Genomic DNA, 72,089 nt, shown 5'->3' with positions numbered 1-72,089 from the left:
AATGACTCTTACCACCATATTATGAAGTTCTAGAAGATTTGGACTGAATCAGATATTTATTGCTCCATGAAATCGGACAATTCAGGTTCGTACGAAGTTACTTATGAAATGGAGTGGTTGGAGTATTATATAGTTCTAGAGATTGAATTTCACTCAAAACCCACAAAATGACTCCTCCCACCATATTATGATGTTCCAGAAGATTTGAACTCAATCCCATATCGATTGCTGCATGAAATCGGACAATTCAGGTTCGTACGAAGTTCCTTATGAAATGGAGTGGTTGGAGTATTGCATAGTTTTAGCTATTGGATTTCACTCAAAACCCCCCAAATGACTCCTCCCACCATATTATGATGTTCCCCAAGTTTTGGACTCAATCCAATATCGATTGGTCCATGAAATTGGACAATTGTTCATCAAGTTCCTTATGACTCCGCTAAACCCACCAAATGACTCCTCCCACCATATTATGATGTTCCCCAAGTTTTGGACTCAATCCAATATCGATTGGTCCATGAAATCGGACAATTCTTGTTCGTACGAAGTTCCTTCTGAAATAGAGTGGTTGGTGTATTGCGTAGTTCTAGAGATTAGAGTTCACTCGAAACCCACCAAATGACTCCTCGCACCATATTTTAATGTTCCCCGAGTTTGGACTCAATCTGATATCGATTGGTCCATGAAATCGGACAATTCAGAGTTCGTACGAAGTTCGTTCAGAAATGGAGTCATTGGTGAATTTCATAGTTCTAGAGATTGGATTTCACCCAAAACCCACCGAATGACTCCTCCCACCATATTATGATGTTCCAGAAGATTTGGACTCTATCCGATATCGATTGCTCCATGTAATCGGACAATTCAGGTTCGTACGAAGTTTCTTATGAAATGGAGTGGTTGGTGTATTCCATAGTTTTAACCATTGTATTTCACTCAAAACCCGCCAAATGATTCCTCCCACCATATTATGATGTTCCCCAAGTTTTGGACTCAATCCGATATCAATTGGTCCACGAAATCGGACAATTCTTGTTCGTACGAAGTTCGTTCAGAAATGGAGTCGTTGGTGTATTGCATAGTTCATAATATGGTGGGAGGAGTCATTCAGCGAGTTTTGAGTGAAATAGAATCTCTAAAACTAGGCAATACACCAACCACTCCATTTGAGAACAATCTTCGTACGAACGTGAATTGTCCAATATCGGTTTGAGCCCAAAACATGGGCAACGTCATAATATAGTGGAAGGAGTCAATTGGCGAGTTTTGAGTGAAATTCAATCTCTAAAACTATGCAATACATGAACCACTCCAATTTAGATCGAACTTCATACGAACCTGAATCGTCCTATTTCTTGGACCAATTATAATCAGATTGAACCCAAAACTTGGGGAACATCATAATATGGTTTAAGGAGTCATTTGGTCAGTTTTGAGCAAAATCCAATATCTAAAACTATGCAATATACCAACGACTCCATTTTAGAACGAACCGTAGAACTGAATTGTCCAATTTCTTCAACCAATTGATACCGGATTGAGCCCTAAACTTGGGCAACGTCATAATAGGGTGGGAGGAGTCATTTGGTGAGTTTTGAGTGAAATCCAATCTCTAAAACTAAGCAATACACCAACCACTCCATTTTAGATCGAACTTCGTACAAACCTGAATTGTCAAATTTCTTGGACTAATCAAAATCGGATTTACCCCAAAACTTGGGCAAGGTCATAATATGGTGGGAGGAGTCATTTGGAGAGTTTTGAGTCAAATCCAATCTCTAAAACAATGCAATACACCAACCACACCATTTTAGAACGAACTTCGTACGAACCTGAATTGTCCCACTTCTTGGACCAATCCATATCAGTTAAAGCCCAAAACTTGGGGAATATAATAACATTGTGGGATGAGTCATTCGGTGTGTTTTGAATGAAATCCGATTGCTAAAACTACACAATACACCAACCACTCCATTACAGAACGAACTTCGTACGAACTTGAATTGTCCAATTTCTTGGACCAATCGATATCGGATTGAGCCCAAAACTTGGGCAACATCACATTATGGTGGAAGGAGCCATTTCGTGAGTTTTTAGAGAAATCCAATGCAATACACGAACCACTCCATTACAGAATGAACTTTGTATGAACCTGAATTGTCCAGTTTCTTCGACCCATCAATATCGGATTGATCCCAGAACTTGGGGAACATCATAGTATGGTGGGAGGAGTGATTTGGAGAGTTTTCAGTGAAATTCAATCTCTAAAACTATGCCGTACACCAACCAATCCATTTTAGATCAAACTTCGTAAGAACCAGAATTGTCCAATTTTTTTGGACCAATCGAAATCGGATTGACCCCAAAATTTGGGGAACATCATAATATGGTGGGAGGAGTCATTTGGAGAGTTTTGAGTGAAATCCAATATCTAAAACTATGAAAAAAAGAAACCACACCATATGGTGGGAGGACTCATTTGGTGAGTTTTGAGTGAAATCCAATTCTAAACCTAAGCAATACACCAACCACACCATTTCAGAATGAACTTTGTACATACTTGAATTGTGCAATCGATATCAGATTGAGCCCAAAACTTGGGCGAAGTCATAATATGGTCGGAGTAGTCGTTTTGTGAGTTTTGAGTGAAATCCAATCTTTAAAACTATGCAATACACCAACCACTTCATTTTAGATCGAACTTCATATGAACCTGAATTGTCCAATTCTTAGAGCAATCAAAATCAGATTGACCCCAAAACTTGGGGAATATGATAATATGATGGGAGGAGTCATTTGGAGAGTTTTGAGTGAAATCCAATCTCTAAAACTAGGCAATACACCCACCGCATCATTTTAGAACGAACTTCGTACGAAATGAATTGTCCAATTCCTTGGACCAATTGATATCGGATCGAGCTCAAACCTTGGGGAACATCATAAAGTGGTTGGAGGTGTCATTTGGTGAGCATTGAGTGAAATCCGATATCTTAAAGTATGCAATACACCAACCACTACATTATAGAACAAACTTTGTACGAACTTGAATTGTCCAATTTCTTGTACCAATCAGTATCGGATTGAGCCCAAAACTTGGGCAACGCCATATTATGGCGGGAGGACACATTTGGCGAGTTTTCAGTGAAATCCAATTGCTAAAACTATGCAATACACCAACCACCCCATTACAAAACGAACTTTCTAGGAACCTAAATTGTCTAATTTCTTGGGCCAATCGATATCTGATTGAGCCCAAAACTTGGGGAACATAATAATATGGTGCGAGGAGTCATTTCTAAAACTATGCAATACATCAACCACTCCATTACAGAATGAACTTTGTACGAACCTGAATTGTCCAGTTTCTTCGACCAAACGATATCGGACTGAGCCCAAAACTTGGGGACCATCATAAAATGGTAGGAGGTGTCATTTGGTGAGTTTTGAGTGAAATCCAACCTCTAGAACTATGCAATACACCAACCACTTCATTTTAGATCGAACTTCATATGAACCTGAATTGTCCAATTCTTGGAGCAATCAAAATCAGATTGATCCCAAAACTTGGGGAACATCATAATATGGTGGGAGGAGTCATTTGGAGAGTTTTGAGTGGAATCCAATTTCTAAAACTATGCAATACAGCAATCACACCATTTTAGAACGAACTTCGTACAAACTTGAATTGTCCCATTTCTTGGAGCAATCGATATCGGATTGAGCCCAAAACTTGGGGAACATCATAATATTTTGTTAGTAGTCATTTTGTGAGTTTTGAATGAAATTCAATCTCTAAAACTTTGCAATACACATACCACTCCATTTTAGAACGAACCTCGTACGAACATGAATAGTCCAATTTCTTAGACCAATCGATATCGGTTTGGGCCCAAAACTTGGGGAACATCATAATATGGTGGGAGGAGTCATTTGGTGAGTTTTGAGTGAAATCCAAACTCTGAAACTGTGCAATACACCAACTACTCCATTTTAGAACGAACTTCATATAAACCTGAATGGTCCAATTTCTTGCACCAATCGATATCTGATTCAGCCCAAAACTTGGGGGCCATAATAATGTGGCGGGATGAATCATTTGGTGAGTTTTGAGTGAAATCCAGTTGCTAAAACTATGCAATAACCAACCACTCCATTACATAAGGAACTTCGTACGAACCTGAATTGTCCAATTTCATGGACAAATCGATATCGGATTGCGCTAAAAACTTGGGGAACATAATAATATGGTGGGACCCGTCATCTAGTGAGTTTTGAATGAAATCCAATTGCTAAAAGTATGCAATACACCAACCATTATATTACAAAACTTGGATTGTCCAATTTCTTGGACCAATCGATATAGGATTCAGCCCAAAACTTGGGGAACATAATAATACGGTGGGAGGAGTCATTTCGTGAGTTTTGAGTGAAATCCGATTGCTTAAATTATGCAATACACTAACCACTCCATTACATAACGAACTTCGTACGAACCTGAAATGTCCAATTTTTTGGGCCAATGATATCGGATTTAGCCCAAAACTTGGGCAATATCATATTATGGGGGGAGGAGTCATTTGGTAAGTTTGTGAAATCCGAAGCAATTGATATCGGATTTAGCCCAAAACTTGGGAACATCATAATATGGTGGGAGAAGTCATTTGGTGAGCTTTGAGTGAAATCCAATCCATAAAACTTTGAAATGCATCTATCACTCCATTTTAGAATGAACTTCATACGAACCTGAGTTGTCCAATTTCTTGGACCAGTCGAAAGCAGATTGACCCCAAAACTTGGGGAACATCATAATATGGTGGGAGGAATCATTTGGTGTGATTTGAGTGAAATCTAATTCCTAAAACTATGCAATACATCAACCACTCCATTTTAGGACGAACTTCATACGAACATGAATTCTCCAATTTCTTGGACTATTTGATGTCGAATTGAACAAAAAACTTTGGGAACATAATAATATGGTGGGAGCAGTCATTCGGTGAGTTTTGAGTGAAATTCGATTGCTTAACTTTGCAATACACCACCCATTCCATTTCTAACAAACTTTGTACGATCTTGAATTGTCCAATTTCTTGGACCAGTTGATATCGAATTGAACAAAAAACTTTGGGAACATAATAATATGGTGGGAGCAGTCATTCGGTGAGTTGTGAGTGAAATCTAATTGCTAAACCTATGTAATTCGCCAACCACTCCACTACAAAATGAACTTCGTACGAACTTGAGTTGCCCAGTTTTTTCGACCAAACAATATCGGACTGAGCCCAAAACTTGGGGAACATCATAATTTGGTAGGAGGTGTCATTTGGTGAGTTTTGAGTGTCCTCCAATCTCTAAAACTATGCAATACACCAACTACTATATTTAGATCGAATTTCGTACGAATCTGAATTGTCCAATGTCTTGGACCAATAGAAATCGTATTCATCCCAAAACTTGGGGAACATCATAATATGGTGGGAGGAGTCAATTGGTGAGTTTTGAGTGAAATCCAATCTCTAAAACTGTGCAATACACCAACCACCCCCCATTTTACAACGAAATTCAGATGAACCTGAATTGTCCAATTTCTTGGACCAATCGATATCGGATAGAGCTAAAAACTTGGGGAACATAATAATATGGTGGGAGCAATCATTTGGTGAGTTTTAAGTGATATCCAATTGCTAAAACTATTACAAAACGAACTTCGTACAAACCAGAATTGTCCAATTTCATGAACCAGTCGATATCGGATTCAGCCCAGAACTTGGGCGCATAATAATATGGTGGGAGGAGTCATTTGGTGAGTTTTGAGGGAAATCCGATTGCTAAAACCATGCAATACACCTGCCACTGCATTCAGGACGAACTTCGTATAAACCTGAATTGTCCAATTTCTTAGACCAATCGATATCGGATTAAGCCCAAAACATGGGCAACGTCATATTGTGGTGGGGAGAGTCATTTGGTGAGTTTTGAGGGAAATCCAATGGCAAAAACTATGCAATACACCATACACTCCATTATAGGACGAACTTCGTACGAACTGAATTGTCGATTTCTTGACCAATCGATATTGCGACCCCAAAATTGGGGGAACACAACAGTATGGTGGGAGCAGTCATTCGATTTGAGTTTTGAGTGAAATCCAATTGCTAAAACTACGTAATATACCAACCACTCCATTTCAAAACGACTTTCATACGAACCTGAATTGTCCACTTTCCTCAACCAATCGATATCGCATTGAGCCCAAAATTGGGAGAACATAATAATATGGTAGGAGCAGTGATTTGGTGAGTTTTGAGTGAAATCCAATTGCTCAAACTATGCAATACACCAATCACTCCATTACAGAACGAACTTCATACAAATCAGAATTTTCCAATTTATTGGACCAACTAATATCTAATTGAGCACCAAACTTGGGGAGCATAACAATATGGTGGGATCGGTCGTTTGGAAGGTTTTGAGTGAAATCCAATTGCTAAAACTATACAATACACCAACCACTCCATTACAGATCAAACTTCGTACGAACTTGAATTGTCCAATTTCTGGGAATAATTGATATCAAATTGAGCCCAAAACTTGGGGAACATAATAATATGGTGGGAGGAATCCTTTGGTGAGTTTTGAGTGAAATCCGAGCACTTAAACCATGCAATACACCAACCACTCGATTACAGAACAAACTTCGTACAAACCTGAATTGTCTAAATTCTTGGACCAACTGAAATCGAATTGAGCCCAAAACTTGGGGAACATAATAATATGGAGGGAACGGTCATTTGGTAACTTTTGAGTGAAATCCAATTGCTTAAACGACGCAATACACCAACCACTCCATTACTGAGAACGAACTTCGTACGAACTTGAATTGTCCAATTTCTTGGACCAATCGATATTGGATTGAGCCCAAAACTTGGGCAATGTCATAATGCGGTGGGAGGAGTCATTTGGTGAGTTTTGAATGAAATCCAATCTCTAAGACTATGCAACACAATAACCACTCCATTTTAGATCAAACTTTGTATGAACCTGAATTGTCCAAATTCTTGGACCAATCGAAATTGGATTGTGCCCAAAACTTAGGGAACATAATAATATGATGGGAGCAGTCATTTGGTGAGTTTTTGAGTGAAATCCAATTGCTAAAACTATGCAATACACCAACCTCTCCATTACAGAACGAACTTCGTAAAGCAGAATTGTCCAATTTCTTGGACCAATTGATAGCAGATTGAGCCCAAAACGTAGGGAACATAAAAATATGGTGAGAGCAGTCATTTGGTGAGTTTTGATCGAAATCAAATTGCTAAAATTATGCAATACACCAACTACTCAATTACATAACGAAGTTCGTACGAACCTGAATTGTCCAATTTCTTGGACCAATCGATATCGGATTGAGCCCAAAACTTGAGGAACATAATAATATGGTGGGAGGAGTCATTTGGTGAGTTTTGAGTGAAATCCAATTGCTAAAACTATTCAAAACACCAACCACTCCATTATAGAACGAACTTCGTACGAAACTGAATTGTCCAATTTCTTGGTCCAATCGATATCGGATTCAGCCCAAAACTTGGGGGACAGAATAATATAGTGGGAGGAGTCATTTGGTGAGTTTTGAGCGAAATCCAATTGCTAAAACTATGCAATACTCCAACCACTCCATTACAAAACGAATTTCGTACGAACCTGAATTATCCAATTTTTTGGACCAATCGATATCGGATTTAGCCCAAAACTTGGGGGACTTAATAATATAGTAGGAGGAGTCAGTTGGTCAATTTTGAGTGAAATCCGATTGCTTAAACTATGCAATACATCAACCACTCCATTACGGAACGAACTTCGTATGAACTTGAATTGTCCAATTTCTTGGATAATTCAACATTGGATTGAGCCCAAAACTTGGGCAACATAATAATATTGTGGGTGGAGTCATTTGGTGAGTTTTGAGTGAAATCCAATTGCTAAAACTATGCAACACACCACCCACTCCATTACAGGATGAACTTTGTACGAACCTGAATTGTCTAATATCTTGGACCAATCGATATCGGAATCAGCCCAAAACATGGGGAACAAAATAATATGGTGGGAGGAGTCATTCGGGGCGTTTTGATTGAAATCCAATTACTAAAACTATGCAATTCACGAACTACTTAGTTACAGAACGAACTTCGTACGAACCTAAATTTTCTAATTTCTCGGACCAATCGATATCGGATTGAGCCCAAAACTTGGGCAACATCATAATGTGGTGGAAGGAGTCATTTGGTGAATTTTGAGTGATATCCAATCACTAAAACTATGCAATACACCAACCACTCCATTTTAGATCGAACTTCATACGAACCTGAATTGTCAAATTTCTTGGAACAATGATATCAGATTGAGCCCAAAATTTGGGCAACGTCATAATATGGTGGGAGGAGTCGTTTGTGAGTTTCGAGTGAAATCCAATCTCTACAACTATGCAATACCCCAGCCTCTCCATTATAGATTGAAGTTCGTACGAACCTGAATTATCAAATTTCTCGGACCAATCGAAATCAGATTGACCCCAAAACTTGGGGAACATCATAATACGGTGGGAGTAGTGATTTGGTACGTTTTGAGTGAAATCCAATCACTAAAACTATGTAATACACCAACCACTCCCTTACAGAACGAACTTCGTAGGAACATGAATTGTCCAATTTCTTGGACCAATCGATATCAGATTGACCCCACCGCTTGAGCAATGTCATATTGTGGTGGAAGAAGTCATTTGTTGTGTTTTAAGTGAAATCCAATTGCTAAAACTATGCAACACCACCCACTCCATTACATAACGACCTTTGTACGAACTTGAAGTGTCTCATTTCTTGGACCAATCGATATCGGATTGAGTCCAAAACTTGGGGAACATAATAATATGGTGGGAGGAGTCATTTGGTGAGTTTTGAGTGAAATCGAATTACTAAAACTATGCAATACACCAACCATTCCATTACATAACGAACTTCATATGAACCTGAATTGTTCAATTTCTTCGATCAATCGATATCGGATTGAGCCCGAAATTTGGGAAACATAATAATATGATGGGAGCAATCATTTGATGAGTTTTGAGTGAAATCCAATTGCTAAAACTATGCAATACACCAACCACTCCATTACAGTTAGAACTTCGTACGAACCTGAATTGTCTAATTTCATGGACCAATCGATATCGGATTTAGCCCAAAACATGGCGAACATAATAAATTGGTAGGAGGAGTCATTTGGTGAGTTTTGAGTGAAATTCAATTGCTTAAACTGTGCAATACACCAACAACTCCATTACAGAACGAAGTTCGTACAAACTTGAATTGTCCAATTTCTTGGATAAATCGATATTGGATTGAGCCCAAAATTTGGGAAACATAATAATATGGTGGGAGCAATCGTTTGATGAGTTTTGAGTGAAATCTAATTGCTAAAACTATGCAATACACCAACCACTCCGTTACAGAACGAACTTTGTACGAACCTGTATTGTCCAATTTCTTGGACCAATTGATATAAGATTGAACCCAAAACTTGGGGAACATAGTAACATGGTGGGAGCAGTCATTTGGTGAGTTTTCAGTGAAATCCAATAACTCAAACTATACAATACACCAACCACTCGATTACAGAACGAACTTTGTATGAACATGAATTTTCCAATTTGTTGGACTAATCGATATCGGATTGAGCCCAAAACTTGGGGAACATAATAATATGGTAGGAGGAGTCATTTGGTGAGTTTTGAGTGAAATTCGATCGCTTAAACTATGCAATACACCAACCACTCAATTACGTAACAAACTTCATACCAACCTAAATTGTCCAATTTCTTGGACCGATGGATGTCGGATTCAGCCCAAAACTTGGAGAACATAATAATATAGTGGGAGTAGTCATTTGGTGAGTTTTGAGTGAAATCCATTTCCTAAAACTATGCAATACACCAACCATTCCATTACAGAACGAACTTCGTACGAACCTGAATTGTACAATTTCTTAGACCAATCGATATCGGATTTAGCCCAAAACTTGGGGAATATAATAATATAGTGGGAGGAGTCATTTGGTGAGTTTTGAGTGAAATCTGATTGCTTAAACTATGCAATACACCAACCACTCCTGTACATAATGAACTTCGTACGAACTTGGATTGTCCAATTTCTTCGATCAATCGATGTCGGATTGAGCCCACATCATATAAGGTGTAACCTGCACAATATATTGTAAATTTAGTATTTAATGCTTGTAACCTATACAATATGTTGTAAATTTAGTATTTACTTTAGCCTATAAATTGATGGCTCCACATCATAGTTGAATAAAAGAAATGGATAAGTTATTGTTACAAGACAAAAAAATCTAATCTTTTGTGGGCCCTTGTGGCTAAATGTTTGAACAACACAAAATTGTCTTTCCTTGGTCAGCCTACTTGTGGAACATTTTTCTTTTTCTCAGCCATTTGTGGTTTTTGTCTTCGTAGCTAGCAAGGCCACTGACAAAGACCCGGGGACTAACTCTGAAAGAAATACATGCATCAATTGCCATTTTCTTTAATAACTTGAACCATGCATCTGCAAAAGAACGAACACAGATCCCCTCTTTCTTTTTTCTTTCTTTTTTCTTTCTTTTTCAGAACAAGCAGAAATTCATTACAACAGGGCAAGTACAAAAGATTAACAGTAAGAACACACCCCAAGTGGAGGTTCTTGCATACAAATAATCTAGAAAATTAAATCCACCAAGACAGTGTGAAAAACAAAGTACAAAATCCTCAGAGTTGAAAGTAAGACAATCTAGTCTGTTAAACTACGAGCACAAATGTCTGGCTTCCGCTCCTATTCTTGATTTGTGCATAGCAAGAAAGTATATTAGCTAACCAGAGAGTTAAGGTTTTCTCATCATTACTCATGATAAAGACTTTAGTTTGGAAACTTGTTTTGAAGAAATTTAGTACCAGCCTCATCCTCTGTCACAATAAATGGTGAACAATGGAACAAATACAAGAATCACTTGTGCCTATCCTCTTCAGCAATGACCAAGGCCACATGTGTTAATAATTTCAGTAACATGTTGGGATGCACAGTACACACACTGACTTGAGTCCAGCAAACCACTATTAGTCCTCTAGATTAATCAGAATGTCATCCTCCAAATTCTCAGATGTCTCGGGAAAGAATTCTTCATTTGGATACAACTTCTGAAAAAGCTGCCAAGTGTGCAAACATTGACACCAATTTCGTAAGGGTGTTAATCAAGGGATATATAATAACAAAAAGTTAAGCTTAATGAAACAACACAAGATGTCGATAAAGAGATAATAATACCAGCACAGTTGCATCTAACAGATCATTGTAGCACAGATTTCCATCTGGTATGGGAGTTGAAATAAGATATTCATGTTGATTCTGAAATTAATGTAAATCAGAAAAGATATCACAGCTCATACCTACCTCACAATCCATGCCCCTATACAAAAATCACAACATGGTTTCACCAAGAAAATAGGATTTTTCAGTAACTCGAAGTTCTAATGGTTTTAATGTCAATCACGAAAAGGTAACAAAATATTTACTCTCATTTTCATTTTGACCCTCACTCGTTGTTTGTACGTGTACCGTTTGGTGGAGAGAGAGAGAGAGAGAGAGAGAGAGAGAGAGAGAGAGAGAGAGAGATGAGAACAAGTCATCACCTCGGCATCTGCTAACCTAAAACATCTACGACAACAAATCAACATTATCGTCATCATGATTTGACACCAAAAGAAAAAGAATAAGGCTGCATGCTGCATAATCAATTTGAGTAACATGTAGAACTAGTGAGAAACAAATCTAGTGCAAACAAACAAAAGTCAAGATGAGAGGTGTACCATAGTCAGCTCCTGAATATACAACGTGCTCCAAAGTAAGGTGGGTTTTACTTCTATGAATTAGCTATCACTCGTGGGGTTATTTGTAGGAACTTTGTATGAATTTGAATTGTCCAATTTCTTGGACCGAGCGATGTCGGATTCAACCCAAAACTTGGGAAACATAATAATATGGTGGGAGTAGCCATTTGGTGAGTTTTGAGTGAAATCAATTTCCTAAAACTATGCAATACACCAACCACTCCATTACAGAAAGAACTTCGTATGAACCTGAATTGTACAATTTCTTAGACCAATCGATATCGGATTTAGCCCAAAACTTGGGGAACATAATAATATAGTGGGAGGAGTCATTTGGTGAGTTTTGGACGTGTGAAAACTACTTTGAAATAAAAGAGTTTTGGTGTGGTCACAGGTGGTGATTGAAACAGTTCTTTAATTAAAATAAAAGAATTGTGATTGTGATGATATTGATGATTATGATTACCTTGGTTATACAAGGATTGTGGCATGATAATGAAAGTGCATGTGGTTGTATACTTATGTGTAAATTGACATATTATACTCTAGATGTGGTTTACTCATACAAGCTTTAGAAAGCTTACCGGGTTGTTTTGTGGTGAACCCGGTGTACTATTCAATGGTGTAAGGAAAAATCCTGTAGGTCGTAGAGACCGTGAGCAGAAGAATTAAGATAAGGAGTTGGAGGCTTGTTGGTGGTTCCACAGAGTGCAAAGTGTGGTGTGAGAGTGTTGGTGAGTGTTAGACTTCCGCTGTGTAAATTAAACTCTGAGGAGCAGATTATGTAATATGATGATTGTTCATTTTATTATGTAAGTGTGTAATGTAATATTTGACTCAGAAGAGTTGAGTCAATGTTGATATTGTGGTTCGGAACAGTGATGTGGTACCAAGAAAGAAAAAAAAAAATCTAGGTACCATTGTTGAAGGTTCCGAGCTTCACGTTCCAGATTTTTGGTTGTTCTGTTTAAACTTATAGATTTGTTGTTGTTGAAAATTCGGGGCATGACATACACATTCACTACTTGGTTAATGTTGGTAATTTATCGGTAGGTAGTGATTTGACTGTAGAATCAAAACCGTTGTGTACAGTTAAATCCGTCAAGTTAACTATAATTCTAACAATGACCCTAATTTTCAAGACATGAATATTAGAATGGCTGTTTGTGGTGGGATAATAGGGTTAAAGTGGAGGTAAATATTTGCTCAAAAAATCTGATTGACTCTTGGGTGATTGTGCCCTCGGGTGTAAGATTTAGAGCTTTGTGGGTTTATGGGTCTCTCCATACCGGGAGGAGAAGGAGGCATGTTGGGGTTGGTTAGATTCAGTCTTGGGGTCTGTGGCTTCTCCCTGACTTTGCATTGGGGACTTCAATGATATGCTCTGGGATTTTGAAAAGAGAGGTGGAAGGAGGTTAGACAAAAACAGGAGAAGATATCTACATGAATTTTTAGATAAAAATGAGTTGTTGGACCTGGGGTTTCAGGGTTCGTCTTTCACTTGGAGCGGGACTAGGGCTGACAGAGTGGTTGTGCAGGAAAGACTTGACCATGGGCTGATAAATGTGTCTTGGCAGGAAACTTGGCCAAACTCCCACGCCATCCATTTACCAGCTGTGGGCTTTGATCATTGTCTTGTTCTAATTCTGACTGAGACCAATGTTAGGAAGGGATTCAAGTCGTTCAAATTTGAGGCGTTCTGGACATCTGATCCTGAATGCAGAGAGGTAGTTGATAGGATTTGGGGGCCTTGTAATCCTGCTGCCCCTCACTTCTCATGGGACACAAAGTTAGGAGCTTGTAGAAATGAATTGAAACAGCGGAGTGATGGGAAATTTCAAAACAACCGGAAAATGGCCACTACTCTCCTCTCTGAGTTAGACAGCCTCCAACAAGACTGGGCGGAAAATACCAAGAAGATCAAGGAAGTGGAGACGAGTCTTAACCAGGTTTGGAGGAGCGAAGAGCTATACTGGAAGCAGAGGGAGAAACCTCAGTGGCTGAAACATGGTGATGCAAATACTGCCTTTTTCCATAATTGCACAATAAAAAAAGGCGAAGGAATCGACTTGAAAGAATAAAGAATCATTCTGGAGATTGGGAAATGGATGAACATTATGTGCTTAGTATAATCGAAGATTATTTTAAAAACTTGTTCATGTCCGAGGGCCAAGAGATTGGGGGGACATTCTAGCTTTCGTTCCTGCTGTTTTTTCGGATGACATCAATGCTACTCTTTTGGCCCCGATCTCTAATGAGTCCAAATGAGGGCCTTGAAATCTCCAGGACCTGATGGTTTCTCTGGAATTTTTTACCAAAAATATTGGAGCATTGTGGGAAATGATGTGTGCAGGTTGGTCAACCGCTTCTTCTTCAACACCATGTCTATGGAAACGTTAAACAGACCGAGATTGCCTTAATTCCTAAGGTTCCCCACCCGGAATGGGTCATGGAGTTCCGCCCTATCTCCCTATGTAACTATTCCTATAAGATTATTTCAAAGATTTTAGCAAATCGACTACAGCCCCTCCTGGATAAATTCATCTTGTCTCAACAATGTGCTTTCATTCCAGGCAGACAGATCCAAGATAATGTCTTGGTGGCTCATGAAGCTTTCCACTCATTAAAGATTATTAGGAGGAAAACAAAAATCTTTGAGATGGGGCTCAAGCTGGACATGAGTAAGGCTTACGATCGGATTGAGTGGGATATTGTTCAAGTGGTGCTGTTAAAGATGGGCTTTGCTAGTAAATGTGTAGGATGGGTCATGAGATGCTTATCTTCTGTTGAGTTTGCTGTGATTGTCAATGGGAAAACGGGAAGCTATTTCACTCCGACTAAAGGGCTCAGACAAAGGGATCCTTTATCTCTATACTTGTTTATTATCGTTAGTGATGTGCTCTCTTCCATGATCAATCAAGCCATTGTCTGTGGTTTCATCCAGGGAATGAAATTTGGTAGAGGTGACCCGACTCTCTCACATCTCTTTTTTGCAGATGACTCACTTATGTTTCTCAAAGCAACAAAGGATAATTGTCGAGTGATTGTGAGAATCTTGGACTCTTATTGCACGGCCTCGGGTCAGCTTGTTAACTTTGAGAAATCAAATATGTTCTTCAGCCCAAACAAGCCTTTGGAGGTGAAGAATAGGTTGAGGGCTATTCTTAATGTCACCATCTCTGAGGATCCGGGCAAGTATCTTGGGCTCCCAACTTTATGGGGAAGATCGAAAAAGATGGCGCTAGCTTTCGTAAAGGATAAAATCTTGGGGAAAATCCAGGGGTGGAAGCATGGCTTACTCTCTCAAGTGGCAGGAGGTTCGATTAAGTCTATTGCCCAGGCTGTCCATTCTTACCCTATGTCTGTTTTCCTCTTCCTGAATGGTTTCTGTCAGGAGATTGATAGTATTTTGGCAAATTTCTGGTGATGACAGTCTCAACAATCAAATTAAATTCATTGGATCAGTTGGAAGGATCTTGGCATGCCTAAGAATGAAGGGGGAATGGGCTTCTGCAACCTGAAGGATTTTAATGTTGCCTTCTTGGCAAAACAAGGGTGGAGGATGGTGATGGAGCCTCAAGCTTTTTGGTCTCAACTGCTAAAAAGTAAATATTCCTGAATGGCGACTTTCTCTAGGCCGTTAAGGGGGCTAAGTCATCTTGGGCTTGCTCTAGCTTGCTAGTAGGAAGAGCTATAATCATGAGGGGTGCTAGGTGGCAGGTTCTTGATGGTAGCCGTGTTAATCTTTGAACTGATAAGTGGACCCCCGGGTGCTCTGAGCATGGTCTGCAATCAAGCCATCACAGCCATGTGGTTTTGGAGGCAAAGGTTGAGACTATTATTGACTGTCATTCTCGTGAATGGAACTTGGAAGCTATTGGTGGCATCTTTTTGTCAAATGATGCAAAAATTATCAGAGCCATGCCTTTGGGTGATGGTTGGGAAAAGGACAGGCCTATCTGGCCTCTAAACCAGATGGGTAGTTACACTGTCAAATGTGGTTATAACATGATACACATGGGTCACCTTGATACTTCGATCAAGCCCTCCAGCCCAAGAGTTTTAGATAAGGCTCTATGGAAGTTGATTTGGGGCTCTCAAATGGTTCCAAAGTTAATGAATTTTTGGTGGAGAATGCTTAGGGGTTGCCTGCCAACAAGGGACGCTTTATTCAGGAGACACCTTGGCACCCCCCCATTATGCCCTATTTGTGGGGAGTTCCCGAAGTCTGTAGGGCATCTTTTCCTCCTCTGTAATTGGGTCCAAGCTGTATGGTTTGGGGGCCCTTTGAACTACAGGATAAACAGGCAGAGTATCACTTCTATGAGTGAATGGCTGATGCAAATTTTGAAGTTTTCACAAGATTGGGGATATGATCGGAAGTGGCTAATTTCCCAAATTGTTTACACTTGCTGGAGTATCTGGAAGAGCCGTTGCTCTGCAGTTTTTGAAGATATTAGTGTGTGCCCTCGCCGTACTTTGCTGGTTGCCCAAAATTTGATCAATGACTTCAATCTTGTGCGGTGTCCTCCTGGGGATGTGGTTTTAGTGGAGGATACTGATGATGGCAATAGGGTGGTTAGATGGTCCCCCCCGCCCACTTCTATTTACAAAATAAATATTGATGCATCTTGGGTTAGTAGTACTTAGCAAGCGGGTCTGGGAGTTGTAGTGAGAAATTCTGTTGGCAATTTTATGGGTGGTTTGAAACGACTGATCCAATTCCCACTTTGGAATCCGGTGAAAACTTTCAAGCGACACTGTGTATGAGGTCAAAATGACCAAAATGTCACAGCGATAACACAAGCGAGGACTCGATTTGTGGCTGCACAGGTCGCCTCGTACCCTTTACGAGGATCAAGCCACACGTAGTTCTTTCCTCTGTTCCTGACCTATAACTGGTTGTTTAATTGTAACTGGTTTACTTATCCGTAGAACATATTCTAGGGCTGACATTTCTGGAGTATCCGGGACTCCGTTTTATGATCCGTCAAATCCTATACGATCCTGGAAATACCTAGATTAACATACTGGAAAATGACGACGATCCAACGGTTCAAACTTACCGAACCCGGAAATCGCATAATAGGCGAGATCCGTTCGAGGTTCAAACAATATCCCAATTAAGTTCGGCGAAATCCTACACGCTCGCGAGGACTAGGAGATCATTCTAGGACTGACTGTGGTCCCCACCTGCTGCCCACGCGCCGCCACACGCCTGGCGCGCGTGGTGCCTAAAGCGATAACGCATCGCCGGAAAAGCTCAACATCTAGGCTCAAGACTCCTATCCTAGGTATAACACCCCATTTGGAGCCACTTTTGTTCTTGGACCTACCCCAAAAAGTGGCCGGAAATAGCCGAAATAGAAGCTCGAAAATCTGTCAAAACCTAGGTTTCGAAATCGTTCTCCTACACGTGAAATCAACCAATTCCTATCCAACAGGCAGCTAGAGCTCAAGAAATAGGTGAGAAACCAATACCTCACTCATCGGAAATGGTGGCCGGATGACGGAGAACGAGCGCCTGAAAGTTTCTCCCGAAACCGATCGGGTTTCGCAAATCCGGCGGATTCCGGTGGTTTCGACTAGGCTTGGCGGGAAGGGAAGAGGAAAGCTTCCGGTTCCTTTCGATCCGGTCCCAAGGCGGAGGTGGGGTGTGGCGGCGGTGGCTTGGAGAAGCCACCGGCTGGAGAAAGTATCGGGGTGGGGTGCGGAGAGAAAGAGAGAGAGAGAAACTGAGGGTTTTAAAAAATCTCATTTTCCAAAATTACCTTTTTTCCCTTGAGTGTATTTTGACCTTATTTTCTTCGTTATAAATCCGATTCGAGTCCACTACGTGTCTAAGGACTCGTTTCGTCACGCTCTACGCAACGGTATAATTGAAATCCCTAATTTCCTTCTTGGTCAAAAAGTCAACCTTTGACCTAATAAAAATTCTAAGGGCATTTTAGTCTTTTCTTCCAATAAATTAATAATTAAATACTAATTTTAGGTTTGGGTTATTACATGGTTGCTACGATACTAGACTTGCATCTTCAGCAATTGAGGTGGAAGCCCATGCTGCTTTGAAGGGGGTCAAGCTGACTGAAATGGGGTTTCCAAACGTGGTCTTTGAATCTAACTCAAAGAAACTCGTTCAATCAGTTAAAGGAAATATTTTGAAAGGTTGGTGGATGATTTATCCTATCCTCTCAGCTATTGGGTGACAATGTCGCAACTTTAATTCTTGTTCTTGGCACTGGGTCCCTCGAAGGGCAAACCGAGCAACGGATCTGCAGCTCATGAGCTAGGAGGAGGATGTGTGATGAAGTTTGGGCTTCCAGCCCCCCATCCTCTCTGGTTTTTGTGTTGCAAGCTCACAGACTTCCTTGCCCCCCGCGGTGCTAGTGCATCTGTCGAGACGGACGGGCTCCCTTTGAGGCGTCATAGTTTCTGGTCTCTAGCCTTTGTTATTCTATAGCTGTTGTGCGTTTGGTCTCTAGCCTTTGTTCTTCTTCCTGTCTTTGGTTTTATGTATGTTTCTTCCCTCCTTTGTCTTTCCTTCGTTTTGAATGAAAGTTTCTCTTGACCAAAAAATAAAAAATAAAAAAAATAAAATAAAATTAGAATGGCATAAAAAGGGAGCCAAGTGACGATTAAAATAGCAAAAAGGCAAAAGCAGAGAATCATACCATTAAATCTTTGTTCCGTATCATACATTAAACACAAGAAATAGATTTCTTTAAGTTAACAATGAGGTATGCATGACAATCGAATTCGAAGTTTAGAAACTTATACATTCCTTCATGGTAATTTCCCATATCTTTTTTAATATATTAATCTTTAGAGTTGATTTTGGGGGAAATTAGGTTCCTTCATGGTAATTTCTCGTATCTTTTTCAATATATTAATCTTTAGATTTGATTTGGGGGAAATTAGGTTTGAAAATTATTTATTTGCTGCAAGTCTTTGTTGTAAAGAAAGTGGAGGAGCTTAATGATGATGTTGGAAGCAATCCAATTTACTGATAAATAGGCTTTCCATTGCTTAGAAAAATACACCAAAGGAGAAGAGAGGAAAGAAAGGAAGAGAAAGGAAGAGTGGGAGGAAAGAAGAGAGAGTGTGAAATCTGAGCGTTAGTGAGTTTTATCTGGGAGAAAATTTTGTCAGTGTTTCATACTATGATTATTTAATTATTATAACAATTTATCAGCATAATAGTCTCTTCTCTTTACTTCTATATTTTTCCAGCTCAACACTATGTGGTTATTTCTTTGTCTGTCATATATCTCCTCTCACTTTACTACTACGATGACATGCAAACTTTATTTTATATATTTTCACAATTTTTATGTTGTTTCATCCATGTTTGTATGTTGTTTCATCCATGTTTGTTTTATTTATGTTTTCGTACTGTAATTTGGAATGGTGTGGTTTTATACCCCATCCTGTTATTTTATGATGGTATAATTTTCATTGTCATCGCTTTGTAACACATATTATCGTAATAAAAATGATGGTGTGATTTTAAAACCCATCTTATTATATCTTGAATAGTGGCATAGTTAAATTGTCCACAATATATAATATGTTATATACTTCATATATATTAGGTGGTGGTTTTATCCTCGCATTTACTTTATTTATTGTATGGTACATGTTTATTACCCATACGATAGTATTTATTTAAAAGTGTGTGTGGGTTTATCGTCCACACAACTGCCTTTAGCATTCATTTTATTTACTGTATGGTGTAGGTTTGTTACCCATATTGTAATAACCCAAACCTTAATTAATATTTAACCATTAAATTATTAAGAGGAAAGGACACTTTTGCCCTTAGAATATTTTAGTAAAGGAAAAGTTGACTTTTTGACCGAGAAAGAATTTGACCATTCCACTTACACCGTTGCGTAGTGCGCGACGAAATGAGTCCGTAGACACGGAGTGGACTTGAATCGGAGTTGTAACGAAGAAGTTACGATCAAAGGAAGTCTAGTGGTAGAATCGTAATTTTTGCAAAGTCAGTTTTTAAAAGCCAAATCTCTCTCTCTCCTCTCACGCAGAATCAGACCTCTCTCTCTCCTGTGTTCAGGCCAGCCACGACCTCCGTGGCTTCCAACGAAGATTCCGGCCACATCCGGCCGCCTACGGCCATGATTTTGGATCCCTTCTCTTCGTCTCTCTCTCCTCTACACATCTATACCAAATTGCAGCCCCAAATCTAAGGAAAATTAAGCCAAAATCCAAGCCAAAGTAAATTTCGGGGTATTTTCTGGCGGATTTCGGCCGCCACACTCAGTTTTCAAGAGACAGAAAGCTTCGTTCGAGGGCTTTAGAGGTGGAATTGATCGTCGAGCCAAGGCACCCGGCACCAGTTGACTCGCAGGAGGGACCTTCAATAGGTCTAGCGAGCTCAGACTAGCAGTGAGTGGACTCTTTGTTTTCATAAATGAATTTATGCAATTCAGTTACATTATTTAATATCGAATAAATTTTATTCACATATTAGTGATTTATATATTGATATTAGCTTTTAAATATTTTAATTTATATGTTGTCGAGTGAGATACCCTTTAAGGGTAGAGGAACATGAAATTTTAATTAAATATCAGATAAATGGCAGCAGAGTTCTAGATTTAATAGAATTCAGTATTCATCAGATCTTTCAGAAACTTTATATATTCTCTTAAGCCACCACAGGTACCCAGATATACATATGTTGCCTTCGGATATGATGATGTCCACGGACATCCAGGTTGCCTTCGGATTTTATCAGTTGCCTTTGGTTTAGTCAGCATGCTTGACAGTTGCCCCACAAATTCTATGGTACCCGGACTCATGATGAGCCGGAATGCGAATCGGGTTGATTACGGTCCCCAGATCCTACTAGTTTGTGGCTCGGGTTGACTTTGTGTCACCGAGACCTGCCAGGGGAATTGACGGATATCAGGAATTGATGGTTATCGAGGAATTGACAGATATTAGGAATTGACGGAAATAAAGGGGTACACCTAGGTGGTAGTTGTAAACTGATTTTAGTGCTTTTAAGAGTTTAAAGATGACCATGAGTATGATTGGCATATATTTATAAATATATGAGTGCATTGATTTCAGTATGTGTATGATAAAAAGAATGAATTAGCTTTGTAAAATTGTTTTTACAGTGGGGTTAGTACGTTCTTATGTATTTTCTAAACTTTGTTTTTGGGTCCACTCACCTTTTTAATGTTTTGCGCCCCCAAGCCATAGACGTGCATCTGAAAGCCACCACAGGGCAGTTTCCGCTTCCTGCATCTCTTCAGCTGGGTGTAGGGTTCTTGACCCTACAAATGTTTCTTCTTCTTGTAAATTAATCTGTATAGATGCTCTGATATTGCCCTTGGGCTCGAACTTTACTGTTGATTGTATATATATGCATGCTGGAAGTTGGATTGTGTATATATGCTTGTTTTGACAGGTGTAAGTTTTGGGGAATGAACAAATTACAGGGGAGACTCTGCCGAATTTTTGGTAGAAGTCAAGGCTAAAATGAAGTTAAGGTTTAACCAAAGGGGCAACCAGGTCATTTGTGCTCAGCGCCCGCTAGGTGTCGACCACGCAGTGGTTCGGCTCAGATTCCAAAGTGGAATTTGGGTCGGGTCCTGTCACATATGGCAATATTTATTTAAAAGTGTGGCGCGAGTTTATCGTCCACATAACTGCCTTTATCTTTATTTAAAGTGTGGTGTGGGATTATCGTCTACACCAATAATTTATTTTACGAATTAATTGTGTGATATAATGAGTTTTACAACATACAGAGATTAGGACTAGAAGTTCCTTGATTCTCATCATACAACTACATCAGGACCTAAAGATCCTTGATGATGATAATGATATGAGAGCTGGCAATCTCTTCGATACTATATTTGTAAAAAAGTGATCGGGCTTGAAGATTCTTGATTCTTGATATGTAAATAAGGACATGGGGTACCTTGATGATGAATAGTTACTGTATACATGAATAGTGACAAATGCATAAATATTAACCATTTTGAATAAACTGTCGCTATATACAAAAAGCAACTTGCAGTTCCTTAAACTCATGGATGAACAATTAAATGAGATGTCAGAAATTATGAAAATGTCCATACCATGAGAATATGTGATTTTGGCCTAAAGTTCAAAATCTAACAATATTGAGAACCTGAAGTTCCAACAATTAAATGGACAACCCTTGAGGTATTATTGCAAATTGTGGTACACCACATATTTCTTTCGCATAACAATCGACACCTCAAGGAAGAAATATATATTGTGAATTCCAGTTGTTAAGGATACACCATGAAAACGGAAAATATCAGGATAAACCTCAAAGGACGAATTGAGGCTCCCCGCATATTTTGTTATATTATATGATATGGGCCGGAAGCCCATGGATCTAAATATACGAGAGATCCCAAACCTGAAGTTTTGGTATATAGTAGTTAATGCTCTTCACTACTATATTGCAATATTATCATGGCTTTTACTCAATTTATATTTCATGCCCATTTGAAAAAGGCAGATAAATTTTCAAGTTGTGTTTAACCTGGGCCAGAAGGTCTGGACTCACATGCGTTGAAATATGTAATTTGAGAGATTTGATGTGGTTATTTGAACCTATAAGACACAAGGTTCCAACCCGTCATTTTGAAAAGACGTAAAAACCACAGGTGCAAGTTTAAGAATTTACCCAATTATTATAACAGGAAAGGAGCATACAACAGATAGATTCTTTTCACTTGCAAGGAAGGAGCAAGCTTTTTAAAAGCTATACAATTCTATTATATTCTGGAAGCCTCTAAAGGAACAGGATGACATCTCTTAAGCTTAGCCATGAGCCTCTCATGATCTCCCAGAATCTTTTCAATGGAAATCTGCAGCATTTCAACCCTTGTCTGCTTATCAATGGAGTATGAACTCACCATTTTCAACAAGGCCTTATTTTCCTCTTTAAGTTTCTCAACCTCTTATAGAGACTCATGAAGCATTCTCAGAAGAGACGAATTTTTAGGGTTTAGCTTCTTAATCTTGTTTGCCTTGGCACGCAAACGATCAGCCATGTTAGAAACAGAAGCAACACTTTGAATGCTAAAAGCCATATTGAGTCATCAATAGCCTCTTTGTTAGACCTTCCTATTAACAGTATTTCATCCATATGAGTAAGGAAATTCCTAGCTACTATGACAGCAGTCGTATCATTCATCATCACAGAATCATCAATCGTGAGATGACGATTTTGGGATACAAAGGATGGACGCAAGACTTTGACATCATGATCATGAGTTGTTTTGGGAGCAACATTTAAATCGAGATACTTTGGGGAAGAAGAAAAGGAAACCATTTTAAAAGAAGAAAGTCTTAGAAAAGGTGAATTTTCATAAAATGGAAGGAAGTTGAGTTGAAATGTAGATCAGGCCTTGTAGAGGCAATATCTATAGACGGAAATGTGGCGACGTTTCTAGGATCCCAATATTTTCTGGAATCCCCATAATTTTTTTTTTCTAGATTCCAAAACTTTATGCGGCCTCTTTTAATGTCTTTCACTTTAGGGGTTCCAAGGATTATTTTCATCAAAGCCGATCTTACTTTGTGGATTTGACGAAGTTACTTTTTCAAAAGCATCTCGAGAACCTCACAAATTTCTGTGGTTAATTTGAAATTCACCGGATCTACCTATTCCTTTAATTTGTGTATAAATATGTTACTAACGAAATCTTCTTTGTAGAATACATCCGGTTTTCTCCATATCTAGTAATGCAATATCCACTTGTTTTTCATATCAATGACCACTCGATGTGCTTGAAAAGCGAGACTATCTATGATCATCCATTCAGGAAGTGAGACTATCCCTGATCACGTTTTAGCTAGATTAGGGAACTATAAGGACGACCACGTGCTCTAATCTCCTGAAGTTCTTCTAGGCTAAGAGAAATGAGAGTTTGTTGTCTGTTACCTCACTAGTTTCCTTCCCTGATTTCTTACTTACCTTGAAATCAATATCACAATTTTTTTGTATCTTTTATTTCTTTTTACAACTCCCTATACATAAGGGATTTTGTTTCTTTAGAACGAATATCTAAAGAACAAATCCATGTAGTGAACCTAACGCTGAGGGTTATATTTTTTGACAGCGATAGAAGAATTGTGATTTTTTTTCTCTTGCAGGATATAACTAGATCATTAAGCATTACATTGTATTTACTGAGCTGATATGAGCTTGAATGATATTTGAGTAAAGTTCCTCTCACCTAAGGATGTAGGCAATACTTGTGTTATTTCGTGCTTGTACTCTTATTTTAATTTGTACGACATCCTTAAAGGTAACCAAATGAGGAGATAAAGCCGTTCCAGAAGAACGCCATGCAAATGACCATTCTAGAAGAATGACTTGTATTATAGATCGTTCCAGAAGAACGACTTGTATTATGACCATGCCAAAAGAATGGCTTGTATCATTCTGATATGTATTCATGAATTATTAATGCAAATTTCACAAATTGCAAGTTGAATACATTGATAATAAACTACATAGATTAAAGTCCCATAAGAACAAAACATTGGCATAGTAGTGATCAATATAATGCACCCCCGTAGCAAATGATATGGATTGAAGTTCCTGAAGGACAATCCATTAATATGTCAATATTAATATGGTGCACGCCTAATGTGTAGCAAATTATATGGTTTAACTTTAAAGTCCCAAAAGGACAATTAATTGAAATGTATGTATTAATCTGTGGCATGCCTACAACATGACAGATATATGGGTTCTAAATGTTCCAACTCCCTGAATGGAGATTATCCACGCCCTACTATAAAATCACTACAAGAAAACAGGCCTTCTGTGAAGACGAGTAGTCGTCACTTAAACATGTAAATTTGTCACAGTTGACAATATGTGACGCATTTTCAGCGTCACAAGGTTAGTCATCTACACCCCGTCATAGATTGATTGATGTGATGAATTTAAGATTCGTCACATACTAGTTCTATATGTGACGAATGTTTCGTCACATATAGTACCTTTGCACAAGGCATCTTTCGTCACTTATTGTATCTATCGGTGACAAGCTGTACTGGCCACATTTCACAAGCGTCAGTGGGGAGTTTTTGTTCATATATTTATGAAAATTGTGGGGAGTTGTTCCTCATATATTTATGAAAATTGTGACAATGTAAGTCTCACATATAATCTGACCAGCATTCAATTCAATTAAATTCAACTCGATTACTACCATTCCCCACTATATTCTTTTCTTGTATAATATAGCAAAATAATACATTCAAGATCCCCAAAGTTTCACAAGTAAATTGAACTCAAATTTCATTCCATTACATCAAAATAATTACGTTGTTTGATATACAATAGTCTCAACTACATGTTTTTTTTCTTCTCATAACTACAAAGTAATTTTTCTACAACTGAAAGTAATGTTGTCCCAAGATGAAAAATACACTACTACAAAAAGTGAAAAAGACGACAAAAAAAGAAGATGGTTTAACGGAAAACCGTCGTTGTGTTTGAAAAGACGACAGTTTTATAAAACCGACTTGTAAGATTAACTTAAACAGCTTAAAAATGGAGATTCCAATTGTTGTTTTTAAAAAACGACACACCTAATTAAAAGAGTGACGTCTTCTGAAAAAGGTTTTCCTCAGAGTAAACTCTGAGCCAACAAACAATGGCAGAATGTATGAATCCACCGATGAAGAAAGTAACGACGACAGTGTAAAGAAACAGCCGCCGTTTTTACTCCGTAATAAACACGACCAAGTTTTCGTATCTGATGCCGTATAATTTCAAAAGAATCCATGACGGTATATTACAAAATACTGCCGTATTAAAGAAATGTACAACGATGGCAAAGATAAATTTATCAACTTATTTCTTGTAGCGTACTACGACGGTATCTTTAACTCCAACCACGTTAGTTTGTTCAATTAACGTCGTATTTATTCACTTTATATGTATACCCTTATATCTAAACTGTCGTCTTAATAATATTATTTTTTACTATTTATTTCTTGAATTTTGGTATCCTACGACGGTAGACCAACTCAATGACAATAATTGAGAATAGCCACGACGGTTTATATAGAAAACCGCCGACAGAATCAGATTTTTCTGAGATCCCAAGAGTTATGAAATCTTACCAGATGGAACTTTGTTCCTCATCATAATCGAACCAAAGAAAGACAATATTTTAGAGGTTGATGATGTATGTGTCTTTGTGTCTTTGAGATACACAAAGGCACATACACATCAACATCCAAAAATTTGCCTCTAAAATTTCACGACGGGAGCCACAAATTTGCATTTAGAGAGACAATGTTTTGGAAGTTGATGATGTTTGTGTGTTTGTCTTTCAGAAACACAAACGCACAAACACATCAACATCCAAACAATTGCCTCCTAAAATTTGACGACGGCAGCCTCAGATTTGCATTCAAAGAGACAATTTTTTGGAAGTTGATGATGTGTGTGAGTTTGTGTCTTTCAGATACACAAATGCACACACACATCAACATCCAAACAATTGCCTCCTAAAATTTGACGACGGCACAAACATACACACATCACCAACATCCAAACAATTGCTTCCTAAGAGGTGAGACAGAGCCAAGGGCAAGAAGAAGTTGGAACCCTAATTGAAAACTGAAACTGAAAGAACTCATGGAAGAAAACTCAATTTATAAAAAAAATTTCATATCCACGTCGGTTATATTAAACCTAACGCCGTTTACCAAAAGGAATCGACGTTGGTTCTTGAAACATGGAAGGCGTATTAAACATACGAAGTTAAGACAAACAACATCGGTCATTAAACTAAAGGCAACGAGGTTTAGACAAACAACGTTGGTTCCATATAAAAAAATGACGTGGTAACTTGTAATATCACTTCTTCAAAAGTAAACTTTTGACGTGTAGCGCCCAACTAACCACATCGTTTTCGGAATACAAAAAGTCAAAAGGCTTTTTTACTAACCACGTCTTTTGATGGTATTTTAATGTTATGGTAAATACATACTAGGGTTGTTTTTATGACTACCATCGTTGTATTTTCTTTGGGACACTATATAAACTTTTTGGTCACCTAACCTAAACTTTTACGTTCTCTCTAAAATTTTCAGTTTTCTCTCGGTTTCCCTCTCATTTCTGAAAAGCTGCATTTTGATTCTTAGTTTCCTTCTCAACTTTTACGTTCTTCCTCGTCTTCGTCTCCAAAATTTGATTCCGAAGAAAACTTTCTTTGCAAGCCAAAGGTTTGAAAACTTTCTCACTCCGTTTTTTTTCCTGCACTATACCCACTCACAGGTCATGTGAGGACGACGAGTTTTCTCGAATTTGATGTTTTTGTTGACACACCACGACGGTAATTAAATTCATGCTATTTCAATAGCACGGCTGTTCATAATAACCGACGTGGTGTGTTAATAAATACGACGTTTGAAAGAGAAAACCGTTGCCTAATTTGAAACGAACGTGGGAGAGAGAAAACTTGGCGGTTTTTTTTATTTATGAACTTATAATACGACGACGGATTTATTTAATTACCGTCGTTTTAAGTTAATGACCACGTGTATTAGCACATCCACGTTTCTATAGATTAGCACGATGGTTCTGTTTGTTTGCCGTCGTTTGAACTTTCATTTTACATCTGTATTTTACCTAACCGTCATTGTTTTTCTTGCAGTTTGTATTTATCTCTAAACATGGTTTCAAAATCTCAAAGTAAGGAGGCTCAAGCGTCAAAATGTCAAGGAAAGGACATTGCAGTTTCAAAGGCACAAATTGGTGAATCCAAATATGTTCCGAGCAATCCTGCAAAGAAGATGCGGTTTACTTCATCTTCCGAGAAAGACCCAAGCTCTGCGACATTTGATGAAGTGACGAAATCGACTCGTGTAGTGAAGAGGAAAATCCAGAAGATTAAGCTTGTGGTTGAGTACAATAAAAGTGGCAGACCACATGGCAAGGCTGCTATTGAGATGCAGAGTTACATTGGTGTTTTGGCACGCACCAGAGTCCCTCTTGTAGACAAGAAATGGACTCAATTGCCTAAGGACCTGAAGGAGCAGATTTGGGAAGCTGTTGGCCAATATGGTAAACCTTGTTGGCCACGTGGACCCTGGAAAAGTCAGCTCTCAATCTGGAACATTATCTCACTGTCCAAAACATCTCCCAGAATGCCTGAAAAACACAGATGGGGATCAATTTTACTTGGTGCCTTATAATCCAGGGTTAGTCCCCTTCTATACTTGGTCCCTTGTAATATTTTTTTTTTTGTAGTATATTTAATATATATGGATCATTTTGTGTAGGGGTCATTGGGTGTTAATAATTGTGAGACCTAAGGAGACTGTCTATTACATGGATTCATTGCCAAACCGCTCTGTTGACGAGGACATGAGAAAACATAACGACGGTATTTTCAAATACTGACGTTGTAGTAAAAACACAACGACGGTATATTATAACCAACGCTTGAAATCATTTACAATGTCAGTATTTTCTTGAAGTCGTTGTCTTAATTGAAATACCATGTCGTTTGTGTTTTTCATTTTAGGACGTTTTAATTTTTTCTGTTCAACATTCATTTAGAAACAACTTTGGTTATACGTCGTTTTTCTTCATCACCGTCGTTAGAATGAAGCACAACGACAATTCTTATTTTTCGACGTTTGAAATGAAATACGACGTCATTTTTTTTACAAAGCCGTTGTATTCACTTATTTACCACGGCGGTTAATAGTTTTGATGCTGATTTTTAGTTTTGTCATTAACACTTTCAAAACCGTCGTTTTATTACTTGTAACACGTCGATTTTTGTTCTTTATTTGCAGTTTGACAAGAAAAAGGAACCAGTTGTGTATACTCAAGAGTTACATATTGACGAAGTTAGGCTGGAATAGGCAGAATTCGTGAACAAGCAATTACAAAAAAATAAATGATATAATTTATTTTAAAAATGTTTACATTTATTTTTATTTTTTGATAATGTATATAAACATATTTTTGGTAATTAATTGAACATTCATCAAAAAAATCAAATGAAATATATTTTTGTTTCTAGTTTTTTTTTTTGGTATAAAATATTTATGTCGTTGAATGAAATAAAATGAAAATAAATTTAAAAAAATTTAACTTCATTCCCAAAAACCGACGTCTCATTCTTATTTACACGTCTCATATATATAATCAACTGCTGTCTTATTATAGCGGCAAAGAAAACATCGACGGCTTTTCTCAAAAACGTCATTTAATGTTGATATACACGTCGGTTAATTTGTAAAACTGAAATCTACGAAAAAATTTGTAGAGACATACAACCTCCGTTGCATGTTAAAATGTGACGTTGTATTTATAAACAACGTCGTCATCAACATAATAATTGACAGTGTAAATTATACCCACATCGGTTATTCAAAAAAGGTTGATGTTGTAACTCCCTAACCACGGCGGTGATTACATTGCGACGTCTAATGTTTTATAGGGCAACGTCATGTGGACAAATTCTATGCACTTATTGAGACAATATCTACCCCCTACATGCCTGGAAATTTTAATTTTAGATTTCAGAATTAGAAGTGCTAACAAAAGTCAAAAAGATTTAGAGACAAAGCACAATAGTTATTATACTTTCCATAACATAATCCTAAGGTTTATGTGTAACAACCCGGTCCTTAATTAATATTTAATTATTAATTTATTCTAGCAAAAGACAATTATACTCCTAGAATATTTTATTATGTTTAAAAGTTGACTTTTTGACCAGAAAGGAATTTGTGAATTTCGATTGCACGGCGTACAGCATGACGAAACGAGTTCGTAGACATACAGACGCTCGATTCCGAGTTGTAACGAAGGAGGAAAGGTCTAAAACGAAAAGGACATAATGGGAATTTTAAAATTTGTTATCAGAGCAACAAAGTGCCGCTAAGACTCGGGTGCGACAATACTCGGGTTGTATTTATTTTCCTTCCCCTCGTTCAGCAGCACCTCCCTTCCCCTATTATTATTCATTAGCTTGGTTTTGGGCCACCACCGTCGCATCCGCCACCGTTTGGGGTGGCACTGTCCCAAACGAACCGCTCGACGCCTTCTTCCTACCTCACCCCTCCTAGGCCGTTAACAGCAACACCAGTTGGACGAATAAGGTATGGATTTCTAGCTATTTTCCGTGCTTTAGCTTATGGTTGGGTAAGATTTGAGAAATTTCTAGGTTTGGCAGGTTAAGTTTCGAGCTAGGGTTTGGCTGGTTTTGGGATCACAATTCTGGCCACTTCCGGCCATTTTTTGGGGTAGGTCCAAGAACAAAAGTGGTTCCAAATAGGGTGTTACACCTAGGGTAGGAGTTTGGCCTGACTGTTTAAAGTTTTTCCGGCCGCCGAAAATTGATCAAGCCACCCACGTCTTGTCAGCGCGTGTGGCCGTGCTTGGGCAACAAGGTGGGGACCACTTTCAGTCCTAGAATAATCCCCTGGTCCTCACGAGCATGTGGGTATTCGCGGATCTCAATTCGAACCACGTTTGAGCCCCGATCGGATCTCGCATATTGTGCGACTTCTGGGTTCAATATGTTTGCACCATTGGATCGTGGGAAATTTCATATATGCTAATCTAGATATTCTCAAGATCGTTTAGAATCTGACGGATTGTAAAATGGAGACCCGAATACTCCAGAAACGTCAATCATAGGTTAGGTTTATAGTAACCATCTGATCGTGTAATCGTGAGCAATCTGACCGTTCAATAGAGACTGAACTCTTGGGACATGTGTCCTAGGCTTATTGGGACCTTTAGGGACTACTGGATATGTGATAGGTGGTAGTGGACCCCACGCCGGTCCCGTGGACCTAGTTGGGAAGACTGACCACTTTGTGGACTGAGAGTCTTCCGAGGTAGTTTATCCTTCGAGAAGTATTGGAACGATTTTATACTTGAGAATTTACTGTTATGTTAAGTATTTTGTTATGTTTGGTTTATGAGTTTACGTTATAGCATTTTATGTTGATATTGGATATTATTTTGGTGTTGGAAGGTTATGAATTATTGGAAGTTATTTATTTATTGTTTTCAGATGTGAAGAGTATGAGTATTTAATTATCTGTTCATTTATCACCCGCTTATATAGTCAGTGGTTGAAAAGGAAGAATTATAGCTTTTGGTTTTTATCAGATTTTGTATATATATATATATATATATATATATGGATATGTATTTTAACTTTAGTTGAGAACCAATTTATTGAAAGTTTATATAAATGACGGGTTATGGTTTTCAAACCCACCGCGAGAGTACCCCCCAGTTGCCTTGAAACAGTTTGTTATTTATGATTATGCCCCACGAGTTTCGGGGACGCCTGAACTGTGTTGTGCGAGGATTGTGGCTCAGTGACAAATGGTCCTCTGAGGCCTGCGAGGAATGTGGCTCAAATGGACTTGGTGTCTCCGGGACTTGCGAGGATTACGGCTCAGATTGAAATGTTATCTCTGAGACCTGCGAGGAATGCGGCTCGATTAACTTTATGTTTTCGAGACCTGCGAAGATGGAATTGACGGATTATTATTGGAATTGACGGATATATGGAATTGACAGCATATATGAATTGACAGTATTAAAGGAATTGTAGGATCAGATATGGGGGTACGCCTAGGTGGAGAGAATTTAAGATATGAGATGCTTTTAAACTAAATTGAGGATTTTATATAGTTATCATTATTTTCTTAAGCGTCACATTTGTTTTACAAGCGATAGATGGAAATATATATAGATTCTAATCAAGTTATTGATGTATATATATATATATAAATATATATATATTTATTTATTTATGAACTTTACATGAGTTCTATACAAGGGTGTTCGGAACTTATAAATCTTGAACTTATTTTATTTTATTTTATTTTATTATGTTCATTTATCTTTATCTTGCATTATTTTATATAGTATTAAATATCTTAAGTTTTTCTAGCATATTTTGCCCCACAAGTCTTAGAGATATCCGAACCGTGGGAGCGAGGATTGCGGACCAGGTTGACGAGATGTCTCCTGAGTCCAGCGAGGATTACAGGTCAGAACGTGTCACCATTGGTGTCACGAGGAATTGATGGTTATGGTTTTGCAAGCATGATTACTTCATATAAATGCTTTTATTCATTCATTTAAATATAGATATTGCCATGTGAGTAATGCTAGGAAGCTTGAAACAGGAAATGAGAACTAGAGTGGTTTTGCAAGTAAAGAACTACGCGTGGCTTGATAGGCAGCCTAATGCTATAAGGTACAGCCGCGAGTTGGAGTCCTTTAGATTGCTAATATACTATGGATTTTCTGAAAGTTGAAATGAACTTATTTTGCAAAATGATGTTTTTGATTGGTTGAGGCTTGAGGCCAGAATGATATACTGCTGTTTTCTTGGATAAAATTTAATGCATCCTGGCAAATGGGTTATTTATATATGCTTGTTTCACATGTGGAAATTTTTGGGAAATGAGCAAATTACTGGGGAAATTCTGCCGAATTTTCAGCAGAAGTAAATCTAATAATAAAGTGGATTTTTAGTTGGAAGGGCAATTCAATCATTTAAGCTCGACACCTTCCAGATGTCGGACACGCACAGGGTTCGGCTCGAATTCCAAAGTAGAATTTGGGTCGGGTCCTGTCATTATGTGATTCATTGGTGGTCATAAAATTGAAAATTCTTTAATATAGATTTTAGCCTACTAATATAGAAGGCATTGTTTTAAGGAGTCCATAGGAATTTTTGGTTCATTTTTCTCATGCTTGTGAATTTTATTTTTTAATTATTGTAAAATTTATGGTTTAGGGTGTAGGTTTTATTGAAACAACACCGGTTTGTTCTCGCTCTTTTTGGTCAATACAAGCGTTTGAATCCCAGGAAACACATACCAAAGGTAATTATTTAATATTTTAGACGTCGGTTTTTGTATTAGCAACATCAAAACATTTTACAACAGCGTAAATGTAACACAACCGTCGTTGTAAATCTGAAATTAAATGACCACTGGGTTGTATTTACCGTCGTCTTTAATAAATGCCGTCCTTTGAAATTTTTGACCAGGATAAAAAATTTTCAGAATTTCCATTTAACCCTAAAGTATTTCCTTCTTTCTCTTCAACGTAAATTTGTCTTAAAGTTTTCGCTCTCTCTCAAAGCATTGGGTATATTCTTTGAGCTCTCTCAAGCATTTGATATTTTCTCTCAACTCTCTCTCAATATCCATGTACGTATATTCTCTCAGCTCTCTCTCAATATTCTCTTATTAGTTTGAATATATTCTCAGTACTCTCTCAATATTCTCTTAGATCTCTCTAAATATTCTGTTAGTTTGTATATTCTCTCAGCTTTGGTATCTTAATATGGGTTCTTTTATGTTTTGGGAGCTATGGGTTCTTGATTGGGAGCAATATATGGGTTCTTTTATGTTTTGATGTTTGCATTCTATTAAGGGTTCTTTGAAATGGAATGGGGATGGAAGAATTAGGCTTTGGTTTTTTGTATACAACGACAATGGTTAGTTTCCACCAACTGTCGTCTAAATTTTTATTATACGTCGACTTTTTATTTACTACCGCCGTCGTTGTTAGGCGACCACAACCCAGACTTGTTCTTCAAAAAGAATACAAATATTTTGTTGTTTGCTTAAAGACAACAGTAAATAAACATGTTGTCGTCTTAATCTATGTTACGCAACGATTATTTTGTAAAAACCGTCGTTTGATTATTGTGGAATTTTGTTTTTTTTTTTCCCAGTTTTTTCTCTTCTCTGTCAATATAGTACTGTTTCATTGCTGATCTTTTCACTTTATTATATTTATGATTTTATAGTGTGTGAGATGGATAAGTCATGGATACATGCGGATAGAAGATCTAAGGCATATGATTTAGGTGTGGAAGGAATTTTGAATTTTGCTGTAGAAAATCTTGTAAATACAACTCATATTCGTTGTCCATGTGTTAAATGTGGAAATATTCGATTGTTTGGAGTTGGAATTATAAGGGACCACTTATACTTTAATGGAATTGACCAAAGCTATAAGATTTGGACATAGCACGGAGAACCTTGGGAATGGACTACTAATGCTAGTAGAAATGTGGAAGAAGATGAGCAAAGTAGGTTCGGTTTTGTTTCTGAAGAAGTAAGGATGGATGATAATGATTTAGGTGATATTGGATTTGATCCTTATGAGTTTGCCAATGTGATTGGGGATGGAGATCAACCCTTGTACCCTGGTAGCAGTAAGTACACGATGTTGTCGGCTTTGGTGAAGTTATATAATTTGAAAGCAAAACACGGGATGAGTGATGTTTGTTTTACAGAATTATTGATACTTCAAGGAGATTTGCTTCCAGAAGGAAATACACTACCTTCCTCTATGTACGAGGCAAAAAAGACATTGTCTGCTTTAGGGATGAGTTATGAGAAAATCCACGCATGTCCCAATGACTGCATCTTGTATAGGAAGGATTATGAAGATTCAACTAATTATCCTACTTGTGGTGTCTCTAGGTGGAAGGAAGGCAAATATTCAATCTTGAAAAAGGTTGTGCCAGCGAAGGTGGTGTGGTATTTTCCTCCAATTCCAAGGTTTAAAAGGATATTTCAATCACATAAGACAACAAAGAGTTTGACTTGGCACACTGCTAGAAAATTAGTTGGCGGTCAAATGTCTCATCCAGTGGATTCCTCGTCTTGGAAACTTGTTGACGATAAATGGCCCGAGTTTGGTAAAGAGCCGAGAAACTTGACATTGGCTCTCATCTGATGGATTCAATCCCCATAGTTCTTTAAGTAGCAGATACAGTTGTTGGCCAGTTATCTTAGTTACATATAATCTCCCACCATGGCTATGCATGAAACGAAAGTTCATGATGTTGCCCATATTCATTTTCGGTCCTAAACAGCCTGGAAATGATATAGACGTCTACTTAGAGGAGTGTATGATGCACATATAGTAGAATATTTTACACTCAGAGGTGTATTGCTGTGGACAGTTAATGATTTTCCTGCCTATGGAAACTTATATGGTTGTGTCGTTAAAGAATATAAAGCTTGTCCAATATGCGGTGATGATACACCCAGTCACAGGTTGAAAAATGGCCACAAAATTTGTTACATTGGGCATAGAAAATGGTTACCATCCAATCATCCATATCGGAGGCAGCGCGCAGCTTTTAATGGGAAACTTGAATATGGCACGCCTCCCGAGCCATTAAACGAAGAAGAAGTGTTGCACATTGTTGAAGATATTAATTACATATGAGGCTCAAAAAATGGGGGAAGTGTTGGTGAGAATGATGGGCACAGAGTTTGTTGAAAGAAGAAATCAAAATTCTTTGATCTCGAGTATTGGAAATACCTTCATGTGAGGCATGTCCTAGATGTTATGCATATTGAGAAGAATGTTTGCAATAGTATCATTGGTACATTGCTGGAGATCCCTGGAAAAAATAAAGATGGGATTACTGCTTGGTTAGATTTATTGAACATGAGGGTCAAAACTAATTTGCAACCTTGAGTATGGACAAAGACATACTCGCTTGCCTCCAAGGCATTGGAATTTGTCAAGAGCAGAGAAGAGAGCGGTTTGCAATTATTTCTATGGTATGAAGGTCCCTGAAGGTTATTGTTCAAATATAAAAAAATCTTGTATCTTTAAAAGAGTCAAGACTTCTTGGACTTAAGTCTCATGATTGTCATACCTTGATGCAACAATTGCTCCCTGTGGCAATTCATTCTATTTTGGAGAAGCCTGCAGGGTATGTAATAACTCGATTGTGCTTCTTCTTCAATGCCATATGTGCAAAGACAGTAGATGTTTCTAAGCTAGATAAGTTGGAAGAAGATGTAGTAGTTACTTTGTATTTGCTTTAGAAGTATTTTCCCCCTTCATTCTTTGATATCATGGTTCTTCTAGCAGTACATCTTGTCAGTGAAGTTCGTCTATGTGGCCCAGTATATTTTAGATGGATGTATCCGTTTGAAAGGTATATGAAAGTGCTAAAAGGGTATGTTCAGAACCGTACTCGTCCAGAAGGTTGCATTGCTGAGCAGATATAGTGAAGAAGCTGTAGAGTTTTGCACCGAGCATTTATCTGATGTTAGTACAGTTAGATTGCCTTGAAGCCAGAAGATAGGAGTTTCGAAGCCATTATCAGGTTGCATAGTGAGCTTAGTTGATCGAGACTTGTTAAACCAGGCACATTTATATGTCTTGGAGAATACGGAGGAAGTCCTACCTTATATCGAGTACGTATGACTTTTATTTTTCATATGAAGCCATTTTAAATATTATGATTCCTTATGTTTATCTTATATACAAGGAACCATAATGCTTGATTTTTTCGTGTCAATGTAGGGAACATATGATCCACATCAAGACCACTTATCCAAAATTTAGAAAGAGAACAAAGTGACTGCAAGATAAGCACAATAGCACTTTCATTCAATGGCTCCACTTTAAGGTATATATATGTTATTGAATGACATGCATATTCAACTTTTAATTTTCTTCCATTCTATATGTTAGATTGAATTAAGATATATAGATTAATTTGCAGGTTCAGAGTGAACTTAATGGGGAAGAGCATAATGGCATATCAGAAAATTTGAGGTGGCTAGCAGCTGGTCCAAGCATGGCAGTGCCATCATATAGGAGCTATCTTATTAACAGTGTTAAATTTAACACCAAGGCACAAGATGATGTGCGAACTATCCAAAATAGTGGAGTTTATTTACTTGCACATACTATGCAATTTGCTAGTGCCAATGATAAAAGCCCTATTGTCTCCAATATGGGTTTTTATGGTGCTATTCAAGAAATTTGAGACCTTGACTACCAAAAGTTTAGAATCCTAGTCTTGAGGTGTGATCGGATAGATAATACTTCGGGCCTTGTAGTCGACGAACTTGGATTTATCCTTGTAGATCTGAGTAAAATTGGACATAGGAATGACCAATTTGTTATGGCTTCTCAAGTCAAACAAGTATTTTATGCTGACGACCCAATGCATCGTGGTTGGTCAGTAGTGTTATCAATGTCTAATAGAGAATATAATAATGTTATTGGTGATGATGTGCTAGTTGATACTAGAATTGAGTATGAGCCATTTACTAGAGGGAAACCAAATGTTGACACATTTGATGACCTAGTGGGTGAGTTTGGGAATGAAAATATTAGAGAGGGGTGTGAAGATATATGGATTGATTGATTGTTGTAATGTACGACATTAGTTATTCAGTTAATTGTATGACATTAATTAATAATTCTATACATCATTTTAATTGTGAAACCCTGTATTTTTAATATATATATATTTTTTTTTTTTTGGGGAAATTAAATATTTTGTTACATATTTAGTTAATAACTTATATATATTGATAAAGCCAAAAGAGTTAGCTTGAGATACGTCCACTTACTAGCTAGGTAATTTAGACTTGGTTTGTTGTCAATCTATGGCATAGCATGAAAACACCTGATGCTATTTCTCCTTGTAGATGGCAACAAATGCTTGGTCAATAGACTTAAGAGTTATCTAAAATTTACTCGGCTAGTAAGTATTTGAATCATTATCCTTTGTCTTGCCGCCAATTGCAATGAATAGTTATCCAAATTTATAAGCTCTGCAACCCTAACCAATAGGAAACCATTTAGTTGCCGCCTCTTTTGTAGTATAAATAGGGGTCATTTCCACACAGGACATTGCATAGTAGTGCACGCAAAGAGAAGAGAGAGAGAGAGAGAGAAGAAGAAGAAGAAGAAGAAGAAGAAAGAAAACAAGAGAAAGCAAGTGGTGATCAAATTCTCAGGAGGGGTTAGAGGTCGTAGCTTGTGTGTTTTCTTAACTTGGAGTTGGCTTTAGAAACGATGTAGGGATTTCTTGGGGGCCTTTACTTGGATTGATCTAATTAAATTTCGTGAGCTCTATATTATGTGTGATATTGTATAATATTCTTGATATAGGATATTTATGTATTGTGAACTATTTGAATAATATTGGCATAATTATATCATGTCATGGTAATTGGTTGGAGTTGTTGGGTCAAGAAAATAATGATGGAAAAGAGGGTAATGGGAAGGATCTTTTGGGAAGGATTTTTTGTGTAGTTGTGTCTAACTCTTGGCAGGTATCACGTCTCAGGGATCTCACAGTGCACATGGTTTTTATTGGGTGATTCGGGACTAGCGAAAGAGAGTTAGACAAGATGACGGACTAACAAAAGGGGAATTACGGGATGACTGAGACGGGTGTTAGTTCATATAAATGAGCATTCGGGACCAAGTGGTATAAGCATGGTATGGGACGTGCAGGCCTGCTTGTCCAATTATATGAATTAACGGGAATAGATGAAGAGCATTCATTCATGCATTATTATTAATAATTGGATATTTGGCTGTGTGATTGCATGTAACTTAATTTAGTTATATCAATCTACTGTGGTAAGGTCTCATGTCCCCACTGAGCTATGGTTGCTCACCCCTCACCCTGTTTAATTTTTCAGATGAATTAGTGGGCAAGATGAGGACTAAATCGATTGAGGCTGAATTAGATGAGATTAGTAGAGCTTTATTTATTAATTGTAAATTTGTAAGATTTTGGATCATTTTTATAACAGAAGTTTATTTTAAACCCATGTTTAAGCTTCTTTTTATTTTATTTTAGTTTTTATTTTCTCACGCATCGGGCGTGGGATTTCCACCGACTCCCGGGTCTGGGACGTGACATTAATTCTGATCACATTTTCATTATTCAGGCTTTGGGCAAGAAAAATCAAAAATTAAAAAGCTGGGTTAAAGCTGTAAAGTATGAACGGTCCGGTAAAAAAATTGGAAACACAAACGTCTAAGATAAAAACAACATCGGGTTTTAAAAAGGGAAAAAGATCGTAAAACAAAAAAATAGACATCTGAAAAAGAAATCAAGACGGTTTGCTTAAAATAAACCGTCGTCTAAAGTGCAAAATAAAGGCCGTTCAGTTCCATTAACTGTCGTGATAGATGTTCTGCACGTCAGCTAGTCTAAAACAACTGACATCTCCGAGCATACATACGCCAAGGCAAGTTAAACAACCGACTTTTAAAAAGACAACCACGTCATTATGTAATCAAAACCGGCGTGGTAAGCAATTACAACGTCAAGCAGCTGGATCTCTAGACGTAGTGATATAATTAACCACGTCCTTTATTTTAATGCAATGGACGTTGAATATATAATCCACTTCGGTTGTGTTCCTATCCACGCCTTCAATACTATTTATAACGTCATCCTTTGACAAAAACCGACGTGGGTGACAGTTTTGTACGTCGATATTGAGTAATATTATGTCATTTTAAATCTTTTAGACGTCAGTTATTTAGAAAAAGTGACGTCTAACTTTGTCAAAGGGCCTTCTTTGTACAATTTAAACGACGAGTCTCGCAACGTGGATAACTACATAAGCGTTGGTGATACCAAGTGCAGGACGTGGTTATGTCATGTTACAACAATTATTGAGGGACAAATAACATCTAATACTCTTTAAACGTCTGTTGGTTTGTGTGAACATCGTCGTTTATGTTTTAGACGTCGATTGCTTTGTTTGTTTAACATAGTATAAATTAACCATGAGGGTTTCTAGCTTATCCAAGTCTTTTTTCCTTCATTTAGGGACATGGATAATTATCTGTACGTCGGTTCTTCTTTTGATCTTGACATGTAACACACTTTAGACGTCTCAGTTTGCATAAAATCGTCGTCTAATGTTGTCGGAGATTTCATTTTAGGCTAATTATATAGTAATTACACGTCGGTTAGTAATAAATTTGGACGTTGAATGCCTTAACGACGTCAGGTATTAACCGTCGTCGTTTTTTTTGCAAAAGATGGTGGTCGATTTCACAACGGTTGGAAAACCTTCTAGACGACGATGGTTTCCCGTCGTCTATTTCGATTTTTGTAGTAGTGAAAGTTGAACCAAATTGCAAACGATCCTCAACGACAACAAAAAATAATGGATCTTTTTAGTTCAACTGTCATAAAAAAGAAAAATTGTCATAAAAATGGATATAGAAGATATAAAAGGGCAAATTACCATTGGGGAAGAACATCCTTATTTATGGTTGGGAAGCTACACTGCTAGAAAATGTAAACATAATACAACGTTGTTAACATTAAAGTGAGAAGACAAATAGAATTAATGTTTGATGTCTAAGTGACCATGGTGAGGAAAATAAAAGGATGAAAAACAGAATCCATCAAAGGATTAAATGAGAAGCATGAAAAAATAAAAATCACACTCCTAAAAATGAAGTACATACGAAGCATAAAAAGCTACAAAAGAATCTTTCCTGTGGTAATATAGGCAGAAAATATGGCCTCCATATAACAAAAAGATGTGCTTACACAACAAATTGACATAACAAATCCATTTTTCTTTCATTTACACAGAAAAAATCATGTACAAACCATCCAGACAAATAATTCAAATACATCTTAAACCATCTAAAAAGTTAGCTCACTACAAGAAAAAAGCCTTTTAACATGGTCTTTCTGTATTGTCAATTAGTGGTCTACTTGTTCTTCCAAGGATATTGACTGTGGCTAGACACAAATAAACAAAAGAAGAAATAATAGAAAATCAGTAAAACTATCAACCTATTATTAACCAACTAATAAGAATTCCAAAGTTTTAGATAGTTCTAAACACACAAGGACTTGAAATTGGTAAACACTAGTGGAGCCCAATTCCAACAAAAGTTAAAATCTACGCAGCCATCCAAAGTTGTTGCGATAATTCAATAATCATTTTCACAGTGCAGCAAATTTTGATAAAACCAAAATTTTTTGTATGTATCAAGATTTATTCTAATACCACTTTTTATAATAAATAATTACTGAGGATCTTTTTTGTTTTCTCTTGGGTAAGATACTAAGGATCTTTTATTGTACAAGTTAAATCAAACAAATATTAGGCTAAAAACTTGTTCGGAAACTTCAAGGGCTATTAGTTCTGCTATGCTAGTGTCGGCCTGAAACCATTAAACAAGTGAGAATGTGAGACACAACAACAAAGTGCTAGCATAAGGGACATCAGTTAGGGTTAGAGGATAGGGAAGAGCATTCCTATGGAGAATATATATAAAGAAGAGGTGCGTTTTGGAAGAGAGAACCACTAAGTCCCAAGAATTTTACGATTTTCAACTTCACCAATGACAAAGAATATACACAGAATTACCCCTTCTTTATTACTCTTCAAAAGTAATTAAAAATATATACAAATTTATAAATAAACTCAATCCTAGACATGTATTTATAGAAAAACCCAAGCACTATTTAAACATAGAAACACACCCAAAATCAACATCAAAGTCAACTTTTTGGGTGTGTTTATAAATGGATTTTGAGTGTGTGTAATGATGGGTTTTGGGTGTGTTTATATGTTTAAATAGTGCTTGGGTTTTTTTATAATTTAAGCCCCCATTTTGGGTGTTTTAGTGAAACTCCCTTAAATGTATCTTCAACTAAGGGAACATACTTACCTCTCCAGCACCAAGGAATAAAAATTTGTGATCAGCTAATGATCCCCCAACTAATAGCTGCAACAAGTCCTGCAACAACTATTTGGTAGCAACATCTTTGCAGTAGCACCCAAACTCTTATCAATTGGGCTATAATTGTTACGTTATATTCTAATATCATGATTTTATAAAGGTGCGTGTTGGAGATATTAAGAAGGAAGATTGGGAGCATCACAGAGGCAAGTTCAAGAAAGGATGAGCAAGGAGAGTGGAACGGCAGCTCCAACCAAATAGCCATATGAAAAACCAGCAACAAAGACTGACAGCACATGGGTTGGTAGCAAATAAAGAGCCATACAAAAGAAAAGAAAGACAACTAACAAATGAGATGCAGCTGGTGGATGCCACACTTTAGCTTTGTCAGGTTGTAGGGAGTGTAGCAGTTAACTCAAGAGAATATTGCAGCAAAAGCAACTAGATGAATGACGAATGCAGAGCCCACATGAAGAAAGTAGCAAACATGGCAGCCAACACTTGAATTTTGCAGCTGAAGTTGAAGGTCTCCAACCTCTATAAATAGAGAACAACGGCAAGTGAAGTGGGTGTGCAGATACAGAGCCTTACGGCAAAGAGAGCAAGGATAGAGAGGAGTGAACTGAGAGCTATTTGGGCTCTCTTGTAGTTGTTCCTCACCTCTCATAGTTCTCATTTATTTCTTATGTATTTTAATTTCTTTGTTTTGTTTTGTTTTTATTTTTAATTATGTCTACCTAAACTCCTTGACTAAGGTTGAGGAGGAAACTCCATTATGAAATAAAGTTCTAGTTTTATCTTCAATTCCCTGCTATTTTGTTCTTCATTGTTTATAATTTTTCACTTCACATGATTAATATGCTAATTTTCTTTTCACCACTTCTATCATGTATTTGTAGTAGTTAAGAATTTGTAATTATGAAGGGAGTTGGGCTACGTTGTAATCTGCCTGTAGCTACCTCAAAATCTATTCTAACATTTTCTCAATTTTTCTCATCTAAACTTAAAACAAACTAAAAATCTAATAAGGTTTTCTCATCCAAACCAGAATATGAAGAAACAAGAGTTTCTCATCCATTTTCTTTTCAAATCCTAGTAAGAAGTTAACTTTAATAAAATCCTTGTCATGATTCTTTGACTATTAATTTCTCGAACAAGAAAAACAGAGAATTAATTCAAAAAATGGTGAATTCTGAGGTGAGTATGTTCCCTTAGTTGACCAACACAAGAGCAATGGCCATGTTGTACAACCATTGGTCTCTCTGGTACCTTTCATATATTATCATAAAAAATCTCCACTAAATAAGAGTGTTTACCAGACTAATCTATCATTGTACTTGGAATAACATTCACTTCAATTCCTTGTTGTCGCAGAAAATCCATCTCCTCCCCACCGCTACCAAACACCTAAAGACAAAAAATACGTTTCACTACAAATTTGACAGGACACCACAATACCACAAGTAACAAACTATCATACTTCAATGTAGGAACTCACCAGTGGATCCCTTCCTTTTAGTCTCACAACATTAGCTCCAACTTCAGCAACACTCAGTAGCAATTCATGTATCACCTCCTGAAAGGTGGAAAAAACGCTTCAGCTCTTTCCCAAGACCCCAAAGTGAAGCCCCAATTCACTTCTCTAACCCAGATACAAATTAACACAAACCCAATTATCCAATTCACTTTATAGTAAGAGAGAACCCATATTAGAAACTCAATTGCAAATCAAAATAAAATTTGAAATGTTGCTTCAGTTAATACAAGAAATGCTAATTTATTAGTGCTTTACCTAGGTTCTGCTATGGTACCTAGCAGTCTTGCCCACATAGAGAAGTCTAGCACCAGAGTCAACCAATTTCAACACATCATTGGACATCAACCTATCATACAACAATAGATCAGCAGTCTGAATGATTCTATAAGCCTTCAATGTTAGGAGCTCAGGGTCCCCAAGCCTTGTCCCACCAAGAACACATTTCCAGGCCAACACTTGCTGCTGCCACGCCCTCCTTCGACCAAGAACACATCTCAAGTGGATGAGAGATTACAAGTGGAAGGTGGACTTAATTAGCCATGGTTATTGTTGGGGGAATAGATTGAAATGAGAATTTGTTTGTGATTGAATGTGGGAGACAATGGGTCACACGAAGGGGGCGACAGAGAAGGAGTAAGAGAGAGAGAGAGAGAGAGAGAGAGAGAGAGAGAGAGAGAGAGAGAGGAAGACCAGTGGTCGTCGTCACCGGAGAGGAGTGGTCATCGTCGCCAGTGGTTTGTGGATGAGAGCACAGCTAGTGTAGATGAAGCGTTGGGTTTTGTTCTTGGGCTAGTGTAGATGACGATAAAGCATTTTACTTATGTTGAATGAAGCGTTAGGTTTAGTTTTTATTTTTTTATTTTTTTATTTTGGGCCGTAAGTGATGCTGTCAATCTTCACCAAATAAAATTATTAATCCTCACTTTAATGCTCTGTGACAAATGTGCATTATTCGTCACACTTAGTAAAAAATTGGGCGCCAAGATTTCCCGCTATGTAATTTGTGATGACATTGAAATTATAATGTGACAAAGATGGAGTGAAAATTTTGTTAGGTCCTTTCAAGACGTTTAGGTGACTACTTGCAAAATGTTCTCACTTATACAAGCCAAATGTGACGGAACTTTCATCATCACATAAAATTTGGTCACAAAAGGCTAGTTTTCTTGTAGTGAATAACGCTCCATTGGAGGTTAAGATCCACATTCTCACATAATTCATCCTATAAGAGACGTCTGTCTGGAAAGAGATAATAAAAGCCCTTGAAGTGGCTTGGGTACCCAAAAGCAAAGAAATGCTATAATTAATGCATGCGCATACACAAGAGAATGGTGTGATCACGAATTGATGAATGATAATTTTTGGTTTTGGAGTAGCTGCTTAATCATCAATGGGCTGTGTTGATTGGAATCATGTTCTATCATTAAATGTTAACAATATGGTTGGCCAAAAATGGAAATAGGCAATTACATTACAGATGCGAATGAACGTGAAAGACCAACCCCATAGTACAACTCCCAAAAGATGTTAACCCCAGAAGTTGTACTTGGGTGTTTGGAACAAAAAGGAATATACTTAATTTATATGACACAATGTTTCTAGTAGAAATAAGGAATGTTGGGTTTCTCCATACTTACAGATGCAATCACGCCTTCTTGTTACGGAGACCAACATGTTATTTTTAAAGGTTATTAAATGCATGGAGCATGTCGCCAGAAGCAATTCCCTCAAGATGTACAAGCAGAACAAATAGCTGGATATAAAGCTATATAATGTGTCATGAAATGTAATCTCTTAAATAAAATCCTTGAAGGATTGAAATTGCATGAAGCAAGTCATTGAAGGATATGTGCCTGAAGCACAAATTTTTGTACTCAATATTAATATGAATAAATTGCCCCAGTGAGTACATTAATTATGATATGCAACACATTATAACTCCTGAAGTGTTGATAATTGATCAAAACTCTTGAAGAATTAATACTTGGTCAAAACTCCTAAAGAGTTCAAGAAATATTTGCATCGGTCTGATGATCGAGCATTATGCCAATGAGATTCTTGCTTATACTAAGAAAGTATTGAAGCATTTTTATATGGATTATTCGTTAGGCACTTAAATCATTTTGCGGAAGTATACTGGACCAATCATTATATTTTCCAAATAGAGCTCAGCTCCATCACCACCACTTTGGGATGATGCCGACATATTTGATGCTATCTTCGCATAAAACCGTATACGGCCATATTCTTTTCAAGTAAACTTTCAAATAGCCCGAGTTTTGTTTGATTTCCTGACTGAAAATTTCTATGATTCACATAGAGAGAGCTCACTGGAAATATATTTGTTTACACAACTATATGTGCAATAACCCGATCTTAAATTCATATTTAATTATTAGAGTATTCAACTAAAAGACAATTTTACCCCGAGAATATTTTGATGAAGTTGACTTTTTAATCGGGAAAGAATTTGAGGATTTTAGTAGTACTGCTGCATAGAGCACGTCGAGATGAGTCCATAGGCACGTAGTGGGCTCAAATCAGAGTTATAACAAAGAAGTTATGATCTACTGAAGCCCAGCGGCATAATCGTAAATGTATTTTTTTTCTTTTCCCCCTCATTTTCTCTCTCTCTCTCTCTCTCACGACCAAAATAGTCACTAATATTTGGCCGACGACATCTCCATCGTCCGGCCACTGTTGGCCACGAGACCACTTGCGTTAGAACCGTCTCGACCTCTTCTGCTTGTTCCTCCCCTTCTTCGACAAGCCCAACCACTCCTTTGCCGACGGTAGCTCCATAAAGTTACAATTTTGTCAAAATTTTCCGTCCTCATTTCTCATCCTTTCAACATGACTTAGTTGATGATTGGGTTGATAGGATCAATTTTTCCATTTTAGAACTCGTTTTATCGCTTAAAGTTTCAACCATTTTTGATTGTTAATTCCGGCTATCTTTGGCTATCTCCGGCCACTTTTTGGCCATCGACTAAGAACAAAAGTTGCTCTACTCATTGTTCTGATCATGTGGGTATAGCTCTTGACCGGCGGTTTGGAGATTTTCCGATCGCCGGAATTAATATGGACACCCACATGCTGCCAACCCGTGAGGCGGCGCGTGGGCCACTTTGTGGCAGCCATTGGGTCCTAAAATGTTCCCATGTCATCCCAAGCACGACTGTATGCTCGGATTTGAATTTGGGTATCATTTGACTGTCGATCGGATATCGCATATTAGGCGTTATCTGGGTTCGATATGTTCAGACCCTTGGATTGACTCCATTTTCACTTACGTTGATCTAGGTACTTCTAGGATGCTCCGATTCAATAATTCAAAGTTTACAATAAACGGTAACCATCCGATCATGCGATTACGAGTTATCCGACCTCTCGATTGAGATCGAACTTGCAAAACGTGTTTAGTATATTTGGCTGAACCTGTAGAAACTTTCGAATCAAAAATCGGAGGTCGTGGGCTCGCGGGTCTTGTTGACAGGTTTTTCCACCACGATTATAAAATTAGCCAATATGCAAATTTATGAAATCATAATTAGGTAAAGTGAAACCTATAGCTCAAAGGCACATGGCTTCAAAGCAAGCACACTCAAACCTTAAAGAAAGAACGTGCTTCGACTCTAATTCTCGAAGATAGCACTAACCTATGGTTTTATTCTCTCAAGCAAGCATAAGTGAGTGTATAAAATAGAAGAAATTTTTTTGGTTAGATCTCATGAAAGGAATCAAATACTAAGAATAGGGATACACACATACGTGTACCCGCACTCATGAATACATCCTTAAAGATAAGCTAGTCTTTCACAAGGTTGTAATGAAAGGCTAAGGTTAGGGGAAATGGAAGAATTGGAAGGAAAAACAAGTAACTTAAGAACATACCAAGGTTGCATTCTTCATTGATCTACAAGGTATCATTGATTTAGAATGACATGGCTGCAACTAGAACTTATTTTTCACACTTAGATCATATCGAAACATTTTCTCTTTTATCTTTCTTATTTGATATGCTTCTTTTTTAACTTCATTGCACATATTCACACCATTTTTCATTCAGGTACTTAGCAACAACTTCCTTGCTTCAAACTTTATCTTGGGACACCTTGGTATATTCCTAAGCTATAGAGTATAGCTACACAGGTAGGGAAATGATGAGGGTGGTAGAAGAAAAAGGCTTGAAGTGTTTGGCTTCAAGAGGGCTAATGGAACACACATATGGGTAAGGTGAAAAGAAAGCACGTAGAATGTTTATGCACACATAGTCTAGCATCACTTCAATGAGTTCATGAGTGAGTGAGAGTATACACATGATATTTGCAAAGTAGAATCATCCTTAGTATTAAATCAAAATGGGACAATGAGATTATTTAGAGTGAATTGAAGAAACAGTAGGGATGAGAAATAGAAACACTTTAAACCCTCTCAAGAAGGCAAGTAGGATCAATATAGCTCACTAGGGTAGTCTCCATTATTTTCCTTCAAGAATTTGAGCATGGTACTTTAGCCACCAAAATTCTAAGAGCGAAAGCTTTGTAAAGTGAAAAAGTATAATATGAAAACCTCAATGGCAGCTCCATAGCATTGATTGAATAACATTGTAAAATATAAAAAAATATTAGTGACAAACGAACGAAAATTGAAAACCTTCCCCCAAACTTGAATTGAACATTGTCCTCAATGTTAAAGCATAATAAAGATGATTGAGAACATGTAAATAATAAGGGGAAAATTTAAGAAAAAGGTTTAGAGAAACTTCCCCTAGATGCGATCAGGTCGACCGCTACCAAGCACTTTCTTCTTGAACACATGGGTTGCCTCCCAAGAAGTGCCTTAGTTAATGTCTTGGCAAGACATCCAGCAATTTATGATGAATTGGTGAGTTTTGGATCAATCATCTCCTTATGCATAGCAAGATAGTTCACCTAGCTTCTTCTCCTTTTCTTTCGCTTCCTTTGTTTTTTTTCTTTTCTTCTTCTTCATATGTGTAGGAAGTGCAATATTGGACATTAGGGTGACAATGGATGGTTCCAATTTCGTGGGGAATGGTCCAAGAGGCTCGAGTGGTGCCCTAAATGATTTTGGGTATGGCTGGAACACTTCTAGGGCAACTACCACTTCTTGAAAAGCCGGTTCAACATGATCTTCCTCTTCTTGTGAAAGACAACTTCTATAGCATCATTGGAGAATGAGATCAACACAATGATAATTGTGTTTGTAGTAGCCATCTTTCACACTGATAATTGTGTTTGTAGTAGCCATGAATGGTCGTCCTACGAGAATGAGATCAACACGATCTCCATTTGGGTTATCCTCCATGTCCATCACTACAAAATCAGCAAGGAGAATGACTGTATTAACTTGAACTAAAATATCTCCTACAATACCTTTTGGATATTTGATAGAATGATTAGCTAGTTTAAGCCGAACTGAAGTCTTCTTCGGCCCTTCTAAGCCAAGCTTTTGATAAACTGGATATGGCATTAGATTGATGCTTACTTCCAAGTCGAACATGGCTCTTGATGAGTCGATTTTATATTATATATTTAACCCCATTCTTAGTATATTTTGGTTAATACTTTGGAAGAATTTTGATACTTTGAATTATATTTCCAATATAGGACTTTCGATTCTCTCTGGAGCAAAACATAATCAAATGAACGAATTTTGGAGTAATTCCAGTTGGAGGACTTACGTGAGTCACTTAGCTTCATCGTATCAAAATATCAGACTTTTCCAGCACAGCGCACTGCTCCTTCATCTATTCGCCAGGAAATCATCGCTTGGTGGAAAAGTCTGATATTTTGATACGATCAAGCTAAGTGACTCACGTACGTCCTCCAACTGGAATTACTCCAAAATTCGTTCATTTGATTATGTTTTGCTCAGAGAGAATCGAAAGTCCTATATTGGAAATATAATTCAAAGTATCAAAATTCTTCCAAAGTATTAACCAAAATATACTAAGAATGGGGTTAAATATATAATATAAAATCGACTTATCAAAATACCACCCAACTTAGCTTTTTGGTTGTCCTCAAGCAAAACAAGACTCAAACAAAAATAAAAACTTAATAAACTAAACACCTTGCTAAAACTTAATAGAACAAAATTTCCACCTTCAAGTTGCAATCCATAGGAAATTTTAAAAACTAGAACATCTTTTCAATAGATCCCAGTAATCCCACCACAGAGTCTAAGCTATTTAGAATCAATTAGAAAAGAATTCACAAACTTCCTTCGATGTAAAGTGAACCATCATAGTTAAGGAGACTCGACTAAAACCCTTATCTCTCATCCCTTTTATTCATACTTCACATTTTTTTTTCTTCTCTTTTTTTTTTTTTTTTTAGTAACAGTAGTGGTTGTGCAATGTTGGTTCCCTTAAGCTTTCGATCCAACCCATGTAGCGAGCTTTAGGTCAATGACTCCCAAACCACTAAGGCTTTAGGACACTAGGTGTAGAACACCCCTAAGGACTTATTAACTCAAGCTGAAACGGCTACGAAACCAACTAACCACCCTGCCTCATGCCAAAACTTTACCGTTTATCTCGAGAATCACTACTGATTAGGCAGGACTGGCCCGGTTACTAGCAAAGCTTCGGGTGAGGCAATTATTACTTTATAACACATACTAACTTTATTTTTATAAAGAACAAAAATTAAAACACACTTAGACAAAAAGTAAGTATTTCAATCTCACTCTCCAAAACCATGTTGGTGTGATGTGCAAATTTCAAAGTATAATTCATGAATTAGTGTCTAAGCAACAATAAACAGAAAAGACACTACTGTGGGATTGATTTTCACCATGTCCATTTGTTCTAATGTTTAAAATAATCTATGGATATGAACTTAAAAACGAAAATTTTAAACAAGACCCCTAAAATTTTCCCAAAATTAAAAATCTAAATAGATGTGACAGCAAAAAGAAAGAAAATACCCTAAGAGAGAAAAATACATAAATAAATAAATAAAAATTAAAAAGAAATAAAGAAATAAAAACAATAAGAACAAAATAGCAAGAAAACGAACACACCTGGGAGGTTTCGAACGCTTGAGACCGATGGGAATTGCCTGGCGCGACCAACACGGACAAGGGCAGACTTGTGTCAAATCCAAGCAATTTCTACAATATAATTGGTGTAGCCGCAGCGGGTGTCATGTGGAAAGATCTAATTGCATCTCTGTTGGTTGCGAGAGAACTGGAAGTTGCAGACCCATTCATCTCAACGCTCTCACTTCTTCGGTTTGCTCAGAAAATGCAGGTTCGCATTCTCGCCCTTCTTCATTTTTCTCAAGAACGCAAGGGCCTTGTCTCTCTGTGGGGTGGAATTATCTGATGCACTTGAATCTTTATATGGTTTTTGAATTTCTTGACTCCTCAATTTCAGATATATCTCCATCCATGTCACCAGATGCTAACCTGTTCCAAGACGAAAGCAAGTTGAAGCCGAACCAGAGTCCATTCTCTACCATTAAGGACCCCAGATCGGTACATCTTGTAGGTATGATTTCAATATATATATTGAAATTACGCCATCTGTTTGATTCCCAACCCAAATTTGAAATGACACCAGCTATGGGATGCTCCACTTGAATTGTCAAAGAATTGGAATCCCATGTGGCCAAGCTTGAAGTTGAGATTGGTGACTTCAAAAAGCTGCTGGAGAAGACGTTGTCTAATGGGATTTCGTCCAAAAAGAACATTGAGTCACCCAAGAACCACTTGACCACTAATCATGCAAGGATGATTTCAAGATCCAATATCCATTCGAAGGTAAGATTAATTCCAGAATTTGTTTTAGGTCCTGATTTGGGAGCTGTGGTTGATGTATAGATATGTGTGTATAATTTTGACATGTGCACAGTGTAGGAAGGTTGCAGATCCAAGAGAAGGCAGTCAGCACACAAGCTCAAAGGACAAAACAGGACAAAGCCCTGAGGACCCCCAATCCATCCATCTCATAGGTATAATTTCGAATCCCTTGCATCTTTGAGTGAGCGCTTGTTAATTGCCTGAATTGCAGTGTAGACTTGTTCTTGCTGGGTGCATGATTCCAGTGTAGACTTGCTGCTTTGGGTGCAGGATTCCAACCTAGGATTTTTTTTGCTTTTGATGTTTGTGGCTGATTGTTGTGTCTTTCCCAGTGTAGACTTGTTCTGGGTGCAGGATTCCACCTAGGATTTTTTTTTTTTTGCTTTTGATGTTTGCTGGTGATTGTTGTGTCCTGCATTGAATCAATGATGTGTTATGAGTAGAAAGAAAATAAAAACATCTAGTTAAAGAAAACAACAACAAATATTTTTTTTTATAAGTTTTTTTTTATAATTGAAAGGAGTAAAGAGTATAGAAAAATTGGGTTGCCTCCCAATAAGCGCTTTATTTTAAGTCTGTAGCTAGACATTGCAGAAGCTTGGTGGTCAGATCACTGGTTCCTTCAGAGTTAGTGACTCGCGTGCAATATCGAAGAGTGACTCCAAATATGGTTTCAGCCTGTGACCGTTCACTTTGAATGTGTTGCCATTAATTTCACTTGTAATATCAACCGCCCCATGAGGATAAACCTTAGTAACCAAATAGGGGCCATTCCAATGAGACTTTAACTTCCCTGGAAACAACTTCAACCTTGAACTGAATAACAAAACTTTTTGCCCTGGATGAAAATTCTTTCTGAGAATCTGATTGTCATGAAATGCCTTGGTTTTTTCTTTGTAAATGCGCGAGCTCTCATAAGCATCATTACGAATTTCCTCAAGCTCATTAATCTGCAATTTACGTTTTTCTCCAGCAGAATCATAAGAAAAATTCAACTCTTTAATAGCCCAAAATGCCTTATGCTCTAGCTCCATAGGTAAATGACAAGCCTTACCATAAACCAGCCGAAATGAGGACATCCCAATTGGGCCTTTAAATGCTATTCTGTACGCCCATAGAGCATCACTCAATTTCAAACTCCAGTCTCTTCGAGTAGCGCTAACTGTTTTTTCAAGAATTCGCTTGATTTCTCTATTTGAAACTTCAACCTGTCCTAATGTTTGTGGATGATAAGGAGTAGCAACACGATGGGTGATCCCATACTTAGCTAGGAACGTAGCAAACGATCTATTAACAAAGTGCTTACCCCCATCACTTAGAATGACACGCGGTGTTCCAAATCGTGGAAAAATTACCCCCTGGAGGAATTTCAGAACAACTGATCCTTGATTGGTTGGTGCTGCAATTGCCTCGACCCATTTAGAGACATATTCAACAGCCACCAAAATATACTGATTGCCATGGGACATTGGGAATGGTCCCATGAAATCAATACCCCAAACATCAAACAATTCAACGACTAATATACTTTGTTGTGGCATTTCGTTTCTTTTGGACTGATTACCCACCCTTTGACAACGATCACAAGACCGACACCAACTATTACCATCCTTGAAGAGAGTAGGCCAAAACAATCCACTCTGCAAAATTTTAGTTGCTGTCCGTTTAGGGCCAAAATGTCCCCCACAAGCATACTGATGTGCAAACTTTAAAACACTTTCATGCTCTTCTTCTGGAATACACCTGCGAATAACTTGGTCGAAACAATATTTGTATAAATATGGTTCATCCCAAAAATAATACTTTGCTTCTGCCAAAAATTTCTTTTTCTGCTGGAAAGTAAAATCTGGATGAAGTACCCCTCTAGCCAAATAATTAACTAAATCAGCAAACCATGGTGAAATGATATGGGCAGCAAACAACTGTTCATCTGGAAAACTTTCATTTAAAGGCAGCAAGTCATCTTCAGCAGAAATTGGCACAATCAACCTGGACAAATGATCAGCCACAACATTTTCACTACCCTTCTTATCCCTGATTTCTAAGTCACACTCTTGCAGTAAAAGAATCCAACGAATTAATCGAGGCTTAGCGTCTTTCTTCGACAACAAATACTTCAAAGCTGCATGATCTATGTAAACAATCACCTTAGCCCCAACTAAGTAAGACCGAAATTTTTCTAATGCAAAAACAACTGCCAACAATTCCTTCTCTGTGGTCGCATAGTTTAGCTGTGCATCATTGAGAGTTCGACTAGCATAATGAATGACTTGGGGAAGCTTATCTTTCCGCTGTCCAAGAACCGCTCCTACTGCGTAATCTGAAGCATCACACATCAATTCGAAAGGTAAAATCCAATTAGGTGCTGCAATAATGGGTGTTGTAGTGAGGAGTGTCTTTAACTTGTTGAAAGCCTCCAAGCAAGCATCATCAAAGACAAAAGGAGCATCCTTAGCCAATAAATTACACAATGGTCGGTTAATCTTAGAGAAATCCTTGATATACCGTCTGTAAAACCCAGCATGACCAAGAAAAGATTGAACACTTTTAACAGCTATCGGTGGTGGCAGCTTTGCAATTACATCAATTTTGGCCTTATCAACCTCAATACCCCTGTTAGAAATCAAGTGGCCTAGGACAATCCCCTGCTTAACCATGAAATGACACTTTTCCCAATTTAAAACAAGGTTTGTCTTAATGCATCTGTCAAGAACTAAGGATAAATTGTTCAAACATTCATCAAAAGAATCCCCAAAAACAGAAAAGTCATCCATAAACACTTCAACTACCTGTTCAACCAATCCGGAAAATATGCTCATCATGCATCGTTGAAACGTTGCAGGAGCATTGCACAAACCAAAGGGCATTCTTCGATATGCAAAAGTCCCAAAAGGACATGTAAAGGTTGTCTTCTCTTGATCCTCAGGTGCAACTGGAATCTGGTTGTACCCTGAATATCCATCCAAGAAACAATAGAATGCACGACCAGCCAACCTTTCCAACATTTGATCAGTGAAAGGCAATGGAAAATGATCCTTTCTAGTGCCCGCATTGATCTTTCTGTAATCAACACACATACGCCACCCAGTAGTCAAATGTGTAGGCACAAGTTCATTATTGTCATTCTTCACAACTGTAATTCCAGAACGCTTGGGCACCACTTGAGTTGCACTAACCCACTTACTATCTGAAATGGGGTAGATCATCCCAGCATCTAGAAGCTTCATAACCTCAGTACAAACAACTTCTTTCATAATTGGATTCAAACGACGTTGAGCATCAACGGTGGGCTTTACTCCAACTTCCATCAGAATTCGGTGCATGCAAATTGTAGGGCTGATCCCTTTAATGTCTGCTATAGTCCAACCGATTGCATCTTGATAATTTCTTAAAATATGCAGCAATTTTTCTTCTTCTGTTGATGATAAGTCAGCAGCTATAATAACTGGCAGCGAAGAATGTGCACCCAGATAAGCGTATTTCAAGTGTCCTGGTAGTACTTTTAAATCCAGTTTAGGTGGCTGTACTTTAGAGGGCTGCAATGGTTTTTTCAGTTCCCCTAAACTCTCAAAAACGTGCCTCCAACGGGGGTGTAGAAAAGGAACACTTTCCAAAGCTGAAACATACTCAAAAACCTCTTCATCTTCAGTGTTTTTATTCTCCAACCCATGCAACCCCTTTAACAATGGATCTGATGTCAAACGGGGCATAATTTCAGCATGCATTAAGCTGTCAAACATGTCAACATGCATACAATCTTGCACATCAGTTGGCCTTTTGGTTATTTCGAATAAACTGAAAACAACGGACTGATCTTGCACTCTAAGTGTAAGTGTTCCAGCCTCAACATCAATTAAGGTTCGAGCAGTAGCCATGAATGGAAGCCCCAAAATAATCGGTGTTTGCATATCTTCATCCATGTCCAAGACCACAAAATCTGCATGAAGGTAGAGATTATCCACTTTAATAATGAGGTCTTCAATAATTCCCCTAGGGTAAGCAACTGAACGGTCCGCCAGTTGTAGAATAACTGATGTAGGCTTGATTTCTTCTTGTGCTAGTCTCTGAAAAATAGAAAAAGGCATTAAATTAATATTGGCACCCAAATCAATTAAAGCACGTTTAAAATTAGAATTTTCAATTGTGCATGAAATTGTAAAACTCCCTGGGTCTTGTTTCTTCGGAGGCAGTTTGTGTAATAAAACTGCGCTGCACTGTTCTATAAGAATAACTTTTTCAAAATCCACGAGCTTCTTTTTCTTTGTGCAAACATCCTTTAAAAACTTAGCATAAGATGGAATGTTCTTAATTGCATCAATCAATGGCAGATTGATCTGAACTTTGGCTAACGTCTTCATAAAATCTGTCAATTGTTGATCTTTAATTGTGGGTTTCAACCTTTCGAGATAAGGCATTGGAGGCACATAAACACGTTCTGCAGTTTCTGCAGCAATTTTTGCATGTTTTTAGATCTGCCCATAGACTCTATAGAATCTGTAACAATATCATATTCTGCAAAATTTCTGAATCATTTGTGGTTGTGATGCTACTTGCGAATTTCCAACACAAATTTCACCTCTATTGTCATAACTTTTACCAACGTAGAACTCGAACGCCTTACAATATGCGCCTCCTTGGATTATGTTCCGTTTGGCTAGAAATGTACCAGTGCTCTTTCGAAACTTGGAATGCAATCGCCCCATTTGTTTTTCTATGTTTTTCATTGTTGCTGCAGATTTTGGAATTCTTAAGCGGTGGCATTTGCTAATTTTTCAATTGCAACCTCCCAAGCGACCTTAAGCGCAGATTTCTTTGTACTGTTGTTGAAATTGTGGCCTTGCAGCTGATCTACATCCCACTTAAAATTAGGATGATCTCTCCAACCCGGGTTGTAAACATTTGAATACGGGTCATATCGTGGACGCTGAAAATTATTAAATGCATTAACTTGTTCTGCTGCAAATTCCGGATAAGTATCTTTATGCGGACAGATCAAAAAATCATGGGTTGTCACATTGCAAATGCTACAGTGGTAAAGGTTCTGTACAGCAACCTGTGAAGCTGGAATTCTTTGTAATAACATGTCAAATTTTGCATCAAATTTTTCAATTTATGCCGACATATATGGAGAACCATTAGATATCTCAAAAATAGACCTTGATTGTGGCTGCTTAACTGCCCATTGCTGTGTATCTGCTGCCATTTTTTCAAATAATAAACAAGCCTCTTGTGTATTTTTATCCTTGTATGATCCTCCGCATGAAGCGTTGACAAGAGTTTTTGTTGTCATATTTAACCCTCTGAAAAATATATGCACTTGATCCGTACTGCTAATACCAGAATGTGGACATTTTCTATTCAACTCTTTAAACCGTTCCCACGCCTCATGAAACTCTTCATTTGGTTTTTGGGCAAAAGATAAAATTTGAGTTCTCATGTTGAGAGTCTTTGAAGCTGGATAATACTTGTTTAAGAATTTTTCATTGAGTTGGTTCCAAGTGCTAATGCTTCCAGATGGAAGTGTGAGGAGCCATCTCCTTGCTTGATCTTTCAATGTGTAAGGAAATAGACGAAGCTTAATAGTTTCAGTTGAGAATCCTTTCACCAAAATATTCTTGCATCCCATTAAAAATTCTGCAATGTGCATGTTAGGATCATCGGTTGATAACCCATGAAATGTAGGTAGAATACTCAACATGTGATGCTTGATTTCGAATGTAGACCATTCTTCCACTGCTGGATATGTAATGCAACCTGGTATGTTAGTGGCATGAGCTGTTAAAGAATTACCCAAAGGATCACCAGCCTCTGGAATAACAAAAGCCATTGTTTCTGTACTATGCAGGTCCTCAGAATATAAAGACTGCAGAAAAGTCCCTTGCAGTGAAGGAACCCATAGCAAATTTTGCTCCCTGCGTCTCCTCCTTAAAGATTGCTTAGGTTCTGGATCAAACGGAAACAATTGCTTTGAAGCTGAAGCGTGTCTGACCATGCAGATTGTAATCTGCTTTGCCTTCTTTGTGATCTGCAAAAATAAATAAAAACAAAAATTATTATTATTATTATTATTTTCGGTATGTATGTACAGCAATAATTAATGCAGAATCTGATTAGAACGAATTATTTTAAATAATCCTCGGCAACGGCGCCAATTTTTTAGTGACGTTTTGGGCTTTTATTGCGTTTTTGGAGCCCAAGATGACCTCAGATGGGTTCGTGGCCTTCTGGAGAAGTGTTTGGAATATTTTTATCTTTAAAACAAGCTATCTTGGGCCATATTTGGAGGAGATTTGATACCAAAATGTGGCTGGGCAGATTGTGAGCAGATTCTCCTAATCCAATTTGGATTTTATATCCTAGTATTATTTTATTTTAACCTAGTTTCTTGGTGGGGATTGGGGCAGCTAGGTTTTAGGAGGTATTTAAGTTATTTTTCACAGCAAATTTTGGGACTTCTCTTTTGGCTTTTGAACGCGACTTTTGCTAGGATTTTGGAAGAACTTCTACTTCAAGGTGTTTTCGATCTTTATTATTTTAAGGAAGAACTTGATTATTTTTATTGTGAACATGCGTAACTAACTCTCTTTTGCTAGGGTGAGGCCACGAGCCTTAGCAAGAATATGTAGTTTCTGTCCAATTTGCTTATGATTATATGCATGCAGGTTTTCGAATTATTCATCACTGGGTTAAACTATCTAAGTGTCTTGATGCTTGATCACCATTAGGATGTTTAGAAAAGTAATTTGATGCAATTTTGGTCGGAGGTCGGTCCCTGAAATTGACGAAGGCTTCTTGTGATTAATATGTGCAAGTTCACTTAGGATGAATACCACGTCTTAAGGGTTGCATGGTTTTTTCAAAAGGTTTCACAGAACTTAATGAGTCATGTATGTTTAGATTTGATCTGAATACCACAGACAGATTGCATGTGTGATATACGCTCTATGTTGGGGGTCCAAGTAGGCATATATTAGGAGTACCTAACCTTCGAAATATGCACGTATAGGTCATAAGTAATTGGGAGAACTATATAGAATTGTTAAGGTGACGGCGGATCCCTAGTGCTTTCTTAATTTGATTTCTAAAAACACAACTGTTTCTCTTGCTCTTAGCTTTAATTTTGCATATTGCCTTATTTTTCTTAGTTAAATTCCTTTTAATTTAAGGTCTTCAAATCAAACATCTCAACTTTCTCTTTTGCAATAATTAATTAGAATTTGGTTGCTACGAGTTATTTAATAATCCCTGCGGAGAACGACCTTGCGAGAATCATTTATACTACAATAACCTTGTCATTCTTGCAAGTTTTGTAGGAGTTTTAACCCTGTTTGCGCAGGTACTAAAAAGCCTATCAGCTCTTCCAACCTTCTTGTCTCCAATGTTACTGGGAATGTCAAAGCTGCCAGGATTTTCTAGTTCTGGTGGAAGCTTGCTTTGCAAAACAACACTTACATTCTTGTTAAGCTTTACTTCTTCATTTGGAGCAAAATTGAGCTTATGCGTTTTCAAGTTCTTGATGAACTTTCCACATGGAGGAATCTATTCAATAACATCAAGCAAAGACAAATTGATATCAACTTTGGTGAAAATATCATAAATCTATTTAAAAGCCTTATATTGCTTCGCTTTCTTAACACGGTCTGGAAATGGATTCGATGGAACATATGGAACGGGTGACACATATCTATCTTCTTGAAGATGTGGTGGCACGAATTTGTCATCCTTTTTATGCAGTTGGAATGGATTGGGTTTGTGACACCCCGTGTAACAACTCGATCCTAAATTAATTTTTAATTATTAATTTATTATGATAAAAGACCATTATGCCCCTAGAATATTTTATTAGGTTAAAAGTTGACTTTTTGACAGGTAAGGAATTTGGGAATTTCAATTGTATTGTTAAGTAGAGCACGTTGAGATGAGTCTGTAGACATGCAGTGGGCTCAAATCCGAGTTGTATTGAGAAAGATACGATTAAAACTTATGCAAGGGCAAAATGGTAATTTTTCAACATTGGATTTTTAAACTCCGCCATTCTTCCTCACCATTTTTCCGATGCCAACCTTTCTTCCCAACCTCTTGCACAGAAAACCGGTTTTGTGAGAAAAATTCTAGCCACTCGTTCTCCCTCCTCCAGTCACCGTTTCTGACGAGTGAGATATGGTTTCTCATCTACTTTTCGAGCTCTAGCTGATGGTTGGATAGGATTTGATCGATTTTTAGTTATGGTAACCCAATTTATAACTAGGTTTTGACCAGTTTTTGAAATGAAATTTTGGCCACTTGCCGTCCAAATTGGACATTACCGTAGCTGAATAAATTGCTCCACTCGTCCAGTAGCATCTATAGCCGAGAGGCTGGCCCTTGATTTTGAATTTTTCGCAAACTGTATTGCTTGGGATAGCCATGCACTGCCGACGCATGTGGTGACGCGTGGGTATGGTGAGGGCATTGTGTCCCAGTGCGATTCTTGAGTTGTCATGAGCGCGTAGGTATGCTCGGATTTCAATTTGGATATCGTTTGAGTCTTGAACGGATTTCATCTATTGTGCCATTTCCGGGTTTGATATGTTTGGAGTGTTGGATCGAACCTAAATTCACATATCTTGTACCTTGAATTTTCAGGATTGTATAGAATTCGATGGATAGTTAATCGAAGTCTCGAATACTCCAAAATCGTCATTCCAAGAGCAAGATAAATTGTAATCATCCGATCGTGCGATCATGATCAATCTAACCGTTCGATTTGGACCCAACTTGCAGGGTAGGTTTAGAAGAGTGCGTTGAACCTATAGGGACTCCCGAATTTGTGATCGGAGGTCGTGGGCCTAATGGGCTCGGTTGACCAAGCTTAGGCGGTTTGACCTCTCAATTGACCGTGAGTCTTCTTAGGTAGTTATATTCTTTGAGAAGTGTTAAAATGGCCATGTAAACCAGTCCTGACCAAGAATGAGTTATCTGGGTCATGTTACAGATTGAGTATAGATAGTTACTTATAGATTACTAATGTGCCCAGTAGTTGAAAAAGATGAATCATGGCCCTTGGTTTTTATCAGATTGTGGCATATATATATATATAAAGGTCGGGAAATGGATTGTGAAATAAAGGGAAAGTATTGATATATTTTTGGGATATGGTTTTTCAAACCCACCACAAGAGTACCCTAGTTGCTTTGAAACAGTGTCAGTTATAAATAATGCCCCAAGGACCAAGGTCGTCATGATAATACCTGGCCTCGAAACATAATGCAGATGGCAGAAATGGTTGTGGTTGTAGAGTGGAAGGAACACATAGACTATGGTGCATCCAGTTTCTGCCAAGCAGTGCATTGTAAGTAGGGGTGGTTGGGGTTCGGTAACCGCAAATTTTCACCCAAACCGCAAACAGACCGACTATTTGCGGTATGGTGATTTTTGAAACCGGAAACCGTGAATTAGCGGTTTAAAACCGCAAGTTCTTTTTGTGTCATAAAAATCCATTCTTCCACATTTTAGGCCTAATTTTGATGCTTCTTTTGAAGCCTTTTGAGTTCAAGCATACTTTAACCCAAATATATAAATTCACAACCTCAACTTCTCAAGCATATATAAATTCACAACCTCCTCAACTTCTCAAGCATTCACAACCTAAAGAAAATTAAAGTTACAATTCCAAGCATTCCAATTAAAGTTAAACTTCTCAAGCATTCACAACCTCAACTTCTCAAGCATTCCAATTCCAAATCCTTTAAAGTTACAAACCAAAAGGAAAATACAATGCAAAATGAATTAAAGTTACAACCCAAAGGAAAAATCCAATTCAAAGTTAATTAAAGTTACAAACTAAAAGGAAAATGCAATGCACCAATGTTACAAACTGAAGTTACAACTCAAGGGTTGGTGGTGGTGAGTTGATTTGAAAGACCCCGTTGTGTTGTTTGAGCACCAATGCTATGTACAAAATGCAATTTTTAAAAAAAAATATAGTCGCGGTTTGCGGTAACTGCAAGTTTTGAAAATCAAATACCGTAACCGCAACCTCAAATGCGGTTTGGTTTCCCGTGATTGCGGTAAATTATCGGTTGGTTTTTGCGGTTTTTCATTTTTTTGGTCTAAAATGCCACCCCTAATTGTAAGTGGTAGAAGTGGTGTCTACCACAAAAAATGCAATCTTCAGCTTCTTAGTTCCTAATATGACATCCACATCTAGTATTCCATGAGTCTTAGTGATGCCCCCAACAAAGTTGGTGACTATTAAGCGTGTTGAATTAGATCCTTCTTTGTTCTGGCCATCTTCATTAGCAACATGTGAGGTAGGAGATTAATTGTTGCACCTCCAACTACCATTACTTTGGGAATAGGAACACCTCCAAAGTTTGCTGTTATGAACAAAGGTCTGAGATGATTGGCCATTTCTTTGGTAGGTTCGGAAAAACACAGATGTTCTGCTGCTAGTTTCATGGCAGTTCTGCTTGCTTTGGCTGTAGGTGTTTTCTGTTCTAGCGCCTCCCCCACTTCTTCCAATCTGCACTCAAAACTTTCCTAGGAGAGCATGTCTCCTTCCAAAGTGTTTTCTTGTCCTTCTACTGCCCTGAACTTTTCTGGTAGGATAAACACCATGTTAATGCCTAGATCTCCTTATAACAGACTTTCTCATTCTGCACCAAAAGCCTCAGTTTCCTCATCTAGTTCTCCTTCGTACTCCATCTGTTCTCCATATTCTTCTGTCCAAACTTCTTGTTCACCTGTTTCGAGGAGTTAAATCTAGTCGTCTGCAGATGGTTCGTAGTCCAACTGCTCCTCTTCATATTCTTCAGTCTAATCTTCTTGTCCTTCTACTAGAATAGGTTCGAATTGACCTTGTGATTGTGAAGGTTCAAGCTGATTGACTAAGGAAGAGGTAGGATGGGTAGAGGGTTTGCTTGAAGACTCTGTCTTCCTCAGCTCTTCTAGTTGACATGTTGTCTATTTTGCCTGAGGATCTACTTCTGGATTTTTCCCTTTTCTAGTAGAACTAGTCTCTAGAAGTACCTGTGTGTCATTGTTATTCTTAAGGAAGATGTAGTATTGCCTTTAAACTCTCATCTTCTGTGTTCTGGTTAGTTCTAGAGTTGGACTACCGCTTTTTCCAATAGAATATCACCTGCCTTCTATGATAGTTGCCAAGGGCTTGTCATTTCCGGGCATCTTAACTGGTATTTCCTTCTTTGGCTTCTCTGTTATTCTTCTATTGCGTTGGGTAGGTCTTAGATAGTCCTTCTATCTGGCTCTATCTCTAAGTAGAGCCGGAACTGAGCACTATTGGTATGATGTTCCAATCCTGTCAAAAACACTAGGTGTGGGCTGACTTTACCTATCCAGAGTTACCTCTAACTCACTTTCATATTTGCACTTGCTGACTACCCCAGCCGAAATGGTTGCTTCGGCCTTTGATTAGCCTCTCTCGTGGCACTTCTGCCTATGCTAGGGCTAGCTTTTGCTGTAAGTTTGCCTCTCTTCTATTCAGGCCAATTTAAGTTGACCATGTTGACTTCAGGTTGGGGAAAATGATCTGTTGTTATTGAGAGAGGTTTCTCAGCCAGTTTTAGTCTTCCTGCTATTATTGCTTCTTGTATGACGTCCCTAAAAACAACACAACTGTTGGTGGAATGGTTCCAAGAGTTGTGCCATCTGCAATATTGTCTACCCTTGAGTTCCCCTGGCTTGGGCAACCGGTGGGGTATCTCTATTGCCTTCTGTAGCAGCATCTCATCAAACAGAGCATCAACCTTGGTTAAATCGAAGGAATAGTTTGTTCTGTGCTTGTTTGTATGGAACAAACCCTCCTGTGAATGGTGGTGGCTTCTGGTCCTTTGGTGGCTTTGTCAAAGCCTTGCAGCTAATAGGATGTTTTAGTTTTGCCATTTCTGCCACTGCAACTTCCCTTTCTACCTCAACTAGATGCACTGAAGAAGATGAGGTTTTGTAATATGTGCCTTTGGAATAATTCATCTTCTGTTGTTCTTCCCTGAGCAATTCCTCGTATTTGGATGCTTTGTCTGGCAATTCTACTAGATCTCTAGACAGCATCCCATCAAATCTCTTCCTCAGAGATATTTTAAGGGTAGTTTGAGCCATTTGAATAAAGTGCCTTTCTTCCATAGGGATTCGGCATTTCTTTTTAAGATTTCTGAACCTGGTTATGAAGTCTTGGGCAGGCTCATGTTCACTCTGTTCACTAATAGTGACTTTTGACTAAATCCTAAAATAGTAGTCATAGAAGACATTTTCCATTTGCTCCCAATTTTGCACAGAATTGGCTAGTAAGTTAATATACTAGGTGAAGGCTTGCCCGGAGAGAGAGTTCCCAAAAAGTCTTAGTTTTAACAGAGGGTTATTTTCTATGGCTATCCACTGGACAGAGAATCTGCCTATGTGCTCAAATGATGAAGCATGGGTGTCCTCTCTGTTGAACAAGGTGAAGTTTGGTACCTTGAAACCTGGGGATAGAGGTATTTGATCAATATAAGCTGGATATGGCTTCTTGTAAGTGGGCCTTTCTCCATTTCTGGCCTCAGGTTCCATCATCTCTCTAATCATTCTCTAAAGTGCCCCTATGTCATTCAAAGCATTGATAGGATGAGGATTTCGTCCCTGCTCTGGCTGGTTGTGTTTAATCCTTTGTTCCATTCTGTATGGTCCGCGAACCTCCTCCCTATGTTCTTCCTCCTCTTCAAATCTGGATGATTCCTCTAATTTGCCCCCGATCTGTTCCTGTCATTGTTGGCAAAGGGGTTAATTCCTATTCTACGTCTCTTGCCTCTTAATAGTGGAGGGAATGGATTGGGGTCCATCCTTCTAGGTGCTGTAGGGCAACACATTTGGTCGGTGTATGCCAAGGGCTGATCGCATAAGGCCCTGGTTGGGGAATAAGTGGAGGTTCTTGCTAGTTTTGGGGGACTGAAGGCGGTGAAGGGCATTCTGGAAGAACCAGAGCCTTGTGTTCTTGGAGGAAGGGCTCATCCCCTCTGTCCTTGGATTTCTCCATGTCCTGCTATTCCAGCTATCTGTGCGATGAAAGGGTTCTCTTGGTATGGCCATGCTAGTCTTGGTAGAGGTTAATAAGGGAGGTCTAGCTACTGGACCATAACATCTGGGTTTGGAATTCTGGCAATAATAGCCTCACGATCCTTCCTGAACTGCATGTTGACTTGCCATTGCATCATGGTTGTCATGTTGTTTAGAGTATCCTGGCTCCTTTGTGTTGTGGCCTCTTATCGGAACACAGCCTCATGTATATGGTTTAACCTTCTAGAACTGGACCTAGAATGTCTACCCCTGGTACTACCATGGGCTGATTGCCTAGCATCACTTTCTTCTTACTCAAGTCCTTCTCGGAGAGCTGCTTGATCTCTTTCCATGGCACAGAGTGGATTCTGGCTAGAACTTCCAATATTCATATGTTTTAGAAGTTTCTTATAGGAGTATGTATACTGAGAAGTCCCACTGGCCGTGCCAAATTGTTCACCCGTTTTATATTTGTTCCCGTGATGGTAGGGTAAAGTTCCCCATTGCCTTGAAAATCATTGACTGGTCAACAAGTCAACTTTCTTTTGTGTGTGAGCGTGCCACTGCTAGCAATAAAAACCCTAGCAGACTTTCTTCAAAATAGATAACTTGGGACCTAAGTTACTGATTTCTAAACAAGCGATTGTGAATTTAGGTAAGGAATATCTCCCAAGTAAGTTCTTTTCTTTCCCTCAGACTGGTGAGGACTTCACAATTTTTCACAAGTACAAAACTGGTTGTTCGCCGAATAAATGATAAGAAAGTAAACTGTTTCAGGCATAATTGCCTTTTACAAAGCTCAAAAAGGAAAGACCAACTCTAAAAAAGGACAAAAGAAATTTGGACTTCAATTTCTGCCTAGATAGCTACTTTTGATCTGGCCTGGATTAGGTATGTCTATCCTGGACTGGACTATCAACATCTTCAACTGTCAAGTTTCAGCTATAAATCGATACCAATGTTCGGGTTTGGGAGAGCTTTAATCTATTTCAAGCCCTGGAAGGCTTTTTGAAGGGGCATAATTGGAACCTCTTGGTCTAGAAGGGCGTAGTGGTGGATTTGATAATTCTTGAGCTAGAACGCATCTTTGTAGTACCCGTTCTACTTGATCAGGGCTCTCCATAAATTTGTTGAGGTTTTCATATTTGTAAAACCCGAACTCTGCTTGTTTTGGCTTATGCTAAACCAAATTTATAACGAGAGAAATCTCGCTTTAAATGACTATTTCTCTTAAAACTGAACTGAAGTTAGAGATTCTGGATTATAGCTGACTTGTTTCTTGTGGCCCAATGAGTTTTTGGTTGCTTCAATGTTTCGAAGGCTTTTTGAGATCAAGTGATTATTTTGAGTTTTTGTATTTGATTGATTTTTGACAGACTTTTGATTTGTTCACCTCCTCTCATATTTATAGAAAAATGCTAGAGTGGGATTTCTAATCTTTTAATAATGAGCAGCAGATTTTCCAAAAGCAAGATCTTTCATTTTTAAATGTCAAAGAAGAGGGGAATTTTATCTATTCTGGCAGACAAACCATCAACGATCAGTTCTTTATGGTGATCACTTCTCTGCTTTTTTATTTGAAAGAAAACCTAATCCCTTTTGACCTTTAATTTCTCTTTGCAAGAGTTCAATATGACGGGACAGTTAGTCTGATTTTCCAGATGAACAACTCCCTGCACCCTACTTATCTCTTTAGAAAATGTAGTCTGCTTACTCCTTGGAAATGGCCTTTGTCCTATTGCAGAATTATATAGAAAGGATTTTGATCTTGGTGGCAGAAATTGGAGACATCTTCCTTTTATACCGCCTTCATTAACTCACTGCTAGCTTCTCTGTGATAGTTGATATTGTTGACTTTACAAAGTCAGGTAATCACGTGGGTTTTCTTGAGAATAGACTTTCCAAGAAGAATCTGCTAACTTGTTTCTGGGCTTCTTTGAGAATAACGGTGAGAATTTAGAAGTTGGGCCCAACCCAATTTTTTTCTTTAGAATTTCAACGGTCTACTGGGTGGTCAATTTTGCCATTTTTACTTTGGCAGTTTTATTGACTTGCTTTGTGTTTTTTACAATTCTGCCACATCGTAAAAGACATGGGCCTCTGATGCGGATTGGGCTTTTCTTTTGGAGTCAAGGCCCAATCTTCTGTTTTCCTGTTCCTGGGCTTCTTTGTGAGAAGTGGGCTGGCGTGTGGAACTCTTTTTAGGCCCAAACAAAGCCCTTTTTAAATCTAATTCTCCTACAAAACTTAAGTAAAAGAGTATATAAATAAGTATATTTATGGACTTATCAGAGGTTGTGTGTCAATTACAAACAATTGAACAAGGTGACAGTACGTAACCGATATCCCTTGCCTCGAATTGATGACCTGTTCGATCAGTTAAAGGGTGCCAAGTACTTTTCCAAGATTGATCTAAGATTGGGATACCACCAACTCAGAGTCAGAGAAGAAGATATTCCTAAGACGGCATTCAGGAATCGTTACGGTCATTACGAATTCTTGGTGATGCCTTTTGGATTGACTAATGCCCCAACAGTGTTTATGGATCTCATGAACCTTACTTTGGTCACTTTGTGATTGTTTTCATAGACGACCTCTTAGTATACTCACGGAGTTTGGAGGCTCATAAGAAGCATTTAAAGTTGGTATTGAAGACTTTGAGGATGAAGCAGCTTTATGCCATGTTTAGTAAATGTCAGTTCTGGTAGGATATAGTAGACTTCCTTGGACATGTAATTTCAACGGAAGGAATCTACGTGGACCCTTGGAAGGTGGAAGTAGTAGTGAATTGGGTATGACCTACTAATGTGATGGAGGTACGGAGTTTTCTAGGGTTGGCAAGATACTATCACCGTTTTGTGGAAGGTTTCTCTATGATAGTTGCACCTCTCACTCGGTTAACGAGGAAATGAGTTAAATTTGTGTGGATTGAGGAGTGTGAATAGAGTTTTCAGGAGCTTAAGAAGCGATTAACTACCGCACCTATTTTGGCCCTTCCTGATAACACGGGAAATTTGGGGATCTACAGTGATGCGTCATTACAAGGTTTGGGATGTGTATTAATGCAACATGATCAGGTGATTGCTTATGCCTCAAGGTAACTCAAAAAATACGAGCAGAATTACCCTACCTATGACTTGAAACTTGCTGCAATGGTGTTCGCCCTTAAAATTTAGCGACACTATTTGTATGGAGAGACGTGTTAGATCTTCACTTATCACAACAGCCTCAAGTACTCTTTCACCTAGAAAGAGTTGAACATGACACAAAGGCGTTGGCTAGAGTTGATTAAGGAATATGATTGTACGATTGAGTACCATCCTGGCCGAGCTAATGTTGTGGTGGATGCTTTGAGTAGGAAGTCTTGTGGAAGCCTAGCTCACCTAAGAATGGCCTACCTTCCATTACTGGTGGAATTGTAGAAAGATGGGTAGAACTGGGAATGAATCAACAGGGTGGACTACTTTCTAGATTGCATGTGAGGCCTATTCTAGTTGAGTGGGTGATTGCAACCCAATTGGAAGATCCTATACTTTGTAAAATAAGGCTGGAAGTAGAGAATGGTACTCTGACAAATTATGTTGTGAGAGAAGATGAAGACTTAGTAACTAGAACGCATCTCTGTGCACAAAAGAACAAAGACTTAAAGAGACAAATCATGGAGGAGGCTCACTGTTCTGCCTATTCTATGCATGCGGGTAGTACCAAGATGTATCGGACACTACGTGAGCACTACTCATGGCCGCATATGAAGGGTGACATAGCTAGGTATGTGAGTAGGTGTTTGATTTGCCAATAAGATTAGTTTGCACCATTGCAATTTATGAGTTCCAGCTTGACATGTGAGTAAAGACTTCCATGCTGTAACTCATGTGTTGGATCGCGTTCAATGTACTTGTTCTTCTACAAGCACCTACACACATATTGATGTGTCTCCACACTTAATGACTTGAGACCTTGCCATTCCCTACATATAGAGACGATACTGTTTGTACTGGTCTTTGCGGAATATTGACTCTCAATCAATATTCCTATAACCAAGAACATATTCAGGATTTAGGGATGATGAGAAGTCTCCATGTATGCAATCTCATTACATAGCTTTGATATCACTTGTGTATTCCTTGGACTATGGTTATTCTAAATATTGAAAGATAATATAGGATAATTTAATGTATAAAATAACCTTTCTTGCCCATTGAGAACATAATATGTCTTTTATCAAAGATGTCCTTAACTCTAACTATTACATAATTAGTTGGCTTTAATGGCATATTTCTAACAATCTCCCACTTGCATTTTAAAGCCAATCTGACATATATCTAATACCTATCTTCTCAATGTGTCTGTCTAGCTGAAGCTGACTCATAGGGTTTGTGAGTGGATCTGCTACGTTGTCTGCTGAAGCAACCTTGAGCACGCTAATATCTCCATCAGCACCATATTCCTTGATTAAGTGATAGCGCCTATGAATGTGCTTGGATCTTTGATGAGACCTTGGTTCCTTGGCTTGTGCAATAGCCCATTGTTGTCACAGTATAAAATGACTGGTGGCTCAATGCTTGGGACTACAACAAGTTCAGATAATGAACTTCCTTATCCAAATCATCGAAGCGGCTATGTACTTTGCTTCAGTTCTGGAGGCCGCAATGGTGCTCTGCTTGCAACATCTCCAACTAATTGCCCCTCCATTCAATGTGAACACATATCCAAAAGTGGATTTTCGATCATTGATCAGTTCACAATTGCATATCATTTTATACCCTTCTAGCTTATGATTTGGTTATGTTATTAAGTCAAACTTGTGCTTTTAATCCGTTTTCTGTTTATCATTCAGTTCATTGGGCCTTAGGTAGCAATGGTGCCTTTGGATAAGAAAAGATGCAAAATGGTGCAAAAATGAGCAGATTGAGTTAGCAACTCATTTCGGCCTTAACATCTTTCTCCCAACTTGGATTAGCCCAAATAATTTGTGGTTGGAAAGATGAGAGTTTGAAATTTAAGGTGGACTACTCAAATGTATCAATTGATTAAGTCGACCCCAATCCGTGAGCCTATCAAAATGCACACCATGCTCAGGAATGCAACTGCCAGCTGTTAAGCCATGTCTGACAAGACAGCATGGAAACTCAGAAGGATGGGCAGCTGACATTTCTAGAGGCATGGGCTACACATCAAATCAGCCACTCATGGGAGACAAAGCAGCATGGGAACCTAATGGGCAGCTTACGCAATTGGGAACAGCCAGGAATGGGTGTGCTTCACCAGCCAAAGGGGAGCACGAAGTTGCACTCTATAAATAGAGTGATGCACACTCATTCAAGGAGTCACTCCATTCAGCCTAAAATTCACTTCAGCCATCCTCTAACACTCCCATCCTTCCCCAAACACTCCATTCAGCCCAAAATCACCAAAACAGCTCCAACAAGACTTCCTTCCATTTCCCTACGAATTTCCTCTTTCTCTGCCATCACCACTCACCCAAACTCATCCCAAACCACCTCTTTAGTTGCCATACTCTAGATGTGAGGAAGCACTTGGAGCAGCATTAGATGTGGAGAAGCACTTGGAGAAGCCTTGGACACCACAAGTAACTTCATAAATGGGTTTTTCCACTCTTATTGCATTCATTATGTTTTCTCATTTCTGTTTAAGTTTCATTTCCATTATGAGTAGCTAAATTCATAACTAGGACTTCAATGTAACCTAACATGAATATTCTGGGTTTATAAGTTGAAGTTTTGAGTTTCAAGTTTGATTCATGATTCATGTTCTTATTCATTATGCTTATCAGTTAATATGCTTGTTTGGATGATTGATCACCATTAGAACGTTGAATCAAGAGTAGACACCATGTTTTGATTCGAATTGAACTATGAATAAGAAAAGTATGTATGGACATTCGACAACAGGGATTAGATACATGCTTGGTTGTTTAAATTGTTCTTCTATGGTTAATGAGTTCCTAATGCTTAATTTAGGTTAGACAACAAATGATCAAGTTAGGGAATTAGGAACACAAGGTTAGGACCAGACACCATGGCCTAATCATACTTTATCTAGAATCAATCTTTGAATCCGAATTAGACTTGTCACTTGACTCCTTATAACCCAGAATTGAATTGTTATGGTGAATCGAATGCCCTAGTCTCCCAATCTGTTTTCCAGCCCACAAAAATACTCTTTGTTATATTTGCTCACTTTGCTTTTGTTTGAAATTTTGTTTTGCCTCATTTGTTCGACAATTACAATCACTCTTGCTTTAAATTCTATTTTAGACTTAACCTCCTACTTTCTTGAATTTGGTAATCTAAGTACATAACTAATTTTAACTTCTCAATCCTCGTGGGTACGACCTCGTACTTATCTTGCTATATTACTAATTGGCCCGTACAATTGCGAGTTAACATTTTAACAACAATCATCAACATCAAATTCGAAATCTGAGTCTGTATATCCTTCCACCAGTAATTATGGGTTTCCTCCATAGACTAGGAACATATTGTTGGTCCTTCTAAGGTACTTTAACACAGCCTTTACAGCACTCCAGTGTTCTGATCCTATGTTTGATTGATATCTTCTTGTGATGCTCACAGCATAGCTGATATCAGGCCTCGTACACAACATCGCATACATTAGACTCCCAATTGCATAGTCATATGGGATCCTGCTCATCTGTATCGCTGCTTCGGGTTTTAGGGCTCATGCTCTTAGACAGGTGAATACCATGTCTAACTGGTAGAAAACCCTTCTTGGAATGTTCCATTTGGAATCTCCCGAGCACCTTATCCACAAACAAGGATTGAGATAATCCATTTAGTTTTCTCGATCTATCCCTATAGATCTTGATACCCAGTATGTAAGATGCATTTTCCAGATCCTTCATTGAGGAGGTCTTTGATAACCATAGTTTCACATAGGTCAACATGCCTATGTCGTTTCCAAACATTAATATGTCATCTACATATAGTACAAGGAATACGACTGCTCTCCCACTGTTTTCCTAGTATAAACAAGGTTCATCTTCATTTTGGCTAAAACCATAACCTTTAATGGCTTCATCAAAACGAATGTTCCAACTCCTTGAAGCCTGCTTCAGTCCATAGATTGACCTATGAAGTTTGCATACTTTCTTCTCTTCATGTTTAGATATGAATCCTTCAAGTTGATCCATGTAGATTTCTTCCTAAAGGTGGTCATTCAGAAAAGCCATTTTCACATTCATTTGTCATATCTCATAGTCATAATATGCTGCTATGGCGAGAAGTATGCGGATAGATTTTATCATTGCTACAGGAGATAAAGTTTCTTCATAGTCAATTCTCTCTCTTTGTCTATAGCCTTTAGCTACTAATCTAGCTTTATAGGTCTCCACCTTGCCATTTGAGCCCTTCTTCCTCTTGAAGACCCATTTGTTTCTGATTGGTACAATACCTTCGGGTGGGTCAACCAGAGTCCAAACTTGGTTGGCATACATAGAATCCATCTCAGACTTCATGGCTTCCTGCCATTTCTTTGAGTCAATGTCCAACGTTGCCTTCGTGTAGATTTCAGATCTTCCATGTCATCCCCATGAGAAGAACATGGTGTAAGCGAAGATATCTATCAGGTGCTCTATTGATCCTTTCAGACCTCTGTGGAGGTTGGGTGAGTGTGGGTAAAGGGACCGGATTGTCGACTGGATCATACTCTACTTCAGGTTCATGAGGCTCTCCAAACCCTTCCTTGAGCTCAACCTTTTGCACACAGGTGCCATCCAATGCAAAATCAATTCAGGAAATCTTGCAGATCTTGCAACAAACACCTTTTGTTTGTTTGGATGGTAGAAGTAGTATTTTCCTTTGGATATCCAATGAATCTACACATTTCTGATCTAGCGTCTTGCTTGTCAATATCATGCTTCTTGACATAAGCTGGACAACCCCATACCTTAAGATGATTAAGACTTGGCTTCCTCCCAAACCACATTTCATATGGTGTTTTGGGCACGAATTTGGAAGGTACTCTGTTTAGCAAGTATGCTACAATTTGAAGTGCATATCCCCAAAACGATACTGGCAAGTCAGTATAACTCATCATTGATTGGACCATAACAATCAATGTTCGGCTTCTCCTCTCGGAGACACCATTAAGTTGTGGAGTTCTAGGTGGGGTCCACTGAGATAGGATGCCATGTTTCTTGAGATATTCAAGAAACTCAG

General features: G+C 38.1%; 3 protein-coding genes, 1 non-coding gene and 2 pseudogenes across 4 annotated transcripts; 2 read left to right on the top strand and 4 right to left on the bottom strand.

Moving 5' to 3' along the window:
- Nucleotides 1-13,311: 13,311 nt before the first annotated feature.
- LOC148920533 (uncharacterized) lies at nucleotides 13,312-16,582 on the top strand. Its single transcript, XM_089044662.1, has 5 exons — nucleotides 13,312-13,881; nucleotides 14,286-14,406; nucleotides 14,506-15,355; nucleotides 15,398-15,497; nucleotides 15,692-16,582. Exons 1-5 carry the CDS (start codon nucleotides 13,312-13,314, stop codon nucleotides 16,580-16,582), a joined length of 2,532 nt encoding a protein of 843 aa, XP_088900788.1.
- Nucleotides 16,583-42,815: 26,233 nt separating this feature from the next.
- On the bottom strand, nucleotides 42,816-48,269 carry LOC107880292 (S-adenosyl-L-methionine-dependent uroporphyrinogen III methyltransferase, chloroplastic-like). Its single transcript, XM_089044661.1, has 4 exons — nucleotides 48,157-48,269; nucleotides 43,324-43,507; nucleotides 42,994-43,071; nucleotides 42,816-42,902 (listed from the first exon to the last, which is right to left on the bottom strand). The coding sequence occupies exons 1-4, from the start codon at nucleotides 48,267-48,269 to the stop codon at nucleotides 42,816-42,818; spliced, it is 462 nt and encodes a 153-aa protein (XP_088900787.1).
- A 3,198-nt stretch (nucleotides 48,270-51,467) lies between these two features.
- On the bottom strand, nucleotides 51,468-52,403 carry LOC148920532 (uncharacterized). The gene has a single exon (XM_089047474.1). The coding sequence runs from the start codon at nucleotides 52,401-52,403 to the stop codon at nucleotides 51,468-51,470; it is 936 nt and encodes a 311-aa protein (XP_088903600.1).
- Nucleotides 52,404-55,367: 2,964 nt separating this feature from the next.
- Nucleotides 55,368-56,816, bottom strand: LOC148920530 (uncharacterized; annotated as a pseudogene).
- Nucleotides 56,198-56,302, top strand: LOC148920531 (small nucleolar RNA R71). The gene has a single exon (XR_016124810.1). It is a non-coding gene; the product is annotated as a small nucleolar RNA R71 (small nucleolar RNA).
- Nucleotides 56,817-68,188: 11,372 nt separating the features above from the next.
- On the bottom strand, nucleotides 68,189-70,563 carry LOC148920529 (secreted RxLR effector protein 161-like; annotated as a pseudogene).
- Nucleotides 70,564-72,089: the final 1,526 nt, after the last annotated feature.

This window comes from Prunus mume, linkage group LG2 (assembly GCF_029339155.1).
Source record: "Prunus mume cultivar Tortuosa linkage group LG2, ASM2933915v1, whole genome shotgun sequence".
Classification (NCBI taxonomy): domain Eukaryota; kingdom Viridiplantae; phylum Streptophyta; class Magnoliopsida; order Rosales; family Rosaceae; genus Prunus; species Prunus mume.
This window is presented reverse-complemented; position numbering and strand designations above follow the sequence as displayed.

Excerpts from the sequence above, each read along its gene's own strand:
- LOC148920533 (XM_089044662.1), top strand. The coding sequence starts at position 13,312 with ATGCTCTGGGATTTTGAAAAGAGAGGTGGAAGGAGGTTAGACAAAAAC. Across the intron at positions 15,356-15,397 it reads AGTATTTTGGCAAATTTCTG|TTGGAAGGATCTTGGCATGC; the intron begins GTGATGACAGTC and ends TCATTGGATCAG. Across the intron at positions 15,498-15,691 it reads CAAAACAAGGGTGGAGGATG|TGGACCCCCGGGTGCTCTGA; the intron begins GTGATGGAGCCT and ends TGAACTGATAAG.
- LOC148920532 (XM_089047474.1), bottom strand. The coding sequence starts at position 52,403 with ATGCCACAACAAAGTATATTAGTCGTTGAATTGTTTGATGTTTGGGGT.
- LOC107880292 (XM_089044661.1), bottom strand. The coding sequence starts at position 48,269 with ATGGCTACTACAAACACAATTATCATTGTGTTGATCTCATTCTCCAAT. Across the intron at positions 43,072-43,323 it reads CTGGTGCTAGACTTCTCTAT|GAGGTGATACATGAATTGCT; the intron begins GTGGGCAAGACT and ends TCCACCTTTCAG. Across the intron at positions 42,903-42,993 it reads TAAAAGGAAGGGATCCACTG|GTGTTTGGTAGCGGTGGGGA; the intron begins GTGAGTTCCTAC and ends TTTTGTCTTTAG.